This window comes from Cryptomeria japonica, chromosome 7, assembly GCF_030272615.1.
Source record: "Cryptomeria japonica chromosome 7, Sugi_1.0, whole genome shotgun sequence".
In the NCBI taxonomy this organism is placed as follows: domain Eukaryota; kingdom Viridiplantae; phylum Streptophyta; class Pinopsida; order Cupressales; family Cupressaceae; genus Cryptomeria; species Cryptomeria japonica.
The window spans coordinates 301,751,029-301,819,466 of record NC_081411.1 but is presented as its reverse complement, the minus strand read 5'-3'; the positions used below and the strand labels follow the sequence as shown (position 1 = coordinate 301,819,466).

Genomic DNA, 68,438 nt, shown 5'->3' with positions numbered 1-68,438 from the left:
GTAAAACAGGTTGAAGAGTTGTTGGAGTCTGGACTGATTGGCAAAAGTTTGAGCCCATGTGCAGTCCCTGTAGTCTTGACACCGAAAAAGGAAGGCACTTAGTGGCTTTGCACTGAATCAAGGGCTATCAACAATATTAATATCAGGTATAGATTTCCAATGCCTAGGATTTAAGATTTATTAGATTGTTTGGGGGGTGCTAGATATTTTACAAAAGTTGACTTGAAGAGTGGCTATCATCGGATTAGGATTAGGCTGAGAGATGAGTGGAAGACTGCATTTAAAACAAATGAGGGGTTGTATGAGTGGAAGGTCATGCCCTTTGGCTTATCCAATGCACCTAGTACCTTTATGAGGTTAATGAATGAAGTCTTGAGGTATTTCATAGGAAAATTTGTCATAGTCTACCTAGATGACATTCTAGTTTTCAATCAAACCAAAGAAGAACACCTAAAACATGTAGACCTGATCCTAATAAGATTGTATGAAGAGAAATTAATGATCAATCTGGAAAAGTGTTTCTTTATGCAGGAAGAGATCATTTGCTTGGGATTTGTAATCTCATATGGTGAGTTGAAAATGGATCAAGAAAAGGTGAGTGCCATATTGTCTTGGCCTACGCCTAGAACAATGAATGATGTTAGAAGCTTTCATGGCTTAGCCACATTCTATAGGAATTTTATAAGAGCGTTTAGCCATATTTGTGCTCTTATGCTTGATACCATAAAGGGAGGAAAAAAGTGCAGGCTCAATTGAACAAAAGAGGTAGATAACTCCTTTGAAAACATTGAAGAGAAAAGTTGCAGAGAAGCCGGTCCTTGCCCTACTTGATTTCAACAAGATTTTCCAAGTGGAGTGTGATGCCAGTCACATGGCTATTGGGGCAGTGCTTAGTCAAGAGGGAAGGCCTATTGCCTTCTTAAGTGAGAAGTTAAATGAGGCAAAGAGAAGGTATTCATCCTATGACCTAGAGATGTATGCTCTAGTACAATCCTTGAAGAAGTGGAGACACTACTTGCTACCAAAAGAATTCATAGTCTTCATAGACAATCAAGCCCTTAGCTTTATAAATAGTCAAGAAAATTTGAATCACAGGCATATGAAGTGGGTAGAGACCCCACAAGCATTCACTTTCATTCTTAAGCACAAGAAAGGGGTCAAGAATAAGGTGGTAGATGCTTTGAGCAAAAGAGTCCTAACTACAAATCAGATCCAGTTGGAGAGAGTTGCAATTGACTCCTTGAAAGCCATGTATGAGGATGATGAAGACTTTGGAGAGATCTATAAGGTATGTGCTTCATTTGATGAGCGGTTTCATGTTGATTTCTTTGACTTTTTGATTCAAAATGGATTGTTGTTTAAGGGTGCAAAACTATCCATACCCAAATTCTCTATGAGACCAAATATAATTAAGGAGAAACATTGTGGAGCAATGGCAGGCGACTTTGGCCTTGACAAGACACTAGATTTGGTGAAGAGGCACTACTTTTGGCCCAAACTACAGACAGATGTCAGGAGATTTGTGGAGACATGTGTGATATGCCAAAAGGAAAAGGGAAAGTCCACAAATGCAGGCCTATACCAGCCTTTACTCATCCCTTCAAGACCATGGGAAAGCATAAGAATGGATTTTGTTTTATGATTGCCTAGGACAAGGAAAGGATATGATAGTATTTTTGTAGTGGTGGATAGGTTTAGTAAAATGGCACATTTCCTGCCATATAAAACCACTTGTGATGCTTCTTATGTTGTAGACTTGTTCTTCAAGGAGATTGTCTAGATACATGGTTTGCCTTTGACCATAGTCTCTGATAGGGATGTGAAATTTATTAGACACTTTTGGAGGACCCTTTGGAAGAATCTTGGTATAAATTTATCCTTCTCCTCAGCATACCATCCCCAAACAGATTGCCAAACTAAAGTTGTAAACAGGTCATTGGGAAATCTGCTAAGGTGTTTGACTAGATAGCATGGAGAGAGATGGGATAGCATATTGTCTCAAGAAGAATTCTCCTATAATGATATATTGAATAGGAGTACTGGTAAGTCACCCTTCCAGGTTGTATATGGCATCCACCCAAGGGGTATGATGGAGTTAAGAGAACTACCCCAAGGAGAAGTCATTGGTGCTAATGGGGAAACTTTTACTACCGCCATAAAGGAGATCCATGACCAAGTTAAAACTCACCTTCAACAATCTGCAAAAAGATATAAAGATCATGCTTACAAAAAGAAGAGGGATGTTCAGTTTGATGTGGGAGACTTGGTGTGGGTTCACTTGAAGAAGGAAAGACTTCCAAAAGGCAGATATACAAAGCTTATGCAAAGAAAGATTGGACCTTGTCAAATATTTAAAATGTGGACAAAATGCTTATGAACTTCAACTCCCACATGATCTTGGTTTGTCACCTATCTTTAATATATGTGGCTTAACTCTTTATAAATGTAGTGTTGATACAGGAGAACACACAATTTGGGTTATTATAGATGCTGACATTCCCAAACATGAACCACCAAAGTTGCATAAGGTTTTAGACACCAAGGTTGTAAAGAAAACAAGGAACAAAGTTTACATGGATTATTTGGTGGCTTGGAAGGGACAACCTGATTTTGAAGTAGTATGGATGACAAAATAGCAAATCAAAGACAATGGTGCAGACCTGCAGGCTCTCATCTCAAGTGGACTTGATATTTCTTCTTCCGAGGAGTATGGTGCAGTAGCACCCCAAAAAGTTGATAAATTAGGCTCAAAGGAGGAACGATAAGGCCTAAAACATGTCTTTAGGATGTTTTACATGTGTTTCAATCATGCATTGTGTGTTTGTAATAAAAGACCCCATCTCGTGAGCCAAACTCTTATTTTGGCATCTCAATAAGCCAATTAGGACTTTTGGACAAAAGGGGATCAAGTGTGTGGAAGACATATTTATCCTAGTATTTTTAGTTCTTCTAGGGTGTTTTAGGAGGGGTTAGTCTTGACCCAAGGCATTACGAGGTGAGAGATGACATTTTGAAAACTTTGGCAAAAGTTGTCAAACGTTGTCATAAGCAACTTTTATGCACTTTTTGCATTTTTGTTTGTTTGAAATCATCCAATGGCTCTAACCTCTTTTTTTCGGTTGAGAGAACTTTTGGAGTGGTTTATAAACATTGAGTATCCAATTCCCAAAGAGAGACTGTACGCAGGAGAGATTTGATGACTACAAACTAATGAAATTCTTAGTTTTTCCTCCAATTTAGGAGTTTTGGTATAGCGTATGGCATTGTACAGATTGGGATCAATTCCCAATGATGTGAATTGTTTAGAGTAGAGATTTACCTTTGATTTGGTTTTGGTTTGATTTTTAGATCATGTTTTTTTCTCTTGTTATTCCAATTTTGTTGTAGGTGCCCGGAAAACTAGGGTTTGCCTAGGGTTTTACTTCTCCATGGCCATAACTTGCAATTTATCAATCTGAGACTCATGGGATTGGGTGAAATGAAAGTATAGATAATTTATTCTAAGATTATAAAATCATTTTTCAGGAGGAGAAAGGGAGGTGTGTGTTTGAACCAACCCTAGGTAGACATCTCTATGTGGCTACCTAGTCGTTAAAATACAAAGTTACCCTTGAATGCAAATGGAAATGATTCTAGGTGTGTAACCCTATAATCCATGATGGTTCATGGTTCCCCACGTTCTCATGGGGTTGTGATTGTATGGGTTTCTCATTTGGACATAGATGCTTCACAAATGGAGACCTAATTAGGCCTTTAGGACAGTTAACCTTCTACCGGTTCAGACCTTTGTTTGTCAGAAATTGACCCTTTCTTTTGGGTAATTTTGTAAGGTCCAAAAGGGTATTTGAATGTGTGATTTTTTTGCTAGGGTGTTTAGAAAATTTTGGACTTAAGGTCCCTTTACCCGTTTCAAAGGGCTACTAGCAAATAGGCCTAATTGTGAAGGTACTATAGGTAATGGGGTTGAATCCTTACAAACAATGTTTGATCTGGTCTAGGTGAGGCATTTTTGACCCAAAACAGGTGTGGTAATGGTCAGTAACCCTTGGAGGTTTCAAAGTGTATGTTGGAGGAAATTACCCAAGTTGAGTAAGTATGAGTCTTGGAGATTGTGAGATGTTGAGCTAATGTTGTAGAGCCATGCCTTTATAGAATCCTATTGTTTTTTTGAGGGGTTAGTGTCATACATCTTGGAGTGTTTGGCATGATACAAGGAGGGCTCTGCATCACTAACCATAATATTAAGCCCTAACCCTAACCCTAACCATGATCTTATTTCAAACCCTAACCATTTTACCTAACCCTAATCATGATGCAAACCCTAATTATAATCCTAACCCTAACCCTAACCCCAACTATGATGTAAACCATAACCGCAACCATAATCCTAACTATAACCATAAACCCTAACCCTAATCATAATCCTATTGCTAGTTACACTAATCCTAACCCTAATCATAATCCTATTGTTAGTCACACTAATCCTAACCCTATAATATAAACCCTAACCATAGACATAATCCTCACCAAAATCCTAGATGCTAAACCTAACCATAATCTTAACCCTAACCCTAACCCCAACTATGATGTAAACCATAACCGTAACCATAATCCTAACTATAACCATAAACCCTAACCCTAATCATAATCCTATTACTAGTTACAGTAATCCTAACCCTAATCATAATCCTATTGTTAGTTACACTAATCCTAACCCTTACTTAGCCATGATGCTAAAGTGTAACCTCAACAATAATCCTTAACCATAACCCAAAAACCTAACCCTAGCAATAACCCAAAATCTATCCCTAATCCTAAACATGACCATAGCCCAAACCCTAACCCTAACCCTCATCACGATGTAAACCCTTACAATAATCATAATCCTAACACTAAATATTAACCCAAACCATAACCATAACCCTTAATCTTAAGCCTTATCATAACCTTAACCCTAACTATAACCCTAACCTTTGCCATGATGTAAATCTAAACCCTAACCATTAACCTAACCCTAATAATGATGAAAACCCTAACCCTTCACGTAATCCTAACCATAACCATAAATCCTAAACCTAACCAAAATCCTAACCCTACCCCAATTATAATTCTAACCCTAACTCCAACTATAATTATGGGTACACTAATAATAAACCCTAACCCTAAGTTCCATACAATTAACCCTAGCACTATACCCTAACCATAACCCTAACCTTAATCTTAAACCTAAAGAAAAACCTAACCATTATGATAACCATAACTCTAACCCTAACCATAATACTAACCTTAACTCTAATACTAAACCCTAGAACCCTAACCCTACATTAAATAATCATAAATCAAATCATAATCCTAACCCTATCCCCACTTATAATTATAACCCTAAACCTAACCCTACACTTAACCCTAACAGTAAACCCTAACCCTTATTGTAATCCTTAACCCTAAACCTAACCATAATCTACCTAAACCAAATCCTAACCTTGATGCTAACTGTAACCATGATATAAACCCTAACCATTATCATAACCTTAACCCTAAAATGTAACCCTAATCAAAACCATAACCCTAACCCTAACAATGATGTAAACCTTAAGCTTCACCATAATGGTAACCTTAACCCTAACTCTAGCAATAAGCCTAAATCCTAACCCTAACCATAATTCTAAACCTAAACCAAACCCTAACATTGATGTGAACCCTAACCATAGCCCTAACAATGATGTAAACCTTAACCTTGACCATAAGAGTAACCTTAACCCTAACCCTATCATTAAATAAAGTCTAATATATATTTTACATTTAAGTATATGCTTTAATCTTGCAACACATATATATTTATTAAAAATAGTGTAAATGGATATATTAAATTTCATATATGTCCACATAATAATATAATAATAATATAATTTACTATAATATAATTCAATTAAAAAAAAAAGATACTATATAATTATATACTGCATTTATTTTATGTTTTCCATGTTACATTGGGCGGTTGCCACTAGCCTATATGTCTTAAATTTTAATTTAATCTGTATAAAATATGTCGAGAGATATCCTTTTCAAGGCACCTATTTTAATTTAGGGTATAAAATTGATTAAAAATAGGCACCTTGAGAAGGATATCTTTCAGCATATATTATATAGATTAAATTAAAATTTAAGACATATATGCTAGTTAATCATTTAGTGCATATTGTTGTCCTTGGGCAGTACATAGTAAAATATTTTCAAACATTAGTATCTTGTAGGCCTTTGAATGGAAATCTATGCAAGCTCTCTATAATAGTGCTATTTTTCTATACTTCATTTGTTTCCATCTGTGCAATGCAATTTATGCGTTGTTCTTACATATTAGATTTGTGCATTTAGAATTGCATCACATTTATCAATAGTTCACCCAAACAAAAAGGTTTGATTTGTAAGGGTCATTACATATCGTGTCAAAGCTAGTCGACTTCAATAGACCATGGACATCAATTATAACACAATCAAAAGTTGATTTTTGCCACACATTATAGTTGCAACTATTCTGATGAGCATTAATTTAAATTAAAAACTCATACACAAGGCATGTAGTTTGTGTTACAAAATGTTAAAAGAAGGGAGGCAACAATGTTATCAATTTTTTGTTCCCAAACATCTATAGAAGAAAAGAAATATGCTAATTTTATTTCACACAAAAATGTTGGGGGCATGCAATGAACTATTTTAAACCTTGATCACCATTTTGAATTTAGGAACATTTGTCTCTTATGAAAATGTATGTATGATCTCAAATGTTGTTGTTTTTATAATATTTATCTTTCTTCTTTTTTAATATTTAATTGGATGATTAATTTTTTCTAAAGCGTTTGTGAATTTTCAATTATCTAAAATTATTTTAATGTTGCTCAACCAAGAGGTTTAACTAAATGTTTTTGTTGTTGTATCCTATGGAACACGTGGGTGTAGAGTGTAGTAAAGGATAGGAAACATTACACACATGCAAGGTTTCAAGCTCTCTTCTAAGACTAGATTTCATTGTATACATGGTATATTTGTTGTTTATTTGTTCCCTGTGCAACTCCAAACACATGGAGTGTCTAACATAGATAATAATTCTTTTTTGCAAAGAAACATGTTTTCTTTGTTTGTTTGTTCATACTAAAGTGGATTTGAAACAAAGGGTTTTTTGTTTCATGCTTAACATTGTGTGCAACTTGTCGTCTTTCTGCCTTATTGAAATATTGGATTCAATACTTGTGGGTGCTATTTATATTTTCTCTCCCTCTTTCTTCAATTTATATTGTTACCATGGATCTCAATTATTGCTCTATGCCAATATATCACAATATTTTTGTTAGGAACTTTGATGCAAATCATTATATTTATTGTGTATTTTTTTACATGATCAAAATGCATTACTTGTGTCATCCTGGCTGATTCTATATGTTAGGTATACAAAATAAGCTAGTATGCATAGTTTGAATATGATGAAAAACAAGATGAAGCATGATTGCATATTGTTCTTTTATTTTTCTTTGTGTAGTTAAATGTGATATGATTTGATGATGCATATTATTATTTTGCATGTGAAAAACCAATTCATAATACTGTGTTATTTTGATTGGGTCAAAATTTGAGTTTTAAATAAATAAATTTCATTATAGTTTTCTATGACCTTTTAGAAAAGTTCTTCCTAGTCTCGCAATATTTTTAATTGTAATTAGCCTTGTGTTTTAATGTAATTAGTTTGGCAATATTTGTGTTTTGATTTGTGCCATTAGAAATATTTGTAGTCACTAATTTTTTTTAATTTATAAAATATGTTAAACAAGGCCATATACCAAAAAACTATTAAATAAGGACCACCAAAAATTATTAGTTGTTATTTTTTTGTTTGGTTTGTGATCTCAATATGATCATGTGCAACAAGGTGTAGATAGTAGTATTTAGACCTAAAAGTATGTTTATGCATATGATTCTATTTCTAGTTCATGTGATGTACATTCTTCTCATGTTCACACTAAGGGAGGGGGTCTAAAATTTTTAGCTAATTTCTCTGAGTTAACTAATTCATTGCATGAAGAATGGAACTACTATAATAAATAATGAAAACAATCTGATTATAAAATAAATATGAAACACTAGTACATAGTAATATTATGAAAAGTGTCTTAATCCTATTTAATATGATACAACATTTAAATTACCTAATCAAGATAAAAAATATAATTTTGAATAGGTCCTAATAATAAAGTAGTTAGGTAGTATACCATTTGCTAACTAGGGGTATGATTGATAGTATCCATCCGCTCACTAGGGGTATGATTGACAATCTAGTGGCATAGTATGCTACTTGACTATGTTCAATCTCAAGTAGATAAGATTATCTTATGCGGGTGATAGGACTTATCCTTCATTGATGACCTCAAATACATGGGACTATTCTATATGTTAGAGGAATATAATCCTCTACCTATGCCCTTATAGTGTCCTAAATCTATCCATGGTCATAAAAACTCGCACCTATACTTGGATTAGCACTATAACTAGAAAGAGAATCCTAATTTGGAAGTAGGTGGTTTCTTAACCTAACCTCTTTTATGGATCAACTAATATTTTTGGTGTTGTTTCAATATAAAAGTTCCTTGATGAGTTGTTTATTCCCAATATGTTATGACAACTTCCAGCCATTAGGGTCCAAGCTTTCCTAACAAAAGTTGCTAAGTTTAAGGACTCATTGGATACCTAGTGACTATTTTCTACTAACCTACACTTGGATTAAAACTATTGCAGTTGTTCCAAGTCTAATTTCTACATTGGTTAGTTAACTATAATGTTAGACATGAGTTGAAGAGAGGATTTGCTTCTGCTCAGAGACAATCGAATGAAAATTAATTTAACTAATTTCATATGTATATACACACAAATAGAGACTCCTTTCACATCATACTTACCTTATTAATTACCACATAATGTTATCCCATGAGTACCATTCCCTTATTAAACACTTTTTCTCAAGTTAGCTATTCTTTTATGGTTTAATCCTTTCTAACTAAAAGTAGTCAAACAACCATAGTTGATGGTTTCATGAAAAAAATTATATTGTTTACTATTTTGTCTCCTTAAATGATCTTCTTCAAAATCAATAAATAAAGGATTCTATGATTAAGATTATGGTTCTGGATAACTTAACGACCAAGTTCAATTGTTTTTTATATTGTTTAAAGGAGCTATTGATAGTTTACTTTGTGTTGTCCAAAAAGTGCACGTTAAGATACTAAGTATGCACTAGATGTGGCTAAAGTAATAGGAGATCCAACAACAAGATGTAATCCTTGTTATAAAGTTCTTACTCTTAATAAATGCAACATTTAATTTTATAATGAAACTACTTGTTTACTTTAGCCTGCTATGCATACAAAATGATTGATTAGTAAAAGTTGTATAGCATATAATGCATAATTTAGTTAACCAACAAAATATAATGAGATTTTGTTAATAAGTATACTCCAAGAAGTAGAACAATTTAGACCTAACTCTTCTATTTAGTTAATGACATCTCTTGCCAAGCAAGATAAAGTGATAGCTAGATAGTCCTCCTCCAATCAACAATAGGTAGCTAGATCTTTATCATTCATTGACTATGATCTCACCTCAGCCTCAAATGTTTCATGTACTCATATTTCCTATAACATTGATGGGAAAAAAGTTTTATTGGTGTATTAACTATAACAACCAATTTCCTATTTACATATTATATAACAATATCAAATCCAATCCTCCTAATAAATAAATATACTTGTGTATATAGGCATATAAATATTTTGGGGTGGAAAAACAATGATGATATGTAGATTTTAACTCAGTCTTTAACTTTTAACATTAGCTAGAAGGTGGTTTTTCAGTCTAGAAAGGTAAAATACACTAGTCAGGTGAAATTTTTCTCTTTCTCTATAAGAAATCACCCATCTTTGGAAAAGGTATGAGTGGAGATATAGATTTTGGATTTCCATTCAAATTAATTTGCAAAAGCATTAATATGAGGGCATAACTTTCTTGTAAATATCAATATCTCATCATGAAGGTTGTGTCGCATTCATGACCTAGAGCACCTTTCTCTTCATTTCATTTCAACTATAAGATTCTAAAAAAAAAGATAAATAAAAAATGAAACCTAAGCAAGGTGCTTAGCTAACCAAAGATTGTAACATGTAGTAGTTTAGCATAAGTAATTTAAGAATGATTTGAAGTAATATCTAGGAAAGGTTATATGCTAATTTAATATACAAATTAGTTAAGTATGAAACCCCATTAAAATGGAGAATCTATTCTATAGTTAATAACTAGGAAAATATAAAGAAGCTACGAATGTCCAAAGGTCAAGTGTATAAGCTCCAATCTTTCCTAAAAAAAATTGGTAAGATCAAGGACTCATTGGATGCCTAGTGAATATTTACTACTATCCTACACTTGTATTCAAACTAATGTAGTTATTTTAGATCTAATTTTAGTATTGGTTGGTCAACTGGAATGCTAGACATGAGTTGAAGAAAGGACTTACTTGCCCTCAAAGATAACTAAATGAACATAAATTTAGGCTATTTTATTTTATTGTATTTATATGTATATGTGTATATATACTCCTCTCACATTCCACTTAATTTAGTAATTCCAACATAATGTTTTCCCATGGAGACAATGACCTTGTTAACCCCTTTTATCAAGTTTACCTATTTTTTTATAGTTTGATCCTTTCTAACCACAAGTAGTCAAACATCAATAGTTGAAGGTTCCACTACAAAATTTATAATTTTTATTATTTTATCTCATCAAATGATCTTATTCCAAATGAATAAATAGGGCTAATATGATCAAGATTGTAGCTTCCAACAACATAAGAGTTGAGGTTAATTTTCTTGATATTGTTTAAATGAGCTATTGATAGTTTACCTTTTATTATCCAAAAATGCACATTAAGATAATAAGTATGCACTAGATGTGGTTAGAGCAACATGAGATCCAATGAGAAGAGATAATGCTTATCATAAAGTTCTAACTATTAATAAATGCAGCATTTAATTTCATAAAGAAACTACTTCTTTGCTTCAACATGCTATATGTAAGAAATGACTAAATGGTAAAAGGTGTAAAACCTATAGTGTAGAATTTGTTTAACCAATAGAACATGAAGACCTAATTCTTATATTTAATTAATGAGACATTTTCATAGGAAAGATAAAGTGTTTTCTAGCTAGTCCTCCTCTAATTACTAGTAGGTAGTAAGATATTTATCATTCAAAAGATATTATTTCATCTAAACATCAAATGTTTCATGGAATCACTCATTTTTTAAATTTATGGGCAAATAGTTTTATTTATTTTTCACTATAACACCAAACTTTCTATTTTCATATTATTTATCAATAGCAAGTCCACTCTACTCAGTAATAAATTATACCTATGTAGATAGGCATATAAATGTTTAGGGACGACTAAGAAATGATGATATGTAGAATTTAGCTTAGTCTTTGACTTCTAACATGAGATAGAAGGTGGTTTTTGGGTTTAGAAACATATAATATACTAGCTAGGTGAATTCTCCCCCCCCTCCTCTCTCTCTCTCTCTCTCTCTCTCATGGCTATGACAAATTACAATGATGCTAGGGGTCAGGTAAGAAAATTATAGAGTTTTCTCAAGGCTATGACAAATTGATGACATGTTTGTTTGAATTTCTCTAAAGCTTTCTCTGATTGGTTAGTGACTTTTCAACATTGAGTTTCTATCAAGTGAATTTTTTTAAATTCAATCATTCTCGTGATTATCAATCAAGATTTCCACAAAACCTTGATCAATGATTAATATTTAACTTTTATAATTGAATGATAGGATTTTAAAATGCAAAAACAATCAAAGCCAACTTGAGGGTTTAAATGAACATATTTAATGGAAAACATTGCACATGTTACTTAGATGAATTTAAATATTCTATATTGACAATAGAGTGATATTTACTTATATGGTTTAATATATAATGCATAAATATTTCATGTATTGTGTCAATGAAGGCTACGTTTGTGAGTAAGATAGTTATTTGTATTAAAATACAACAATTATTGTTGTGAGAAAAGTGTTCCAATCCTTTTCATAGAGTAGAGATAAATAGAGCTATTAATTACAAAGGAAAGTGGATTCAAATTAGGAAAAACAAAATATCTACAAAGTATAAGTAACTAAAAATAAAAATTAATTGGTGTACATCTTTTTTTTTAGTATAATATTTAGTGTAGAAGAGGTTGGTTTTTCTTGCTAAGTTGGTGCTTAGCTGTGTGGATTCATGTCCCCAATAGGTTGGTGCAAGAAAACCTTGTATAAGGGGATTTGTGTTTCTTATGGGTTGGTTCCTATGAATAATTGTAAGAACATTTTATACTTTGTGAGACTAGATTTGAATCGTAGATCCAAACAATTCTTCACTATGGTTTTCTCTCAAAAGACTTGCTACATAAATCTAGTGTTCTCTATTATGAATATTTTATGATTTTTGTTGTTATTATTTTTCTTATTTCTATTATTGATCTCATGATGATTAAGTTCTAAACTTAGAAAATATTGCATTATGTTGATTCACCCTCTTTCAGTATCATTGTGTGTTCATCAATTGGTATTGGAGTTGGTTATTTTGTGCAACCTATTAGTTCAAATGTAGATCTTATAATCACACATGGCTAGTCAAGAAGGGTTCTCGATTAATAGGGATCCATTATTTGATGGATGATTATGTATTTTGGAGTATGAGGATGCAGACTTTTTTGATGGCACTATGGTTTGATATTTTACAATCAATTTTGGTTGGTGATCAAGTTCCTCCAAAACAAAAAGCTAGAAAGAAGGTTCAAAACGATAATAATGCAAAAGCCATGAATAATACCTTGTGTGATCTAAAAAGTCATGAATATTATCACTCATAGAACATAATTTCAGATTCTAAAGATGAAAAATGAAGAAAATGTTGTAGCCTACCTCCTTTGTGTAGATGATTTAATTGAGTCCATCAAAGGGCTTGGAAAAATGATTGATGAACCAATGATTGTGCAACAAGTTTATCTACCATTTTGGAAACAACTAATCTAATTTGTTGAAATGGATAAACCTCATGGAATTCTCATTGCATATGAAATGAGGTCTAAACATAATAATCCATTAAAGAGAGAGGCAACCTTCAAAGAATCCAACAAGTTGAAGAATAGAGGATATAAATCAAGCAATTAATCAAATGTTGAGGAAACTCACTTTGTGAGAAAGATGAAGAAAGAATCTAGAAAATACAAAAGTATATTACCTTTTAAAAGTTTCAATTGTGGTAAAATAGGCAATTTTGCTACTATGTCTCCATTTATAATAGATATGAAGAACATCTCAAGAAAGGCAATATTCATCTGCAATACTAAAGGAGCCACAAGCATGTAAACAAGATTGTCTTCCATGAGCAATAACATCAACTCATCTAAGATACTTTTATCACTCTAACTTTTAAAATATAGGTATGAAACAATGACAAGAGTAGGATTTATATGATCAAAAGTTTAGATGTCATTTTCCAAATCAAAGATTAGATTTGTGAAAGAAATTTCAATCTTTAGACATATAGATCATTTTTATGACAAAAACATAAATCTAAACAATTAATAAGACCAACAAAACCATAGGCCCTAGTTCCAGGACCAGAAGCAGGAGTAGCAAAAAGGGCACCTCCAGATTCATTATGGAAGAGTTGGAGGAAATCAATAAGACTACCATATAAAAGAACAAGGCGCTGTTGCACTCTCTTGTTTGAGTGCTTTTGGTTTGCTGTCTGTGTCTCTTTTGCTTTTGTATCTATTTTGGGGTGCTCTCTAGTTTTGCTTTTGGTTTCTATCTATTTGGCTAATGGTCGATTTTTGTAAAACTTTTGATTTCGGATCCATGTAAAACCTGTTTATCTTTATCAAAAACATAAAACTAAACAATTAATAGTTTATTAATACATACTAATTCTAACTTTAATAATAGAAAAATATTTTAAATCAATGAAATAATCTTCATCAAAATACTCTATTATCGCATTCAAGATTATTTATTCCCTCCTTGATTATTTTAAAATATCTTTTTTTATATTTTCACTATCTCAGCTAATTAATCTGACCCAAATTATTATCTCTTTAGAATTAAATTATTTGGAAGTGTCACGTTATCCAATTTCGTAGAAAAACTGACTATATAATATTAGCCTTAACATTAAATATAAAAATAAACAAAATCATCTTTACAAAGTTCCTTTTCCTCGTACCTACTTCCACTGCGGACCATTATGTTTCGGGCCTTTTCTGACAGAATACAAATTGAAGAAAGATTTTTATTTTCTCTATATTAAAGTCTTGGACTATCATGACATCGTAATTACTTACTTATAGACGTGTTCTATGTTACATTGAAGACGACTATACTTACGATAGTAGGGTTTCTCTTTGACTTAGTTAATTTTCAATTACTGGATTATGTTAACAATCAAAACAAATCCAAAAACAAACTGCCAAAAACCATAGTTTGAAATTTTTCTCTTTCACTTCGCTCTCGGTAGCAACATGATGCTTTGCATTTTTTGTTTTAAAAAACAGACAAATGGAATATTTTGTAAGAAGTGCGTAGAGAAATTAGAAAAATCCCAAGTATTAGAGGTATTACTAGCTTAAAAGTAAATCTAAGAGAATTTGAAAGAGGATTCCTTATTCCTATATATATAGAGTGAAAAATTTCTAATTTGGAATCTTTTACAAATCATTTCAGTTTGAATTTGATACTTTCTTAACTTCATTATGTCATTTTTAATTTGATTTTCTAATTATTTTAAGAAATGGATTTATAAATTCAGGTTGTGTCATTTTTCTTAATTAGTAATTTTAAGTTGTCTTTTAATCTAAATATTTTTTATTATTGATTGAAGGGAAATGTTTTTATTATTTAATAATTACGAATTTAAAAAATTAATTTACTTTGATTTAAATTTTTTTTAATTCATCATATTAATGATATTCATTTATTAATTTAATTTTCTATTTATTTTAAGAGAGTGATTTAATTTTGTATTTATCTTATTTGGCTAATAGTTAGGAATATTTTAAAAAATATTTCAGTTTACATTTGATATTGTTTAAATTTATTATTTTAATGGTGAAGTATATTAAACATATAATAGTGTGCCATGTAACAATAATATAATATTACAATTAATATTATATTAATATTTTGTATATTTTTATTTGGAACTTTCTCAATGCGGATGTGAAAGCGATGGACAAAGTTAGCATATGGATACGGGGAGATATTGTCTTCATTAGAAAGATAGGGAAAGCCTTAGATTTTTGCGCTACCTTTATGGGAAATGATTGCATTTGGTGCCACACATGTAAGAAATTTAATTTGAGTAAAGTTAGAAAAGACAAGATTAAAAGCTATTCTTCAAGAAGAAGGTTGAAAGTACAGAAACATAGTTGTTTCTCCAGTCACTTTCACAAAGTTTTGTTTTGCCCTGTTCATCCTATTCTCAACATGGGGGGCCCTCTCAAGTGCAATAAACCTCATAATTGCTTGGGGCTACTCGACAATAAGGAAATCTGGTAGCTTTTCCAAGTGGTTGGCTTCACTCCCTTCTTCTTAGCGTTAAAATATTATAACAAGTAGCTTTTTGCTAGATTTTGCAACTCCTAGCAGAATGGCATAGTCATAGTTGACAAAATTTCATTTATTGTGACTCCAAAGTACATTGTAGAGGTGAGTGTCTTATAGAATGAAGGGGAAAGAGTTGAAAGGAAAAGCTCAGGAGATTATAAAGGGTTCATGAAGCTATTCTTTGAAAAGGGTGAGAAATCGGTGCCATTCCAGAATGGGTATGACCGCTTTGCTTTACCCAAACCCTTTCTTATTGTTAGTCACTATGTCATGAAATATTTTACCTTAGAGGGTAAATACCCTACTATGCACGGGTATCATTTCCCTATCTTGAATCACATTAGGTACCATGAGAAAATTAATATGCATTTTTTCCTATTCTCCTTGTTACAAATGTGCATTCAAAATGGGGCTAACCCCCTGCTCCACCAAGGTCTGATATATCTGATGTATAAGTTTGTTGTGGAGCACTCTCCTTCCGTTAGCTCTCTTGTCTCTTTGTCTGGCAACGTTTTTGGCCCTATTAAGGCTCCTTTTATTTACCCCAAGTTGTTGCTCTTTGACCCTAAAGCTCAGAATTCTCCCAGCCAGTCTTGATATGTTATGACCATTCCTAAGAACTCTACCACTGTTCTTGAAAAAGAATCCCTTGAACTGACCCTATTTGATGTCAATCCTAACAAAAGAAAGCTTGATACCCCTAAATGCACGTCAAAAAAGACAAGAAAACCAATATAGAGTCGAAGGGGAAAAACATTACCATAGATCTGGAGGTGCATAATTTTTATGATGAAGGGGAAAATCTGACAGAGCAGGGAAAGATTGAGAGCAATTCGGGTGAGAGAAGGTTAGCCCGTCTGCGTGCGAAAAGAAGAAGAGATTTAAATAAGGAAGAGGGAAACCTAGCCACGACTAATCTATAGGAAATCTATGACTTAGAGGAGGCAAATGACTTGAAGGATAACTCAAAATATGAGGAATTCCAGGTGGAAGAAGATGAACATGAAGTAAACCCTAATGATGAAATGGAGGAAATGTATGAAGAAGAGGAAGGGGAGGAAGAGAGTAGCAACACTGAAAGTGAACTAGAGTCACCGATGAAAAGCCCTGTCCACCCCAACATCTCTAAAGATGAAGATATGGTGTCATGTTCTCTTATGTCGCATGTGCATGACGATAGAAGTATGATAGAAGGGCAATTAAATGACATGAGAGAGAAACTATCAACCTTGGAACAAAAAAATGAGGAGCTTGACTGAAAAATCCAACTCCTATGTGATGCAGTTAACTGTCTTTGCTGCATTATAGATGGTATCATGAAGAGTGTTATTTTGGGAACTGTTTCTGGATATGATAGAATAAAGAAAATTAAAAGGAAAGTGGCAAAACAAGAAGTGAAGGAGCTAGATGAGGAAGGGGAAAGAAAACAGAACAACACATGGGATCTAAACATGAGAAGACTCAAAAGGGATTGGAACCTGGTCAAGAAGGAGTAGATATTTTCTGTTCTGCTCCTTCCTTTTTCTTTTTGTTTATGTTTCATTCATGGTGGATTATTGGGGTTTGCGCATCCATATTGATAAACTTTATGTTTTATGGTCATGCCAAGACTTTTATTTTTAGGTTTATGGATGATATGAACATAAAAATTATTAGTTTTAGGACAACTGATAATAGGTATACTTGGACTATTCTATTTAAAAGATGGAAGCTTGTTAGAATCTGTAGAAACAACTACAGGGTCATGAGGGTTTTTTATTACTTTTGATGGGGGACTAGGTTTTTTTTCTAGCTTATGGTGGTTGCTTGGTGATGTATTATTGTAATCCTTGTCTCCGGTTTAGGGTCGTCTCCCTGCTAATCTAATTAAAAAAGATATTATCTTATTTTATCTTTATTTTTAAGTGTGGGTTTAAGTTTGTGGTTATTAAACAAATGATAGATCTAAACTGAAATTTTAGCAAGGAAAATTTAAATATTTATTATTTTTGTATTTTGAATTCCAATATTTATTCATGTCATGTACATTTGTTTTAATCATTTCTTCTTGTGATCATTAGTATTTTAGGCTAACACTTCCAAAATGTAGATGATCACCTCTTGTAATGATAAAATCCAAGATGATTCCCAACTAATAGAACTTGACAAGATGCAAATTTGAAAACGAAGCCAACATTATTATGCTTTCCATATAGGAGAAATAGCCACCCGTAGGCATATGAAAAATTTAGAGAAAATTCGAATCGATCCCCAACAAATAGAAATACAAAGGCTGCAAAATTGTAAAACAAACCAAGGTTACTACGTTCATCACAACTTAGCGGAAATAAATGCATGAAGATGCATTAGAAACTTAGAGAGACAAACATGCCAAGATCAACATGCCCCAAATCAATAGTAGACAAAACACACAACCCCATTCAACAACAATGCTAACTTCATGGCAGCCTCTTGAGAAGATTTTGGCAAAGAATAGATGTACTATCCAACCTGAAAACATGCACTATATGTAAGGAATTTTACCCAGGCATGCTTATTCAAGCATCAAATAGTGGTGCTAGTTGCAAAACATGATTTAATCAGAAAGGCATACATCGATTCTCATCATTGAACAACATGGACCTAGGGGAACGACTTGCTATGTTGAAAAGACTCTCCCAAGTGGAAGAAATGCTCATTGCTAGAGTGAACCTAGTATTGCAAGTAACCCACACTCTTGGACATGATAAGCTTCGCATATGACATAAACAAATTTCATTGCAAAGGTACTTCCACATAGAATAGAAGAACTAGATGTGCTCATAGTTTTAAGATCGCATGTACACAAGGACATTGTTACAATAATTATGTGAGTAGAAAGCTAGAGATGCATTGCAATACAAAGTCAAATATGACCCATACTATAATGATGTTACTATAAATGATGAATATTTAGCACAAATCCCTTGCAAACAATGTTTGGAGAACAAGGTGAAACTCCAACCCAAGCACAATTTCCTCAAATTTCACAAAATATATGAAATGCAGAACCAACAAAAGAAGATTTGACACTTTTAATGACACATGCAAATAAACAACTTACATTAAGTGAGAAGGAACAATTTGATAACTCTATGCACCTATTTTTTACTAATGATTTGGTTAGATTGCACAACAAAAGAATGTTAAAACTGGTGAACTGTCCAATCGCAATAAGCACTACAACAACCACCAAGAGTGGAATAGATAATGCAACTAATGATGAACAACTCAAAGAACAAGTACTACTTTGTAGAGGGTAACACATCATGCACAAAACCAACATATCTAGACACTAGTAGGACTTTTGAATAGAGCTCTGGGTGAAGTTATTGACATTGTTTATAGCCCAAGCTATAAACCACCAAATGTTCCAAAGTATGTCGTATCAAGTATTGACAATTATAGTGGGCCACCATGGAACCAATAAGACCCAAAAAGCATATAGATAATACCTATATTGCTAGGTCATCGAAGGCATAGACCATTCACAATGGCATGGGCTATTATAATACAAAATCCTTGGGTCTCACATTACAAAAAACAACAATGAATATTGGAAAAATAGAAAGATAGGGACTAACATTTATAGCTATATCTAGAGTCAATTCATTAAACAAACTTCACATTCAACCAAAATTATCATTTGAGTGATACTTTAAAATTCAAAACAATCCATACATAGAATGCATCCAACCACTCAACAAAAAATGCTTATAAGGTAACCAATTTTTTATTTATATCTGCCTATGTTTTTAAAGAATAAATGAAATTGATGTCTTCACTAATAATACCCTAATTTAATGATTTCTCCATGCAAAGTGATAACAATTGTAGGTCCTCAAAATCAAGATGTACATGCATTATTAAACTATACTACTATCTTGCCACCCCATGAGGCATACTCCATTTCCAAGTGACTCTCATGGGGCAATGGGGGTAGGCATAGAATACACACCCTGCATATAGTTTTTATATGTAGTTTATAGGTTTAAAAACTGAAAGTTGTGAAATTAGGTAGAGTAGACTAAGGCATATAGTTTTGGACTTTGAACAAGTCAAAACTCTAGGTCTATGTTGATTTCCACATTTGATTAGTAACTTTTGGTTAAATGCACATCTTATCTTCCTCCCAAGAAAAATGCACTACTGCTAGTAGATCTTCTATTATCAATACAATCAACCCAATTAGCATCTGCGTAAGTCATGAGAGGAAATAACTATCCTTTTTTAATTATAGACCATAATCTAGAGTCCCTCTCAAATACTTGAATATCCTCTTGATTGCCACAACTATGATATTTCTTAGGATTTGCTTGATTTCCAGTAACCATACATACTGCATGCATAATATCTCATCTAAAAGAAATCAATTATAACAAACCACCAATCATAGATCTATATCGAGTCTAATCAACCTCTGAAGATCCGTCATCCTTGCTCAAGCAACAACCAGTATTCAAGGGAGTACTCATTACTTTAGCATTCTCCATTCTAAACTTCTTTAACATCTCCTTAACATACTTTACTTGAAAGATAAGGATTCCATTATCAGATTGAGCAACTTGAAGTCCTAGAAAGAAGGATAATCCACCAATCATTGAAATCTCAAATTCCTTCTACATTTCTTCTAAAAATATTTTACATGTCTTATCTTTTCCTCCAAACATGATATCAACAACATATACAACTACCATCAACAATAAATATTGCTATCAACTGTACCTTTCTTGAAGCCTTGTTGATGTAGATTCTTGTGCAACCTAGTATACCAAGCCCTATAACTTGATTATTTTCTTAAATATATTCTATGCATTAATTCTTAATGATGTTTGTTACCTTTGTTAACATTAATTATTATGTTGTAAATCATAACTAATATTTGTTGTTTCTACCTTTATAACACAAAGAGTTGGGTGATTTTTCTTCCTCTTGCCATCGAGAATTCTTATGGAACTCATTAATTTACTTCTCACCACAAAAGTACATAGTTTATTCCATTGGCTCATCATCAACTATTTCATCAATTGTCATTTTCTTAATAGCCTACCATGCATAAAATTTTAACATATTAGTAAGAATTAATATTTAACATATATGACTTTAATCCCATGGTTGGATTCCTCCACTCATCTCCACATGATAACATTGACTACCTAGGCATTGCATCTATGAATACAACTATCAAACCATTAATAATAATTAAATGTTTTTTTATTAGTTGGCCATATCAAATTATTGAATATCATTGATAACAATCATCCCATCAAGTTTGTTAGTTAATCATATAAAACTATTATAAAAAAACTAAATAATTGTTCCCTATTATATGTCAAATTTTAAATCTTTACTTTACACTTTAAGATCCATCACCTTAATGTGGTTGGCCATGATAAAGATGCCTTACATAAATGAGAATTCTTAAACTCTAATGTAATCCTTCATATAGCTGATCAAATTTGTCTTATAAAACTAATTTAACTTGCCTTACATGTGCCACTGAATGAATATTCTCTTGCATTCTATGAAAAAATTTAAACCTTATTATTTTGAAATCAATGATAATGTTTCCAACAATCTCCTCATTATTTATTTGACATCAATGAAAATCTTTCCAACAATCTCGTTCTTTCTTTGACATCAATGACAATCTTTCCAACAATCTCATCATTCTTTCTTCGACATAGATTACAATCGATTCCAACAATGTTGGTTATGGGTGACTAGAAATAGGGTCCTCACTAGCTCTCTCTGTTCTTCAACCCAACAAAAGAATCTATCGATATGTCCCTAATTGGGGTATGATTTCTCTACCTTGCCCCTCATTTAAAATTGGCCAAAACTAGCCTATGAGGCTATTTGTAACACATTGAGTCACTTTCTTAAGGTGGACTCAAGTACTAGCAATTTCTCTCATACCTCATATGATAGGATATTGGTCGAAACTAATCTTTCCATGGTATTGTAGAAGAGATTATTTTGTAGGTGGGTGAGTGACCTTAGACTCAAATGGTTGACTATGAAGGTATTTTCTTCTACTATAGATGTTCCACGATAAGATATTTGGCTTTCACTTGTCCCCCATGGGTTCTGCTTGAGGCTTTCCTCCATTTGGTGGAAGAGTGCTGATTGTCACCATCTCATGTTATTCCCTACTTCTTTGAAAGATGACTCAAAGAACTTTGTTGATTCGGTATCTCCTCTTGTTGCTTCAATTGATTTGACTACCTAGGTTTCTCCTCTACTTTCCCCTACATATGGGGACTTACAATACTCTCCTTTTCCTTCAATGGTCCTTGATTCTCAATCTCCATTAAGTAAGGTCTCCCCTTCCAAACTGGATACTCATTAAGGTAGACCTTCTTTTATTTATTCTATAGGTGCTCCCTCCCCTACTCCAAAGTTTTCCACTTCCAGTGACGATTCTTCATGGATAATTGTTCATCAAAAGAAAAATATTCAATCCTTAATGGTTCTTCTGTCACAAAATGTTCTACTTAGGTTGAAGTTTGGTCCCAACTTAAATTATAATTGATTTTGTAATTTTGATGTTCTATTTTGTCTCTTTGTAGAACTATGTTATCCTTTTGGTATGTTGATTCTACCATTTTTATCTTGTTCAATGTTGCCTCATTTTATTTTGTTGTCCTTTTCAGTAGTTGATTCCATTGCATTTGTCCTTTTTTCTTTAGTCAATTACCTTCTTTTCTTTGTAACAAGGTTTGGGCCTCATAAAAAACCCAACTTATGTTAATAAAAAATAATAAAATTAAAAGATATATAAAAAAAATATATAAATATTTTTAATAATTTTTTTTTCAAATTCTATATATCTCATTATTATGTTAGTTATTATCAATTTCATTATAAATTAAAATTTTATTTTACACCTTAAAATGTATACCTAAATTCAATCTATGCAATTCATTATAATTTAACAATCTCAAATTTATTGTGAAAGATTTTTGGATTCAACTATGTAAGTATTTTTGCATCAATGTTTTGGGTCGTGCTCTGTGAACCATGATGAGAAGAACAATTGAAAGAAAGAAATGATAGATTACAAGCTAAGACTAAATAAAAAGACCTAGGGGAGGGGTGGTGAGAAAGGAATGAAAAGACTTAAAAAACCCTGAGAAGATCAAAACCTAAAAATAGGAGGAAATTGAACCAAAAAAAAGGCTACAATAAAAGAAAACACAAAGAGTAACAAGAAAAATAAAATAAAAGAAGAAGAAGAAAAATAAAACCTCAATAACTCAAAAACCTACAAACAAAAAATTTAAAAACACAAAGACAACATTAATTAAAATAAGATATCATTACTAATATCTTAGTAATGATATCATTAATAAGATATTATTACTCATATCTTATTTAATTGATGTTGTATTGCAAAGGAAATCCCGACCCCCCCCCTCCACTCCCTATCTATCTATCTATCTATCTATAGAGAGAGAGCAATACAATTAAGGCTAATGGATATTTAATGGTCAATTTAATAAAAAAAGAATTCAAAAAAGACCTAAGAGCACAAACAAAATAAGAGAGATAAAAGCTAAAAACAATAATAAATCAACAATGAAACAAAGACTAAATAAAATAAAAATATTATATAATAACTTTTTAAATATTTATTTCAAATTTCAATATAAAATTACAAATTTCATTTTCCCTCATACATATTTATATAAAAAAAAACTATAAAAAATATATTAATAAAGTAAACTTATTTGCTACCTTTATAAGAATTAAATGTCTATGCACCTATGTTTTCTAGTAAAACATTTCCACACATTTATTTAATTATTTGCTCTATATTACTTTACTTCGTTATGATCATAATCGAATTTACAATTCAATGGACCCTATTTAACTTCTCTTATCTTGTTTAATGTTTTAAACTAGTGTTAAAAGTTGTGCTTTGTAATTTTTCGTTTTTATATTAAACAAAAAGCCTTGCACTCTATTATATTTTAGTCGTGTGTTTGACCACTTTACTGAATTCTTAATTGAGTACGATTCTATCTAGAAGGTCATTGCCAATTGGGTCATGGATGGCAATCACTAGTTCAAGCTGCTGTTATGTGCTTTGTGGAAGTGACTTTCATTAAACGTCCAAATTCAACATCCATGATTAACGCAGAAATTTTACTATGTAGAAAATCATGTCATGAAATGCTCGACTGACCTCCAAAATTCAATATTTTCATAAATGGTCTTGCAAATCTGGATTTTCTCGTCCATAAGTGTAAAATAATGCGCGGACGAAAGTGCTTTGCAGGAACCTTATGCGAGCTTGGTAAACTAAACGACTGTAAACTACCCAGAATTTTGACTCCGATAATTTCTCTTTTCGATTGACCGTGGGAGAGACGGCACCAAATCGACTTTCAATGTTTGAAATAGTTACGTGCCCTCTGTATTTTATACTATCAAAGCTCTCCATTTCCAAATATGCCCTTCAAACATTTTTTCTTTCCTGCGCTCTGTCACTTCCACATCATTTCTGTTTTAAAGAATGATTACAGGGGAGTATCTTTCATCCTCTCATCATTTTGTGTCACTACTTTTGAGTTTCTTATTTATATCGTGCTCGCAGTGCTCTCAATATTCTGAGAGCACTGCTCGCTCTTCTGCAACTGCATACAGAGGCACCACATGGATCAACAGTATCCACACATTAGATTTCTTGCCATCATCATTTTATGCAGATGCACTCGTCAGGCCAATTCTTCTCACCCCCACTATCTTATATAATAATTTGAATCTGCAGTTTGGATGTGGATTCTTCTGCTATGGCAGTCCTTGTGACACAGGATACCAATTTGCAACTTTCTTCGCTATCAGAGACAATAATGGTAAGCTGTTGGACATGCAAATGGTGTGGAGTTCAAACCGAGAGCAGATGGTGCAAGAAAACGCAACCCTTGCGCTCACCTCCACAGGAGTTGTGTTAAGGGACGCAGATGGCACTCTCATTTGGTCTACAAATACATCCAACCATGATTTTCAAGGGATGATGATACAAGAATCTGGGAATCTTATTCTCTTTAACATGTCCAGTGGAATCATATGGCAGTCTTTTGATCATCCCACTGATACTGCGCTGTTCGGTCAGAAGTTGAAAGTGGGGCAGAAGCTTACTGCAAACACTTCTCCTACTAATACAAGCCAAGGTATTTTCTATTGTTCCTTGTCTGTCGATGGCTTCGGTGTGTTTACAGACACTGCACCCCCACTGCACCCCCTCAAAGGTATTTTACGTACCCTTTTACACCTTCACCAGTGAGTTTATATTATCTCCAGTTCGACAACGTGTCAGTATACTTCTTTACTGAGAATGGTATCGCGTTTCAGCAAATTCCCATACCCAGGGGTAGCCTCTCCTTTAAGATTGATTCATCTGGGCATCTGCAGTTTTGTTCAATTCTAGAAGTGGTACTAAGGTCTAAGATTGACTATTTATCAACCTTTCTGGGCATATTGGATGTGTGCGATTATCCAGCGCTATGTGGAAAATTCTTTTTTTGCACAGATGGGCAGTGCAGCTGTCCAATACAGGGCAATGCTTTTTATCAGATTGACGCCACAAAGCCCAATTTGGGTTGTCTTCCCCACAGACCTCTTGCGTGCTCAGATACATCCATAAGCAGTAACCGTGCCCATGGTCATCACTTTTTGGAGCTGGAGCATGTTTCCTATTTTACTTATCGTTACAATAATCCTTCCATTCCACAGTTGGTCTCACGAGATTACTGTCAAAATCTTTGCCTTGAAAATTGCTCTTGCAAAGCTGCGTTTTTCAGGTATGGTGTCAATTTTTCTAGTGGGTATTGTTATCTGGAGTCTAATGTCTACTCTCTGAAAATGAATAATCAAAGTGACGTGTTTTACAATTCCACTGCTTATATTAAAGTTCAATCAAGGTCTAAGCAGATTAACTATTCGGTTATAGTTATCATTGTTGCTGCTCTCCTGTTTCTCTTTGTCTGTACATGGATAAGTAAGTATCAAAAATGCAGACGAAAAATGGATGAAGATGAGGACAATCGTGTAGATTGGCCGGCAGGCTTGCCTCTGCGTTACTCATTCCAAGAATTGCAGAATGCCACAAATGACTTTAGTATGAAGTTGGGAAGTGGAGGATTCGGTTCAGTTTATGAAGGTGTTTTGTCAGACGGCTCAAAGATAGCTGTGAAGCGCCTTGACAGAGCAAGACAAGGGCAAAAAGAATTTCGGGTAGAAGTGGAAACTCTAGGTAAAGTTGATCATCTTAATTTGGTAAGGCTGAAGGGTTTCTGTGCAGACAAAGCCCATCAAATGCTTGTATACGAGCATTTACCAAATGGGTCTCTGGATAAATGGATATTTTCCAAGAAGAAGCATCAAAATTTTCTGGACTGGAAGACTAGATACAAAGTAGTTCTGAATATTGCAAGGGGATTAGCATACTTACATGAAGATTGTCGAGAACAGACAATACATTTCGATATCAAGCCTCAGAACATTCTCCTCGACCAAAACTTCAATGCCAAAGTCTCAGATTTTGGCTTGGCAAAGTTGGTTAACAGAGAACAAAGTGAAGTGATAACCTTGCTGAGAGGGACACCGGGGTATATGGCACCTGAGTTACTGAACATGCATTTCACGGAGAAGGCGGATGTATTTAGCTTTGGTGTTATGGTGGTAGAAATTCTCAGCGGAAAAAGAAGCAGAGAGCTTTCAGAGAACGGCTTGTTTCCACTGTTACCAATCAAAGCAGAGGAAGGGAAGTTAATAGATTTGATAGAAGAGGGACTTCAAGATGAGCAAAGGAGTGTAAGTGAGGAAGCAGTAGAAGTAATAAAAATGGGAATGTGGTGTGTACTGGAAGATTTTACGAGGCGGCCAGCAATGTCAACTGTGGTGAAGGTGTTGGAGGGTTTAAGAGAGGTGGCCAGCGATGTTCCTTTCGCGTTTGCAGTGTCCTCAGTTGCTCGTAATCAGCAGTCGCTTTACTCAGCTAATCCAAATCCTAACAGGAACCTCTGCCTCTCCCCTGCTCCTAAACCTTTGGTGCTATCTGGACCTAGATAATCTGCTTATTTATTTATATACCTCAGGGTTTTACTATCAAACAGGTGAGAAGATCCAAATATACAATTAATGTTCATTTTGGAGACTTCTGCTGCCACACATGGTGACGATTGTTTTTTCTTACCATTTTTAGTTGCATCTATTTTTCAAAAAAAATTCAGTCACTCGAATTGTGAAATTACAACCAGTTGAAGAGAATTTATTACGAAGCATTGTTACAACAACACGGAGATCTTTAGTACACTTTTCCTTTGTAATTCTAAATTTGATAAAGGCCACCACACATTCGTTTCTTCAATACTGATCGTTGATGTCAATTTTTCTGTGTCAAGTTTGAAAATCCTCTGCAAACTAATCTTGGTGCTCACTGACATCAATTTTTCTGGGTCATGTTCTATGCACTGTTTGAAAAACTTCTGCAAACTAATCTTGACACGCTATTTGTTTAATTCATTTTTTTCATTGAAGACAAACTAATTTCCTATATTATATATTTATTTTCTTTAAAACACAAGGGGTGAAAATGAATCAGTTTTAAATACTTATTTTGGATACAGTAGGGAAATCTGATTTCATGATTTCAGAACATTTCATCGAAAAAATTGAATCATTATTGGTGTTAAGTGTGTGAAGTCGAACAGTCACCAACCGTTACTCTTCCCCCTGCCTTTTTGTTTAGCTACTGTCTTTTCATATTTGGAGACTGGAAAACATTTTTATAAAATGAGAAAACGCTGTGTATCTGCTGTCACAGTTAATAAAAGATATTGCCCTACTTTTCCTGTTGATGCAGCCATATATTGGTGAAGGACATCATTGGATTTGTCGGTTTAGACTTCTGTGTGTTCTGTTATTTCTTGATTGGTGTTCTGTTTCTATTGCTATTTGAAATTGCACAACAATTGATTCTTGCTTTTAAATACTTATTCTGTATACAATGGGGACATCTGATATCATGGTTTAATACAACACTTCATCAACAAAATTGAATCCAATAGAAAAATTTCCTACAAACTGAAAGAATTTCAAGAGAGTGATTTATAAATCAAGAGCCTATGGGTATTAAACAAATTTCGAAGGCTCCAACCATTCCACCAAATCATGCTTTTAACAACTTGCAATGTCTGCTTTGTTGGCTCAACACCAGACTGGGTTGCAAACATGTACCTGGTGTATGATAGCTCAAATTCTATTTGGATATTTCAACAAATCCATTTCTTGAATAGGTAGCATGTTATTTTTCAGGACACATTATGGTAGAGAGCTTGGTCCTACCTTTTATGAAGAGGAATTTCAACCAATTTGTGGGATTTATTCACAAAGCATTTGTTGGAAATACAATCACATTTATTTAATTAAATTTGGCAGCTTATTCAGACATCTCCGTATCTTCCATATGTATAGCATTAAAGACGAACAATCTCTGCAGATCTTCTCTAAGGATTTGAAAATATTTTCTATTAACTCCTCCAGCCTTTTCATTGTCACATCACATGCTTTTGGGCACTTCAAAATATATTATTATATGAGTAATAAGTTCTTTTCTCTCCACCATATGTGCTAAATTTGCTATATATTTTGTAGTCTTGTATTTTGAAACTCACTCTTTCTTGAGAGTCCAGCTCCGCAGAGCTGTTAAAAGGATTTAGATTAAGTCTATTAAAAACCACGAGTCTGAAATTGAAATTATGAGCTGTATGGATCTGCTTAATTTTATTGTAATGGTGTGTGATATGTAAGTCGTAGCTCAGTCAATCCTTTTAATGTTTCATTTTGTTTAATATAAATCTCTGTTTATCTCTTTTGCTGCTCCCGCTCCCTCTGTTTCCATCAAATGGTATCAGAGCCGAAGGTTTATCAGTTGACATCAATTTTTCTGGGCCATCTTTTAAGCCATTTTTGAAAAATTTCTGCATGCTAATCTCGATACACCAATTAATTACATAATTTTTCCTTTTAAACTTTTGGCAGAGAAAAATTAAATTTCATATATATGAAAGATACACATCATTCACACAACTTGAGCAATTACAAGTACCCCTAATTTTTAAGATTGGCAATTGAGGGACAGTGATGTCTGTTCTACTTATCACACTTTTGACTTTTGGACGATGGGATAGGACCAATGGATCCTCCAATGGGAATTGATTTTGGTCACTTGATAGTGGATTTCATTTTTTACTCAAGTGCTTAGTTTGTAGAATCAAGCGTTTAAATTTGGGCTGAGACTTTTGCTTCCCTTTGGAAATCCTTCATATAGTTATTAGGCTTGCAGTTTGGTGTTTGATGTGAAAATCATTTAATGAAGTTTAGTGCAAGAAGATTGTTTGAATATTTGTTATCTGGTCCCAAGTCGGTTTTGAATGACTTTTGCTTCCCTTTGGAAATCCTTCATATAGTTATTAGGCTTGCAGTTTGGTGTTTGATGTGAAAATCATTTAATGAAGTTTAGTGCAAGAAGATTGTTTGAATATTTGTTATCTGGTCCCAAGTTGGTTTTGAATGACTTTTCATGACTCTTTTGGCTGTTCATGTAAAGACGTAAACGTTCGAACTTCAATAATAAAATGGAAACATTTTATTTTTAAATAAATTCATTTATTTCTTTCACTACTATCTTAAATTCAGTTTTGTCATTTGAATATGATCCTTACATACACAAATTTCTATGATCGAAATAATGATTCTTATTCAATAAGAATATTTTAAATAGTATTTTACAACACAGGGTCTTCATAGTAGTTCATTCATTCATAGTTACATACAATACTTAGGCTTTTCATTTGCCTTAAGTTCAACTAACAAGAAATTACAAAGTAGAGGTTGAGATGCATCCATTGATCTTCAATCCAAACCTATCTTTACCTCAATCCTTATAATGAAGACGAGAACAAGATTCAGGTGCTTTGTCCACCCAACCTTGAAGTATACACTTCTCCAGAATTCTTAATCTATTTAGAATACCCGACATTGCATGAATTGCTTAGCAAAAGGAATTCAAGAAACAAGATGGAATCTGGTGCTTGCCTAGAATGATACATGCATTTTCTATTTTCTAATTCATTTAAGAAACAAGCAAGATGATAAAAAGGATATGGTAAAGAACATAATTAAATCCATCTATTTCAATGGTCAATAAGTTAGTCAGGCGAGTATGATGCCATGCATAGAAAATAAACATAGTTTGGAAAAACAAACTATTTTCTCTATTAATTCCACATTCGGCACCCATCCCGGAAGGTAACTTTCCCCACAAACACAATCATATCTAGCTTTCCTATTGTTCGTTTAATATCCAAAAATGAATATAAAAGAAGATAATCTTTCGTTAAATAGATATAGAAGAAACAATCTTTCGTTAAATAGATATAGAAAAAACAATTTTTCATTTACAACCAATTGTATCTAATAAGAAAAAAATCTTTCACTTTTGTCTTTTTAAGTAAGTCGAGGATAAGAATTAAAGTTAAGAAGGTGTAATGCATGTATGCACTTTTTGCATATAAATAGAATACAAAAATGAAAATACGAGCACACATTCTTAAATTCTATGTTCCTATATGGTTCTGAGTTTATTTTCTATATGAAATAAGAACATTCAAAAAAGATGTGATTTGTTAAGGTTTTCATCTATTCTAATTTAAAAAAAAAAGAATCAGAAAGTGTGCTTTTATTCAGCTTCAATGAATTTGTTCATATAAAAATGTATTTCTATATATATATATATCTATGTGTGTGTGTGTGTGTGTGTACATATATACATGTATGTATATATATATATATATATATATATACATATATATACATATACATATATATATATATACATATATATATATATACATATATATATATATACATATACATATATATACATATACATATATATATATATACATATATATATATATATATATATATATATATATATATGTATATATATATATATATATATATATATATATATATAAGATCTAATTTGCTGATTTGTACTTTAGCCCAACAAAGATGAATTCCATCAAACAAAGATGCAATATTTACCAATGAACTTCTCAATTTATAGAGAAAGACATTTATTCTTGAATTAGGATGATCAAATGACCTGTAGAATGCTATTGTTTTCCTTCTTCTTTCTCAAAATTCGATAAATGTTTTCTTTAAGAGTATTCCCTGTGTTTTCTATGTCTCTTCAAAAATGAATATGCCTTCCTATAATGCTGAAGGTGTTTGCATTTATTTTCCACAATTCATGGCTAACACTTTTTTTTTTTACCATAAACTGAAGTTGGTATTAATTCCAAGGCAGTGGTGGCAGGTTTTTTTGCTATTAACAATAGTGACTGGCCAGGCTTATGTCCCTCCCCTTCTCCATGTATTGCATACATTTTGCAAGTCTTGCCACGAGTCACACTTCAATTGGTAATTCAGTTATCAAATCTTTCACATTGATTGTGATTTGCATTCCTTATTCGGTGTAATAAATGCATACAATTTACAAGTCGATATGCATATATATATATATGTATGTATACACTCAAATATTTTAATATTCATGTCATTCATTCAAATATATATATATTTATATCGAGACCACTAATGTAAATATATATGCCTATATATATATTTCATAAATTGATGACGAGAAATAAACATAGCATTCATCCATTTATTTGGAATATAAAAATCCATCTTCATTAACAATATATTAACAATGAATCAAAATACGTACATAGTCACTTTAAAAATATTGAAATCAATCTATTTTTCTTTAAATATGAATTTAGTTTTGAGCAGTTGTATAAGAACTTTATCATTCCAAAATTAAACAAGCATTCTATTTAAAGTCACTTAACACACTCATATATGCAAGATGCATTCAACAAGATCTAATGTGGTGTGTGAGATTCCATCTATTCTACCAAAGTCCAAGGCCTAAAACAATACTACCCGAACCATGTTCTCGCCTTCATCCACATTCCCCTTTTCCTCCATTCACTTGCACTTGATTGCTCATCTGCAATGACGATCCCCAATTTCATAATAAAAATAATACTAATCATTCAATTGCATTTACATATCGAAAAGGAAATCAATTTAAATCATTTCATTGCATTTAAGTTTCCATTTCATTATCATCTAATTTCACTTAAAATTTCATTTCCACTTCAATTTCATTTCATAAGAGAAAAATAAGCATTATTTTCTTAATTAAATAATTATAGATAAATACAATTTGTGACAGTCTTCCCCACTTCTAAGAGACATCGACCCAATGTCTTATTATTCTAACAATAAGCACAATGTATCTTAACATCATACAGTAATAACCACACATCATAGTCTCAAATCAAAACATAAACAATAATAGAGGCATCCATGCTATCCAGCTCACAACATGTGAATCATAACTAGAGTATCAAAGTATCTCATGTAATAAGAAAATGCTACTCTAAGAAAGGAAATAAGGAAAATGACAGTCAATCCTCTTAGCATCCTCCCATGTAGCACTATTATCATAATATTGATCCCATTAGACCTTATACTGAGTAAAATCTGCTATGTAGCTTAATGCTACGCTGGTCTAGGATTTGGATGGGCTCCACTAGCACCACCCCTGGATCCTGTACCTGTAAAGATCACTAATCAATAATATGAGATGCATCAAGATGATAAGGCTTCAACAAAAAAACATGGAACACATTATGGATTTGAGCTAGAGCAGGTGGTAAAGTTAATCTATATGCGACTGGATTAATAACTTCCAGCACATCAAAGGATCCCACATATCTTGGTACCAACTTTAATGATTTCCCAAATGAGATAGAGCTCTTATGAGGCTTGACCCTCAAAAAGACTTTATCTCCTACAACAAACTATTAGAAAGTCATGTTTCTATCAGCATAGCTTTTCTATCAATCGACTGCCTCCTTCAACCTACTCTTGATTAACGTCATCTGCTCATCCATTTCCTTGAGAAAATTAGGACCAATGATGATCCTATCTTCCCTTCTATCCCAACTAATGGGTGTGCGACACTTCCGTCCATAGAGTGACTCAAATGGTGCCATCCCTAAAGATGCATGAAAATAGTTGTTATATGCGAACTCAACCAAAGGCAAATACTCCTCCCACTTGTACTGTTGATCCATGTAGTACATTCGTAGAAGATCCTCCACAAACTAATTAACCCTTTTGGTTTGGCCATTTGTCTGAGGATGATGTGTCGAACTAAAATTTAGTCTAGTTTCCAAAGCTACATTCAATATTTTCCAAAATCTAGACGTCATCTTGGTATCCCTATCTGATATGATGGTTTCTGGTACACCATGCAATCGGAATATCTCTTGCACAAATTTATTTGCAAGAATAAATGATCCATCCTTGAGATTCTTAGGTATGAAATGTGCAACTTTTGTCAATTTATCAACAACTACTAAAATGGTATCATGCTTGTTCTTGCTCATAGGTAACCCTTGGATAAAATCCATAATGATTACTTGCCACTTATACTCAGGTATGACATGTTGAAGTAAAAGTCCTGCCAGATGTACATGCTCATTTTTCACTTGTTGAAATTCCAAACATTGAGCCGCATACTCAACCACCTCTTTCCTGAGTTTAGGCCAGAAATACAAAGTTCTCAATTCAGCTACCATCTTTGTTAGTCCAGGATGTCCCAAATAAGGTGCATTGTGCATCTCATGCAATATTAACTTCTTTAAGACTCCACTTTTAGGAATATACATCCTTCTTTGGTATCTCAAAATACCATCAAGTTCCAACTCATATCCATCAAATCCGTGATCTGAAGGATCTACTCCCAAGGCTTTATTAACCCTTAGGTAATGCTCATCTTTAGAGAGATTCTGCAACACTTGTTTCTTCAAGTTTGACTTCGTAGTAACCATAGAAAATAGATGTCATCTTTTGTTGAGAGCATCTACTACCCTATTTTCCTTTCCTTTGATATATTCAATACCAAAATCATACTCACTCAGGAATTCAAGCCACCTTCTTTGTCTTCCATTAAGGTTAGGCTGTGTAAAGATGTATTTTAGTCCTAAGTGGTCTATCTTCAGCTCAAATGCCTTCCCTAGAAGGTAATTCCTCCACATTTGTAATGCATGAATAATAGCTAAAAGCTCTAAATCATATGGTGCATAGTTCAATTCATATTGCTTCATTTTTCTAGATTCAAAAGCAATCACCTTTCCTTCCTGCATTAATATTGCTCCTACACCTTCACGTGAAGCATCTGTAATCACTGTGAAGTGTCCATTTGGATCCGATATAGTCAAGATTGGTACTATTGTCAACTTCTACTTCAAGTGATAAAATGACTCTTCACACTTCTTAGTCCATTCGAATTTCTTTCTCTTCTTCTGAAGAGAAGTAATAGGTGTTGCTATCCTAGAACAACCTTCTACACATTCCCTGTAGTATCCCGCAAGACCCATAAAAATTCTGACCTCTATAACATTCTGAGGTGTTGGCCAATCTACAATTGCCTCTATCTTTGCAAGATCAATAGAAATTCCTTCTGCATATAAAATATGGCCTAAGTAGTGCACCTTCTCCTGAAAGAAAGCACACTTCAAAAACTTACCAAAAATCTTTTGATCCCTTAACCTTTTCAAAACTATCCTTAAGTGCTTCTTGTGTTCCTCTTCATTCTTGGAATAGATCAATATGTCATCAATGAATATAAGCACAAAATCATCTAGGTAATCTCTAAAGATACTATTCATAAGGTTCATGAATGTTGTTTGGGCATCTGTTAGACCAAAAGGTACTACCATGAGCTCGTAGTGTTCAGACTAAGTTTGAAATGTTGTCTTGGGAATATCCTCATCCTAAATCCTTAGTTGGTGGTAACTTGATTGAAGATCGATCTTAGAGAATACTATAGCACCCTTCATTTGATCAAATAACTCATCTATCCTTGGAAAAGTATATTTTGTCTTCATGGTTACCTTGTTTAGCATCCTATAATCAATACATAATCTCAAGGTACCATCCTTCTTCACAAAGATTACTGGTGCACCCTATGGGGATACACTAGGTCTTATGAAACCTTGTATAAGAAACTCCTACAATTGAGCCTTAAGCTCATAAAATTAAGTAGTAGTCATTATGTATAGAGCCTTAGATTGTGGCTCAGTTCTAGGTAAGAGTTCTATAGAGATGTCAAATTCCCTTTTTTGGTAGTAACTTAGTAAGGTCTTCTGAAAAAACATCCAAGAATTCTCTAAGAACTGGATAATCCTTGGGGATTTTCTTGGCATTATCCAAGTTACTTGCAATGATAGAAAAAATGGAACATCCATTCCTTTGGGCTTTCTTGAGTTGCATAGATGAGATGTGTCTCAATTACAGAGGCTTTTGAGACCCAAGAATCTCAACCAGATTTCCAAAATCATCTATGCAACTAACAGCCTTATCCTCATAGTTTACTACAACTTTGTGCTCAGTTAACTAATTGGTACCTAAGATCACATCATATGATCCCAGTGGTGCTACATATAGATTAACCTGAGTTTGGAAATTAGGAAGCTCTAAATCAATGCAAAATAGACATGAATCTACCCTCTTCTTTGCTTGATTTCCATACTAGACCATCCATGCATGTGACATATAACCAGGTCTAATATGTAATTTGGAAACTACTTTAGGATCAATAAAGCATTAAGTAGCTCCCGTATCTATCAAAATAGAAACTGATTGACCAAAAAGCTTACCCATCATCTAGATAGGTGAAGCCTAAAAACCAACCTGATAGTTGTCAACATGAATCTAATGCTGTGAAGCTCCGTGCTGATTTCCTCCTCTCTGAGCTGTGGAACATTATGGACAGTTTAAAGAATAATGATATCCCCCACAATTGTAACATCCATCTCTAGGTCCTGGGTGTCCACCTGATCTATTCCTATCAAAGTTCTGCCTTGTATTAGAGAAGTTGGTGTTATTATTCACTTTCTTGTTTCCACCCTAATTTACTCCTCCTTTTTCCTGAATATTAGATCCTCTTTTCAGATTTCTTATCCATTGATTTTCATTGCCCTTCTAATTGTTATTGTTTTGAAAATTCCTATTCCCAAAAGTTGGTTTGTCAATCACATTATCCAGAAATTCGCCAACTGTTGCAACTTCTATTCCTGTTTAGTTGCTTTCTCAAAGACTTCATCCATAGTCAGTGGATTATGAATATCCACTTCTGCTCCAATGTGAGTTCTCAAACCCAAGAAAAACTTTTGAATGTGGAATTGTTCATCCATCTGGTACTACGAAACATACTTTAGGAGATTCGTGAACTTCTCCCAATATTGAGTAATTATCATACCACCTTGTGTTAGATTCTGAAACTCTGTCATCCTTTTGTCGAAGAATAATTGAGGAAGTCACCTCTTCCTAAATGATTGCAGAAATAGTTCCCATGTAATGTCACCAAGCTCTACAATTTCTTCTCAGATTTGTCATTGTCCCACCATGTTGTAGCTTCTCCAGTAAGTTGGTAAGTAACCCATACTGCTTTAGTTTCATTATACATGTTATGAAGTTCAAAACACTTCTCCATCTTAATTACCCAAGATTCAACACCATCACCAGTGGTCTTACCATCAAACTTAGGTGGGTCTATCCTTTTCAAGTCTTTGGCTAGCACCCTTTCAATCCTAGCTTGATGATCTGGTTGTTCCTCAACTCTAGGAATTTCATTTCTAGGTTGATCTTCCTATCGAGGTTGTTCATTTGGAATCTCATCAACTCTTCAAACTTCTTGTTCAATTCCATCCATCCTAGCATTTTGCTGATTCAAAAGATCGAGAATCTGGTCAAGTCTTTCATTCCCGTTGCTTGATCCAGATCTAGTAGTCCTAGAACCCATTGCAATTCAACAATTCCTCATCAAGGAATGTTTCTCTAGTGTAACAAAGGTCCTAGTGTTATAAACCTAGAGCTTTGATACCAAAATGTAAAGTCGTAAATGTTTTAACTTCGACAATAAAATGAAAACTCTTTATTCTTAAATAAATTTATTTCTTTCTTTCACTACTATCCTTAATTCAGTATTGCCATTCAAATATGATCCTTACATACACAAATGTATAATATTGAGATAACGATTCTTATTCAATAAGGAGATTTTAAATAGTATTTTATAACATAGGGTCTTCATAGTAGTTCATTCATTCTCTACATCATTCATAGTTACATACAATACTTAGACTTTTCATTTGCCTTAAGTTCAACTAACAGTAAATTACAAAGTAGAGGATGAGATGCACCCATTGATCTTCAATCAAAAGCTAGCTTTACTCCAATCCTTAGAATGAAGACAAGAACAGATTCAGGTTCTTTTCCACCCAACCTTGAAGTATACACTTCCTTTGAATTCTTAATCTATTTAGAATACTCGACCCTACACGAATTTCTTAGCAAAAGGAATTCGATAAACAAGATGGAATCTGGTGCATGCCTAGCATGATACATGCATTTTCTATTTTATAATTCATTTAAGAAAAAAACAAGATTATAACAAGGATATGGTAAAGAACAGAATTAAATCCATCTATTTCAATGGTCAATAAGTTACTCGGTCGAGTATGATGCCATGCATAAAAAATAAACATAGTTTGGAAAAGCAAACTGTTTTCTCTATAAATTCCACATTCGTCACCCATCCCGGAAGATAACTTTCCCCACAAATACAATCATATCTAGCTTTCCTATTGTTCATTTGATATTAAAAATGAATATAAAAGAAGATAATCTTTCATTAAATAGATATATCTAAGAAACAATCTTTTGTTTAGAACCAATTGTATCTAAGAAGAAAACAATCTTTCGATTCTATCATTTTAAGTAAATCAAGGATAAGAATTAAAATTAAGAAGGTGTAACGCATATATGCATATTTTGCATATAAACAGAATACAAAAATGAAAATATGAGAACACGTTCTTAAATTCTATGTTCCTATATGGTTTTGAGTTTATTTTTTGTATGAAATAAGAACATTAGAAAGAGATGTGATGTGGTAAGGTTTTCATCTCTTCTAATTTAAAAAAAAAAAAAGAATCAAAAAGTGTGTTTTCATTCACCTCCAATGAATTTTTTCATATAAAAATGTATTTTTATATACATACATATATATATATATATATATATATATATATATATATATATATATATATATATATATATATATATATATATATATATATATATATATATATATATATATATATATATATGTAAGATCTAATGTGCTGATTTGTTCTTTACCCCAAAAGAGATGAATTCCATCAAACAAACATGCAATCTTTACCAATGGACTTCTCAATTTATAGAGAAAGACATTTATACCTCAATAATATGAATTAGATAGAGATTTGGTTCAAAATAAATGATTCAACCTACCTTAGAATTCGATTCCTAAATTAGGATGATCAAATGACCCGTAGAATGCTACCAATTTCCTTGCTCAAATGACCTATAGAATACTACTGATTTCCTTCTTCTTTCTTAGAATTTGATAAATGTTTTTCTTTAAGAGTATTCCCTGTATTTTCTGTGTCTTTTCAAAAATGAATACACCTTCCTATAATGCTGAAGGCGTTTGTATTTATTTTGAAAAATTCATGGCGAACACTTTGTTTTTTTTACCGTTAACTGAAGTAGGTATTAATTTCAAGGCAGTGGTGGCGGGTTTTTCTACTATTAACAGTAGTGACTTGACAGGCTTACACGCCCCCACCCCCCTCCCCCTTCTCCATGCATTGCATACATTTTTCAAGTCTTGCTAAGAGTCACACTTCAACTGATAACTCAGTTTACCAAATATTTCACGTCGACTATGATTTGCATTCCTTATTCGGTGTTATATATATGTATATATTTATATTTATATGTATATATGTATATATATGTATACATACATATATATATGTATGTATGTATATATATATGTATATATGTATGTATACATACATACATACACACACACACACATATATATATATATGTGTGTGTGTGTGTGTGTGTGTGTATGTCATTCATTCAAATATACTTCACTCTCCCTCTCTCTCCCTCTCCCTCTCCCTACATCTCTCTCTCTCTCTCTCTCTCTCTCTCTCTCTCTCTCTCTCTTCCTATCCCCTTCTATCTCTCTCTATCTCTAACTCTCTCTCTCCCTCCCCTTCTCCTTATCCTATTATATCCCTCTCTTCCTCTCCCTCTCTTAATACTATTCTCTCTCTCTCTCTCTCTCTCTCTCTCTCTCTCTCTCTCTCTCCACTTCCTATTTGGTTCCTAGTTCTACATAACGCGTACGGGTTATGTAGAACTAAGGAAAAAAATCCTAGTTCTGCATAACTCGTGGGTTTCTAAAAAATATAATGTTCCTCAAACGGGTTTTGAGGAACTTTTGATTTTTTATTATAAAATATAATGTTCCTCAACACCCATATGGGTTTTGAGGAACTTTGTTTTTTAATTATTTTTTGGCTAGGCTTGGTTACCAAGCCTAGCACACTTTTGAATTTCTAGAACATGCATGGGTTATGAAAATTTTCCTTTTTTTTTTGCATGTGACCACTTTTCTGTCCAACATCTTGGTGCGCTTACCCAGGCACACCTATAGTGGCTGCTACTTGAGTGTTGTTGTTGATGTTGTCATTGAATTTTATGAATCCTTTGTTTGGTTTGAACTTCACAAAGGGTTGTTGAGCACTATCACCCTTATTGCTCGAAGCCATGGAAGTAGATGATTGTTCCATTTGACTCACAGTCAGTTGATAATTGTGAAGTACTGTGCACAACTATGGAAAGGAAGTAAACTCTGTTAAGAGATGTTTATCCATAATATCTTTTTGTAAATTAGCAATGAAAATCTTTTGAATGTCTTGATTAGGCATAGGAAAAGAAATCTAAGAATACAAATAATTATATCTACCAATAAAATCAATCACTTTTTCTTTTTAATTCCTTGTTTACAATGCATCAAATTAGTCAAAGTAACTTTAGGATCAATGTTATTGTAAAATTTTTGAATAAAAGCATTAGCCAATTGTTGAAAAGAAGTAATATAATAAGGAGGAAAATAACAATATCATTGCAAAGCTCTATTCCTTAATTTTCTAGAAAACAATTTTTCTAACAACCTTTGATCATGAGAAAAGTCACTACACAAAGTTTGGAATGTTTTAACATGAGTTAAGGGATCACCTTTTTCATTATAAAGTTCCAATTGAGGGACTTCTACATGTTTAGGAGGGATGAATCTAACAATGTGATTGGATAATGGGCTCACTACATCAGATGTGGGCACATTATACTTGGATTCATTCATAGAAGCTATTTGTTGTTGTAAGGAAGACACTATTTTATTATGAGTTTCAATTTTGACATCCACTACATAGTGTGGCAAGAAAACACACATAAATATGTAAAATCAAACACATTCACAACAAGGTCATCAAAAGAATAAATGAAATGAAGAAAATCAAACAATCAAACCATTAAAGCTCGTTTGATGAAGGCCTTGTTGCACCTTCTTTCTCCTCTAATTATGCTGGTATGTTGGATCAATCCATTATGCAACTCATATGAAGCAAGGAGAAAAGCGTGATAGGCAAGAATACTAGAAGATATAGAGTGATAACGTAAATGTAAATTGATAAGATGTCAAAATAAGGAAACAAGAGCCCAATTTATAGACCTTGAGATTACATGGAATGAACAAGATCAACTCAATTCAATGGTTGAGATTTCATGCAAGAATGAGCTAAAAGGGAAATTACCATTAGAAGTGAAGAGAAAAGGGCACTAAATAAAAAATAAATGGAAACTTCCATTTGTACTCAAAATATTCCATTTAACCAAGAATGGGGTGGAATTAATAATTATTAATTATTAATTTTTTCTCATTTCTAAAGTAGCCAATTAAATAAATAAATTATTTAATTGTGAACTTAGGATAAGAGGAGTAAATGAATAAATTCATTTACCTAGGAATAAATATTAATGAATATGACATGACTGAAATGAAGAAATTGATGAAATAATTATAGGATTCCAACCCCAAAATCGAGTTAGGCCCAAATCATGACTAAAATAAAATGATTGATTGACAATATTGAAAAAATTGATGACAAATTACCATAATCCTAAAGTTCTTTGATAAGACCAAGAAATTGATAATGATGATAATGACAAAACAATTGAATGCAATAAAGGCAAATGAGATGTCAAAATGATTAATTCTAACATTTCAATTGATTTAAATTGATAATGTTGATTGACAGAAGACCAATAAAAACTGATTAAAGATAATTGAAAAGGATTTGATAAAAAGAGTGAGGAGATTGATAATTAATGGCTGGTTAATTATCAATAAAGGTTGATTTAGGACCAAATGATCAAATGATAAAATTGCCAATCATGATGATTTAGGGCCAAATATGATTGAATAGGTTTGTTAGGGTTGGAAAGGAATAAGATAGAATAGGAAGAATGATCCAATGTCCATACATGATGAAAATAAAATGTGACATAGAAGACATGTTAAAAATTAAGGTTTAGCAACACAGGCATAAACCAATTTTTAGTGTCTACATTTTGCCCCTCTTTGAGACAATGCGATTTTGAGCATTTTTTCAAAAAATAATAATGCTGCCCTAGTGATAATGAGATATATGGGTGCCCCATCGAGAAATTTGGTGAAAAATCCAAACGAGAGACCAATTTATTGACATGTAAACAAACTGAAGAAATATTAAACAAAGAAGAAATTAGACGAAGAAAAGTTAATGTTGTGTTTAAAGGACAATCATGCTGTTTAGTTTTAGGGAATGCAGTACCTTGTCTAAGACATGACACAGTTTGGTTTTGAGTATACCACATCCTGTATAAGACCCATGATAATGTTGACAAAAGAATGATAATGTTGGATTTGGTTGATTGATAAGACAAGTTGACCAGTTTGAATGCTTGGTTGGTTGAACACTTCATCTGTTAATACATGATTTGCTAAGTGCAATGTTTATCACTTTTTTTGTCTGACATCTGCTCAAATGTCTGTGTATGTACAAAAGAGCTAATTTATTGATGGAATAAAAATGATTGTTTTTGGATTTTAATGTTTTCCCAATTTTAGGAGTTGTGAACTTTCTTTTATTTTTTTGTGTTTTTTCAAGACCTTTTTCGATGTTTTAGGAATATTTCAAGACATTCTATGAATGTTTTTGGATTATTTCAGGATGTTTTATGAATGTTTTGGTGTTATTTCAGGGCATTTTGCAATTTTTTTGGATTATTTCATGATGTTTTTCAATGTTTTTGGATTATATTTTCCTTTGTAGTTATTTTTTTAAATGATTTTTTCCCAAGTGTCTAGCAAGGCAAGGAATATGAAAAATGGATAAACTTGCTGAAATTTTGGTGGATAGAGGGAAGACAAAGGCCATTTATTATGGAGACAAAGTGGATGCAATTTCCAAGGGCTATCACATGATGAGATAGGGGACTACATATGACAATATAAAGAAATGATATGGCATGAGGAGCATGTCAAGAGGTTTTAGAAAACATGTTTTTCATTTTTTGCCCTCAAGTTGAATCAAGATCAAGGGGGAAAAAAAAGTGTATTGATAGTGATATGATATGGATAGGATAAGCAAGATCGAAATGGACAAGGGATATGGACTGAAGGTTGTGATAGGTTGATGGATAGTGACAGAAGGTTGCAATAAGCCAAGGAATATGGATGAAAGCAATAAGAAAATTGATAAAGACCAAAAGCTATGATAGACGAAAAGTTACAAACAAGATATATGGTGTTCATAAAGATCCTAAGCCTTGTCAAGATCAAAGGTGGAAAAGGAGATATGGAGATGAGGGATAATAGGATAATGGAGGGTATGACAAGGGTATGATAGGATAATGAAGGGTATGATAGGATAATAAGATATGATAGGGGTAATGAAACTTGCCCCCAAGTATGGAATGCAGGAAGTTAATATATTACACATGATGCATGTTTGCGAGGTTTTCATCATGGTACTTATGCAAGGTGCCTATTTGCTAGGTTTTCAAAAGAGGACAAACTATTTTTCTTTACTTTTTTTTTTCTTTTTTGCCCTTTTTTTGACATTTAAGTATAAAATGGACATGTGATAGGGGATGGAAGAAGAACTTAAAATTATTGTTGTTTGGATAGTACCCTTTGGAAAATGGACCATCACTATTAAAAGTATGCTCAAAGATGTTGGTAGGACAATGACATGGAAATGATATGGGACTAAGCTAAGGCTTTATGCAAAGGATTGGATAGGATGGATGAAAGGATGGAAAAGAGGTGTTGGATAATGGAGGGGGTGGAAGAATTGGGCTTTAGTGGATGCAAATGTTGGCAAGATCAATATTGGCACACACCTTAAGGGATGGTGGATTGATTAAGGAAAGTGGATTTTGGATTTTGATATTTTGATGGAGGAAAGGATGGTGATTTTGGGACGTAAGGACCCAAAATCGATGAAGGAGGTGATGTAGGAATAGATTTGAAAGATCTGGATGGAGGAGTAGCAATTTCGGATGCCAATTTGGATGCTTCTTTTTGTGCTTCAAGGAGTAGTTGTTTAGGAATCCACATGGTTTTTTATTTTTCATGCTTTTGTGGTTCCTTGGAATGCATTGCTTGCACAAGGGATAAAGGAACCCAAATATATTTTGAATCTTCTTTCTTTTTTTTCAATGGGCCTTTGTGGCCTTTTGGGTATTTCCTTTTCTTTCAGCAACATCCATTTTTATTTGTTTTGACATGTCGATTAGACTAGACATGTTGATCCTTGAATACATGCGGATTGCTAGACTTATGACTTTTGTGCTTGGCATCCAAAGTACTTGGAGGGGGAAAGGAATGCATGGATGGATATGAATGAAATGTAGGTCTTTTGGATGGATGAAAGTTACTCAAGGATGTGGGCCTTTTGTGATCTTGCATAGAGGAAGAAGGGATATAAGGACTTAAGATGGATGGAAGGAATGAAGGGGAAGGGATATGTTTGGATTTTGGAGGGATGTTGGATTTAGTAGGGGTACCAACATCTTGAGGAATGACACTGATGCCATGACCATTAATATTTTCTTTAACATGAAGGGTTTTTTCCTTGAGAAGTTCTACCCCTTTGCCTTTATGAATATATTGACTTCTAGGATACTATTTTCTTTGGGAAGAGGATATGAGTCCATTATGAGGTGGATATGATATGAGAGAAATAATGAGATCTTGAAGTGGATTGGATTGGAATAAAGTGGAAGAACCCATTATCAATGTTGGGGGTTCATGAATATCTTGCATCAACATGTTATAATCATGAGGGGGACTAGGATTGTGTAGTGGACATGGATCAATGATAGGCTCTTCAAGAGATGGAATCGGAGAAATAATGGGACCATCAAAAGAAATGAGATCTTGGAGTGTATATGGAGGATAGGACATGGAGATGGAGGAACAAAGGAATCTTGTGGAGGATATAAACTAATTATAGAGTCTTGAGGTGGACATGAATTTGAAAGGAGGATTTGACCTTAAGAAGGAGGAAGATCACTGGATTCCTCTTTAAAGGTGATATTCTCTTAAATTTCAATGGGATCATCAGAAAGGATGGAAGGGATATCTTGATCTTGTGTAGGAAGTGTAATGTCAACATGATCTATAAAGGTGTTATGTCCTTGGATAGAATGGATATGAATAGGGGGATCATCATAAGTGTTTGGGAAGATGTGATCCTAGTCAACAATTGGATGGGGTGATAAGGTTTCATGATCTTGATCTTGATTTGTTTTAGGAATCATTTCTTCATACTCTAAATTATCCTCTTGACATGGGTTTGGACTTTGAACATGTGTGGGGGATTCTAACAAGGAATCAATGCCTAGGTGTGAAGGAGACAGACTTTGAATGGAATCCTTTGAAACAAGTTTGATGGGCAATGAAGCGCATGGTGGCATTCGGTCTAGAATTTTTGAAGCATGGAAAGGATGTGCATCATGAATTGGATTAGCTTAGAAATGAATTATGGATAGCCCTTGGGAAATTTTATCCTTGGGTGCATTGTGTGTTGAGGGTGTTATGGAAGGTTCTTGTGAAACTTTGAAAGGTGTAGGGATAGATGCCATTGGAGAGTCAATTTGTTTATGGGGGGATGAGCCATTTCTAGACATAGGTACACAATTTTGATCTTTCTTAGGAAAATCACTTAGGACTCTCTTTAAGATTTTCCTAATAAAGCCACCTTTCTTTGGAGATGCATTTGAATCCTTGAGAGGTTTTGACATGATTGGGTTTGGATGTTGGATTTTTTTAAAGGTGATTTGGTTTTGGTTTGGTGTTACACTTTGATTTTAAATTTGGTGTTTGTTAAATTGGTCTGACATGTTTGAAATTTGGCTTGGTATGCCTTGCAACTTTTGTTTTTGAATGTTTGGTTGTAGTTGTTGATACTGAGTTTGTTGTCAATAATTGATAGTCAGTTGGATGAATTGTTGACATTGTGAATTCGGTTGAGCATATTGTTGAAATTGCACCATTGATTGTGTTGGCTTGATGCTTTGGACCATTGGTTGTGTTCATTGAAAATGTTAGATATGTTGGACCATTGGTTGTGTTGGTTGAATATATTGGACCATTGGTTGTTGGATCATTGGTTGTTGTTGGATAATTGGTTGTTGATGGATGATATATTGTAGTTGGATGACTGATGATCATTCGATCATTGGTTGTTGATTCAAGATTTGATTAAATGGAATTTAATCAAAGTAAGTCTGATTTGGGATTTGGCTGAAATTTGTGTTTATTTCTTGAAATTGTTTCATCATCTCTATTTGAGAGAGGAGAGTTGGGATGTATGATCGTCCGATAATAGATTTTACATCAATTGGATCAATATTTGGATTTGGACCTAAAATTTTTTGAAACATTTTGGATATTTGTGATCTATTCTTTTCGATGTTTTTCACTCTTTGTTCCAAGATCTTTGTTTCTCGAGATAGTGTTTCCTCCATTTGTCATATTTGGACACTTGTTTTGTCATAAATTTTTTTATCAATGTTGCCTTGTTGTTTGGTTGGATAGAACTATGATTGTCTCAACTGGGTATCATCTATTGGAAAAGACATGGCTTGATATGTTACTCATGTGATTTCTTGTACTTAGACCTTGTTTCAAAAGGCATGCCAATATGCAAGTTTTTGGAGATTTTTGAATTTTTGAAATGATAATGATATGCAACTAAGTTCAATGATAATGCAACTTATGTTTTTGGGATTTTTGAGTTTTTGAATGACAATGAAAATGCAACTAAGTGCAACCTTAAGGAATGAAAATACAACCTTGCTTTTGATTTTTTAAAATTTTGGGATTTTGATAATGTTATGTAACTAAGTGCCACCTTGGGATATGAGAATGCAACTTATGTTTTTGTTCTTTTTTGAAGATTTTGGCAAACCTTAAAAATGTAACCCTGAAGATTCAACCCTTAGGAAATTGAGATGATGTCTAGACCTTAAAAGGAAAAGTTGACAAAAGGGAAAATGACATCATCTCACCTATATGCTTGGATACTAAGCTAGGTTCGAAAAAATGTTGTTGATGACAAAATAGAAAAAATTGACAAGGTCTAGACTTCCTAACAATGACTTAGGGTTTTATCTAAATAATTGAATTCTCATGTATGAGAAAACTTAATTTTGGACACTATAATGGTAAAGGACAAATGACCTAAGGTATAAACCCACAATATGATATGAAAATGAAATAAGATATAGAATAACCTAGAGTATGCAAAATGACACCTAAGAAAGGACCTAAGAACAGTATGCAAAATGACACCTAAGAAAGGACCTAAGGATGGTATGCAAAATGACCCCTAAGAAAGGACCTAATGATGGTACAAAAAATGACACCTAAAAAAACCTAAGGATAGTATACAACATGATAACACAAGACTTAGGGAAATAGTGCTAATGCTAAGTTCAAAATGATGACACTTAACAATGAAAAGGACTAAATGGAATGAAATGACTATGTCTTAAAACTAAAGAATGAACTATGAAGGACCTAAAACTAAGCGACATAAATGTTGAGACAAAATTTTCCAATAATTTTGAAGGCCATGTTTTGAAAAAAAAATGTTTTGCACTTTGTTTGATGAATGCTCTTGTTTTCTACTTTGTTTGGAAAATGTTTGGACTTGTTTGAAAAATGATGTAGGACTCAACTTTTGACAAGAATAATAGACAAAGTGTTTGGAATTGGACTCAAAACAATCATGCTCATTCACAACATATCCTATGGCTGGCCAAGACAATATCTATTGAATCCTCTTGCTCAATACAACATTTAGTCAGATAGCTAGATGCTTGGTAGCACGGGCTCCCCCTTACAATGCAGTCACTTCTCAGGCATACCAAGCTTAAAATTCAAGGGTCATCAATTCCCAAGAATTTACTATCTCTAATTGAAGAGTACATGACAGGTATCTTCAGCATGCACGTATCACAATGCTTGAGCCAACAGATAGAAGGATTTTGGGATCTAAAAATAAGAGGTTCTAGTAAGGGCATCCGTTTAGGTGGGTGTAGATCCGATGAATTTAATCATTGCTACGCCATTATAGCACTTGTTGTCTACAACTTTCGTTGCATCCACATTTATTTATAGTGGTTTGAAATAGGCTTGGCCTTAGGTCCGTTACCACTTGGGTCATTCCCTCTCACCAATGCCTGTCGAGGTACCAGGCAAATCGTGAGGTAGGCCAACAATCTAAAGGTTAAAACACGCAAGCAAATGAAAAACAAACATGGCATACATGGTGTTCATTATCCCTTAGAAAATGAAGTGTGCAACTAAGCTAGAAATTGCAAACACATGGTTTCGAATATGTGCCCTTTACCACATCCTGCAACAAATATGTCAGTAGTTTCAATGTTTGTCTTCGATACACGAAAATGCCAACCTCCAAACCTGCACACATCAAAAGCCCCAAATTAGTTACCAAAATAACATAAAAAAATCAACCACAAGAAAATGCTAACATACAAACTAACAAACTAGTCTAATTAAAAAACAAAATTAATCTAATTAAAACAAATCTATTAAACCCAAAATTTTAAGATAAACTAATCAACATTAATTAAATCTAAATTAAAAGCCTAATTGACTTAATCTAATAACAAGAATTCAAACTAATTAAAAAAATTAATTTCCTAAAACTAAACTAAAAAAACAAAAAAAACAAAAACAAATCTAATTTAATTCTAAATATAATTTAAAAATAAAATCTAATTATTAAGAAAAAAATCAAAAAGTAAAATCTACTAAAAAAGTAAATCTGTTTTTAGAAAGAGTAAGACCACATTCTAAAAAACTAAGACTCTTTATCTTCTAAACCAAAATAAGATGCTACGTAAGCTAAAAGAGAGTAGTAGTCTTAAATGAATAAGAATGGGGTTGACTTAAAAATTTAATGCTACCGTAGACAAATATACAAAACGTTTTTCTTTTGTTTGATAGTTTTGAAACACCTTTCAATCAGATTTTAATATATTCTGCAGATTTTGCAATGTTCTTAACAGGCTTTTGACATGCTTTTTATCAGATCGGAAAATGTTTTTGCCATAACTTAAAATGTTTTTGGCATATTTAAGATATTTTTGGCAGATTTTTAACAAATTTAAAATGATTTTTGAAGATTATAAACTGATTTTTAATAGATCATAAACATTTCAGCAGATTGTAATATTTTTTTAGCAAATTGAAACATAGATCTTAGGGTTTTTTTGATAGCAGATTATGAAATGTGTTTTGAGAAGATTAAAAAGTGGATTTTAGTAGAATAAACAGATCTTTATTTGCATATTTAACACATGTTTATTAGTTATAAAAACCACACATCAAATCAGTCAAACACCAAGTATGTTAGAAATTTTGCAAAACTTCAAGAAGATGGATCTCTGATCTGCAACCATTCAAAAAATATATATCAATAAGCGGTTTCACATCGGGTTCACCAGAAAATGTGGCAAGAAAAAACACATAAATATGTAAAATCAAACACATTCACAACAAGGTCATCAAAAGCATAAATGAAATGAAGAAAATTGAATAATCAAACCATTAAAGCTCCTTTGATGAAGGCCTCATTGCTCTTTCTTTCTCCTCTAATTAAACTCCAGTATGTTGGCTCAATCCATTATGCAACTCATATGAAGCAAGGGAAAAAATGTGATAGGCAAGAATACTAGAAGATTTAGAATGATAGCATAAATGTAAATTGCTCAGATGTCAAAATGAGGAAACAAGTGCTGAATTTATAGACCTTGAGATTACATTGAACGGACAAGATCAACTCAATTCAACGGCTGTGATTTCGTGCAAGAATAAGTTAAAAGGGAAATTACAATTAGAAGTGAAGAGAAAATGGCACTAAATCAAAAAGAAAATGAAAACTTTGTTAATCCTATGAGGATTCGGTTAATACTGAGAGGGGGGTGAATTAGTATTAAGACCAATTGAAACACTAACTTAAAATCAAACTTATCTCAAATCTGAAACCATTTAACAAATCTCTCAACTTCTTTAATCAGATCTAATAACCTCTTTATTAGATTTGCTTAACACATTAATCAAATCATTTACCATATCTATCAATACTTTCACTACCAAAGCAATCATATAAACTTGATCATTTACCAACTCATTAACCTTATCAATTAGATCAAAAACTTTCTTAACCAACTCCTTATCAGTACCAATAACCTCTGATAAACTTATGATAAAAAATCATAACTGGTGTCTCAGAAATAATGCATGAAATGAAACATAAACAAGAACATCACATGAAAAACATTCCACATATGAACACCATAAGTTTTTGACGTGGAAAATCAATTAGAGAAAAACCATGGTGGGAGTTGCCACACAAAAATATTTGTACTCTTCTAAAGTACACTCTATTAGGAGCTTGGCCCTATTAGGAGCTTACAATATGCCCGGTTAGGAGCTGACCCTATTAGGAGTCACCCAGATAGGGTATTTTCCTTGCAGCCTAGTTAGGAGCTTGATGATCTGTTAGGATCAACCTCGTGAGAGGATTTAACACTCTTTTGAGAGTTTCCCTATTAGGGGACTTAAATGTTTAAGGCTTGTTAGGACCTACCCAATTAAGGGATTTAACCTGCTACAACTGTTAGGGAACAACAAAAAAAGAATATATTTACTTGCACTTATCTACTTGCTTGATCAGATCCAATTATACACAACACTCTACAACTCTCAGGAAGATCTCATACTTCACTTGGATGGCTTAACACAATATCTAAGACCACTGGCACCATAAACATCAATTGTGTGATTTTAATTAGCCACCTCAACTAGGGCAGCTACAAAACCCTAATTACATCATGATTTTATAATTTAAATTATAAGAGATCATCATAGATCATTATACAGATTATTAGAATAAATTACAATGCAATATCAATAGTTGGTTGATCGTAACCCATCACAAAAATCCGATTTGTACCAAAGTCAAACCCTCAAATCACTCTACTAAGAATTTCACTGATTTTCAAGAAATTCTTCCTTGAATTGTGCCAATACAATAATTAAATTTTTCACACGGGTTGTGCCATGTTACCAACTTCATGTAGACTCACCATTGATCAACGTTATAACAAAAATCATTACTGGTTTGATGATTTCTTCACCGGTCTTAAACCCTACTAAAAGCTTAGCAAAACTTCATCAGAAATTTGAAACACACATTTCGGTAATCTTCACAAGTTCTGGTTCTAGTCAAATACACCTTTCCATGATACAAGTTCACCATCCAAACAGCAAATCACCAATCATTGCCGATCGACTGATCTAATCAAAACAACTCATCTTTATTGGTTAAAGTCCTATTTCATAGACTTTAGTTCTCTGCTGATAAACACTGTCTTCCAATAAATCAAATCACTTAGATGACAAAAAACAAAATCAAGAACATCATTTGACATTAGTTTCCATCAATAACAAGACAAATAACTGATCATGTCGTCTATTCATAAAATCTTAATCTCTTCATCACAAATAGACTTCTATCCTTTACTGGTGCAATCATCTAACTTCAACTACATCACCTCATTTGTATCAGTTATGCCAAATGCCAACAATCTCCCCCTTTGATATTTATGGTAACACCAATCAAATATATAATCAGAGTAACATCATCATCTGCAACTTGCTTGCCGATATCACATCATTTGCCAGTTCTCCTCCTTTTGTCATCTCGCCCTTAACCAGTGCTTCTCTCAATCTGATCTTCAATTTCCATATTCTTTTTTTCTCCCATATCTACCATATCATATTTATATTCTTTTCTTCTCCCCCTTTGACAATAATGTCAAAGATGTAAATGTATCACTTGTCTTTAATTTTGTTGTTGCCTCTTCCATCATCTGTGCTACTCAAATTAGAAAAATTTTAACAGAGCATTAAGTCATAAATTTATATCAAACTTGCTCCCCCAAAGGAGTAGCCTCCACCTTCATCAATCCTTAGTGAAGAATAAACATGAAATCCATAGGATTGATGGATCTCCATCATTCTAGTTCTTCTGGTGTAGGGGTCTAAACCCTAGTTTACTTCTAAGAAACTCAAAGGTAGCCTTCGGTAAGGGCTTAATAAAGATATCAACTAAGTGATATTTACTCTTCACATATTACATCTTCACCTCCTTTTCTTGAACTCTTTCCCTTAGGAAGTGATACTTCAATTCACTTTGCTCGGTTCTAGAATGAAGTACATGATTCTTAAAAATATTTATTGCACTTTTATTATCACAATACATAGTCACCATTTCACACATATCTATGTTGAATCCTTCTAGCACATGTCTGATCTATATTGCCTGCATGCAATTCATGGATGTAGCTACATACTCTACTTCAACTATAGATTGAGAAACACAAGCCTATTTCTTACTCCTCCATGTCACTAATCTTCCTCCAAGTAGAAATGCTCCATCGGTTGTTCTTTTCCAATCATCCACATTACCTATCCAATCAGCATCAGTAAAGACATCCAAAGTAAAATCTCCTTTATAGGGATACCATAAACCATAGTCTACTATGCCTTTGAGATACTAAAAAATTATCTTCATAGCCACCATGTGACTCTCTTTAGGCTCTTTTTGAAATCTAGCCACTAATATAACAACATGAGCAATGTTCGGTCTGCTATGGACAACATAGTGTAGCTTTCCAATCATAGATTTGTACTCTTTTTCACTAAGAGCAAGGGAATCATCTTCCTTTGAAAACTTGTAGCATGTCACCATCGGTGTTCCTATCGGTTTACAGTCTTCCATGCCGAAAGTCTTCAACACCTCTTTGATATACTTGGTTTGACAAATAAAGATACCACATCTAGTTCTTGGACCCGTAAGCCAATAAAGAACTTAATTTCATCGATTAGAGACATTTCAAATTTCTTTTTCATTATATCAGCAAAGTCTATACACATATCATCATTTCCACCACAAATTATGTCATCAACAAATACTTCTATCAACATCTTGTCTCCATCAGTCTTAAAATAAATGTTGTTGTCCTCACTAGTACATTGGAGTCTAATTTTGATCAAATGTGCATGTAATCTCTCATACCATGCTCTCGGTGCCTACTTTAGACCATAGAGTGCTTTGTGCAATTTACACACCATGTCCTTATCATCGGTCAAGGAAAATCCATCTGGCTATTCAATGTATACTTCTTCTTCTAGAATCTCATTTAGAAAGGCTGACTTGACATCCATTTGGTAAACTTTGAATCCCTTATATGCAGGAAACGCCAACAACATCCTTACTCCTTCTAATCTAGCAATAGGTGCAAATGTTTCACCATAATCCTCACCTTCCTCTTGAGAATATCCTTTGCAGACTAACCTTGCATTGTTTCTTACAATTCTTCCTGTTGAAATTGAGTTGCCACATATGTCAACCGGTAAGTAAGAGTTTGTTGGCATTAGAGATTGATGTCAACTGGTATGGTGTAAGCATGAGTTATCACCAATAAGAGGTGATATGAAGAAGTGTGGTGGTATGTTAAGTAAATATCGGGAAGGCATGAAACCAGTATGTATGAAGGTTGGATGCCAGTTTGTGATGAAGAGGTAGAATGTTAACAAGATCACAATGAAGCAGTATACCAGAGGATAAGGTGACTCGCTGATGTGTTGTGTTGCCAATAAGAGAAAATGTTCACTGTGTTAGACATATCAATAAGGGTATGTAGCGGTAGAAGGATTTGTTGGATGAACAAGTATGAAACAATCCTATGTCGGTGAGTGGATCATATGCTAACGTGTGTGTCATGTGGATGCCAGGTGGCAAGAAGGGAGATGTCGGTGTGTTTGCATCATTGAGGCAAGGTAGTTTCAGGGAAAGGTAAGCATTTAATAAAGTTCCCCTTGATTTGTGGATTGAAGATCAGATATTTTGTGGCTCGATGAAGAATGAATGAAAGAAGAAGATCAGAGAGTTGTTGGTGTCATGACCGAAGCATGGAATCAGATTATAGGATGACCTTGAACAAGAAACAACTAGATCTTAAATGTGATCGACAAAAATCAAAGTAGAAGAGAAGGGTTAGGTTTGCTATTTTTAGGATACATGCCTTGGAAAAATGAAATACACGTATAGATTTATTTCCTCAATGCACGTGATTGATCCAAAGAAGATTGGATTAGATTGAAGATAAATTTGGTCGTTGAGAAGAAACCCTAACCATCCTATGTTTGAATTCATTTTTAGAGGGAAGGCTCAACTTTAAATATGCCAACTTGAGACTTTGATTTGTGATGAGAGAGTGTGTAGAAGGGTGATCCATGTGTAGTCAAAATAGTTGGAAAGAAAATTGTAAGTGACTGAGTGTGTAGGTAATATTGGAGCACAAGAGGAAAACCAATAAAGGTGTTCATACTAGTAGAGTGTGTGTGAAGAATATAGAGGGAAGAAATAACTACAGAGTTAGAACTAGTGGATATGTTGCAGAAGTTAAGTGTGATCCAGGAGAGGCAGAAAAGATTAAGTAGAGTGTGAGATTTGGCAGAGAGGGAGAGAGGCATAAGAGATTGTGAAAGTGATCGGTAAAGGTGAAAGTGGTAGAATAGAGTACATAAGAGTTACAAAACTTAATTTGTAACAAGGATTTATCATTGTATTTGAAATCTACCAGTTTGATGACTAAGATGGTTCTTAGTGCAGGGTTTGTAGCTCCTTTGAGTTGGTGCTCCTTGGGTTGGTGCCCTAAAATTTTAATCAGTTTATTTTCATTGTGAGACTTAATTGGAGAAAAAGATATCCAGTAGCTATTCTCACCAAGGTTTTTCCCACATTAGGTTTTCCTTTTATATCTTGTGTTATGTGATGCACTTTTTATGTGTGTGTATTGTTGATCAAAAAACTATTCTTCCTTCACACTTAGTTTGTATTGTTTGAGTAACTGGTCTACCCACTGTTTGTTTTATATGCTACTGGTATATCCCTTGGGAAGGAAAGTGTTTAAATCACTGATTCACCCCCCTCTTAGTGATCCATTGTGTCCAACAATTGGTATCAGAACCTAGGTGCCCTATTTTGTCAAAGGGTTCTCTAGCTTGGGAAGATCCTGTCAAGTGTACACAATAGAAAGAAATGAATATGCTTCCTTAAAATATCCTATGTTTGATGGTGTCAACTATGCCTTTTGGAGTAGAAGAATGGAAACCTATTTGTCCTCTCTAATTTGTGATGTTTGGATGTCGGTTAAAAATGGGTATATAGTCCCAAATGTTCCCCCTACTAATCAAGATGCTAAGAAAGAATATGAGAACAATGCTAAAGTGAAAAATGCCATTCTTAGTGGGTTGTCTGATAATGAGTTTTTTATAGTTATGCATTTTTCATCTACTAAATAAAATTGGGATAAGTTGCATAAAATATTTGAAGGTGATGCTAAAGTCAAGGAAACCAAGTTATAGACATTGAGAGCACAATTTGAGGGTTTGAAGATGAGAGATGGAGAGAAGATTGCTGACTATCTCCGAAGAATTGATGAAACACCAAACACCATTAGAGGGCTTGGAGAAGAAGTGAAAGATGAGGTGGTAGTGAAGAAATTGCTTAGATCTGTCACATCTAAGTATGATACAAAGGTTTTAGCAATGGAAGAAGTGAAAGATCTGAAAACCTTTACAATGTACGAGCTATATGGTTCCCTAACTGCTTATGAAATGATGACTACCAATACTGAGACTATGAAGAAAGAAGTTGCATTCAACACATCAAGGAAAGGAAAAGAAGATTCTTCTCAACATTGAACTAGTGAAGATTCTGATGATATCATAGCTAACTTTGTCAGAAGACTCAAGAGGGGTTCCGACAAATACAGAGGCAAGCATCCCTTTAAATGTTTCAATTATGGAAAGATAGGACATTTTGCTGCCAAATGTCCCTATAATGATAAGCATGTGAATGATCAACAAAATGTTAGTAGATCATCCAGTAAAGATAAAAAGAAGAATGTCTACCGGCAAGTAAGAAGAGGCAACCTGAAGCAAAGTAACCTCTACACTCATGAAGATGATGTCACAGATGAGGAGAGTGTCTCAGAAGATTGCTATAGTGAAGAAGAAGTCAAAGAAAACCTCTCTATGGCCCAAGGTGTCCTAGTTTAGGAAGCAGATGAAGAAGGAGAAGGAGAAGTTGTAGTGGATCTTGAAGCAGAGCTTATCAGTGCCTGGAAGAGTTGAAGAAAATGAGAAGATATATGAAGAACAAGAGATGTTGGAGCGATCTCTTGATGAATCCAAGAAAACAATTGTAGATCTAAAACTTCAATTGGAAGAGGCCAAGAGGATCTGTGAAGCTACTAGTACCAGTTTGAGTGAAAAGGAGAATGAGCATCAAAATTTGAAAGAAGAAATTGTTAAGCTCCGGAAGGAATTAAAGAAGAGAAAAAAAGAATGGGTGATGAGAAGAAAGTAGGAAAGTAGCAAAGAGGCCCTAGAAAAAATGTTGAGCAATCAGAAGCAATCAAAGGATACTGGTGGACTTGGGTTTGAAGAAGGAAAAAATTCTAGGAGCAAGGTCTCAGCCGGTAAGGAAATACAATTCACAACATCAGAAGAGAGAAAGGACAAACATGTGTGTATTGTCAACAAGCCTGAGAGGAAGAGGACATATGTTGTTGCTACAAGGAATCAATTTGTAAACCAAAATGTTGTTGTGGGCTAGAAGGGTCAACATACAAACTGATATTCTAGATACAAAGGCATGAATAATATTGATGATCAAGGGTTTACAAGAGTTCATCAGTTGAGGAACAAATATTCGGTAAGACAGAATCATGTTGCTCGTAGGAGACAAAACCAGTATGTACCTGAATTCTATGGTTATTATCACCAATGTAATAAGTTTGGTCATAGAGTGGTAGAATGTAGGTTGATGAATGTAACCCCTAGTTTTGAGAGTAGAAACTCATTTGCTGCATTGGAAAGTACAAATGTCACATGTTATAATTGCAATGAGTTTGGTCATAAGAGTTATGAGTGTAGGAGAAACTTGTAGATGTCCTAATAGAATGTTCAAAATACACCTTTTTATGCTAATGTGATATTCTATAAGTGTCAAAACTTTGGTCACATAGAAAAGCATTGTAAACTAAGGACTGACAAGCAGAAGAAGGAAGTATTAGATCAGAAGGCAGAAAAAACACTAGAACAAAATGTTTCAACTGAGAAGAAGAAAGAAGAGAAACTGGTTTGGATTGAGAAACACAAGAACAAATCCAAATCAAGTCTAATTGTGTAGACTTCCCTACATTCAAAAAGAAGGAATTTATGGGTAGTGGACAATGGATGTTCAAATCATATGACCGGAGACAAGAAGAAATTTATCAAGCTTGAAGATTGGAATGGAGGCTTAGTGAGATTTGGAGACAACTCCTCCATCAAGATAAAAGGAAAAGGTACTCTGAACATAGAGGGCAAATTGAAGGCGTGTGATGTTTATTATGTAGAAGGACTAAAACATAACTTGCTGAGTGTGAGTCAAATATGTGACAAAGGATACAAATTCACTTTTGACTCTATCAGTTGTCAGATAAGGAAGAAGAGTACCAGTCAAGTTGTAGCAGAAGGAAATAGGACATATGGTAATGCATACAATTTGAAGGAATGCTTTAAGTCTCAATGTATGATGGGACAGGTAGATGAAAGTTGGTTATGGCACAGAAGGTTGGCCCATGTGAAATTTGATAATCTGTTGAAGATAAGCAAGAACCCGTATGTGAGACAAATACCTCTGATCATAAAACCAGCAAGCACATTCTATAATGAATGTGTTAGAGGCAAGAAAGCAAAGGTCAACTTTAAAATAAAGGAATATAACACCTCAAGACCTTTGGAGTTAGTACATACAGACTTGTGTGGGCAAACACAAACAACAGGATTGGCCAGTGAGAGATATTTCATGTTATTCATAGATGATTACTTAAGAATGACTTGGGTAACCTTCCTGCATGACAAGTCACAAGCATTTGAGAGATTCAATATTTTTCAGGAAGATGGTAGAAAATGATTATGGTTACCGGTTAAAGTGTTTGAGATATGACTGGGGTGGAGAATACACTTCAAATAAATTTGTGGATTATTGTGAGAGGCATGGAATCTAGAGGCAATACTCAACATCAAGGACACCACAACAAAATGGTGTTGCAGAGAGGAAGAACTGGACAGTAAAGGAGATGGCTAAGACTATGTTGAATGAATCCAACCTACTAGATAGGTATTGGAAGGAAGCAATTCATACTGCAGTATACCCATTGAACCGGATGCAGTTGAGAGTAAATAGTAACATGAAACCTTATGAGATATGGTATGATAGGAAACCATCATTAAAGCACTTTAGGGTGTTTGGCAGTAAGTGCTTCATAAAAAGGGATGAACAAGATTTAGGTGGATTTGAGTCCCGGAGTGATGAAGGTATCTTGTTAGGCCACTCTACTCATAGTAAGGCCTATAAATTCTATAACAAGAGACTAAGAAAAGTAGTTGAAAGCATGAATGTCAAGGTAGATGAGGATTCATTCAAGGGAAATCAATTAATGACACTTTACAATGAATTCTCAGATGATGAAGATGAAAGACAATATGAGAATGAACCGGTAGAAGAAGCACCAAGCAAGACATTAAATTGATATGTGCAGAAGAATCATCCAGAAGACCAAATCATAGGAAATAAATATGAAGGCATGCAAATAAGGAGGAGACTAGCTCAGAACAATGATAAGGTTAATTTATGCCTCATGATAGAGATGGAACGCAAAAAAAGTGAGAAGTGAGTAGATGCTATGGATGAAGAGCTGAAACAAACTCAGAAAAATCAGACTTGGGAACTCGTTCCTAGACCAATAGACAATAATGTCATAGGTACCAAGTGGGTTTACTGGAAAAAGATGAATGAGGAAGGTAATATTGTTAGGCTTAAGGCCAGACTAGTATGCAAAGGGTATTTTCAAGTAGAAGGAATGGATTTTGAAGAAACATTTGCACCAGTTGCTAGGCTTGAGGCTATTAGAATGTTTCCTGCTTTCTTATCTTACAAGGGATATAAGGCCTATCAAATGGATGTAAAATTTGTATTCTAAAATGGAAACTTGGAAGAAGAAATGTACATGGAGCAACCAGAAGGGTTTCAGTTACACGATGATGAAACTTTTGTGTGCCGGTAGAAGAAAGCTTTGTATGGTTTGAAGCAATCCCCTAGAGCATGGTATTCTTGGCTAGACAAACACTTGAAGGTGCAAGGATTCCAAAAAGGAAATTCTGAAAACTTATACATCAAGGTCAATGGAAATAGTATGATTATAGTTGTTGTGTATGTGGATGACATCATATTTGGTGGAGACAAGGACATCATGTGCAAGGATTTTGTATATCAGATGAAGACAAAATTTGAGATGTCTATGCTAGGTGACCTGTCTTACTTTCTTAGTTTGCAAATTTCACAACAGAAGAAAGGCATATTCATCTCCCAAACTAAGTATGCCAAGGAAATGTTAAACAAGTTTCAAATGGAGGACAACAAACCAGTAAGTACTCCCATGGTGACTGATTGTAAATTGAGAAAGAATGATGAGTCACTAGATGTAGAGAAGACACTGTACAAGTCTATGATTGGTAGTCTATTATATCTAACAACATCTAGACTGGATATAGTACAAGAAGTATTCATGGTTGCAAGATTCCAAGCTGCCCCCAAATAGTCTCACTTAAATGCAAGGAATAATCAGTTATGACCTGTGGTATCCAAAGAAAGGAGACTTCACTTTGCAGGCATATATTGATGCAGATTGGGTTGGCTATGTTGATGACCGGAAGAGCACAAGTGGAGGTGTATTCTACTGAGGAGACTGGCTAGTGTCATGGCACATCAAGAAGAAAGATTCAGTTTCATTATCCATTGGTGAGGCCAAGTATATAGTTGCTACTACATGTTGCTCACAGGTGTTGTGGATGAAGAAAACATTGAAGGACATACAGGTGGAAATATCGGATCCTATTCCAATCTGCTGTGACAACTCAAGTGCAATCAACATCTCAAAAAATCTGGTAATGCACTCTAGAACAAAAAACATTGCAATCAAGTATCACTTCTTGAGGGAGAAAGTACTAGACAAAGAGGTAATAGTAGAATACGTTCCAACCAGTGAGTGCTAATATATTTACAAAGCCACTTCCTTTGAACACATTTGAGTACTTGAGACAAAAGATGTGAGTTGTCCCACCATCTTGCAGTAATTAATGTGTAAGAGAGATGTATGGTTTAGGGGGAGTCAATAATTGCTATAATCTCAGGACCCTTGAATCATGAAGCATAAACACAGGGGGAGAATGTGTCATACCAGTTGTAGGCATGAGTTGTGTCAGACCAAGGCTCCCTTTTCCATTTTTGTCAAAGGGGGAGAGAGAGAGTAGTGTGTGTTCACATCAATGCCAAAGGGGGAGATTGTTGGCATTGAGTTGCCATTGATGTCAACCACTAAGTAGGAGTTTGTTGGCATTCGAGATTTATTTCAATAGGTATGGTTTAAGCATGAGTTATCACTAATAAGAGGTGTTATGAACAAGTGTGCTGGCATGTAAAGTAAATACCGACAAGGCATGAAACTGGTATGTATGAAGGTTGGTAACCAGTTTGTGATGACGAGGCATAATGTTAACAAGATCAGAATGAAGCAGTATACCGAAGGATAATGTGAGTTGTCGATGTGTTGTGTTTCTGGTAAGAGAAAATGTTCAGTGTGTTGTACATACTAGTAAGGGTATGTACCAGTTGAAGGATTTACAATATGAAGAAGTATGCACCAACCCTATGTTGGTGAGTGGGTCGTATGCTGACGTGTCTATCATGTGGATGCTAGATCACAAGAAGGGAGATGTCGGTGTGTTTGCATCATCGAGGCAAGGTAGTTGCAGGTATAGGTAAGCATTTAATGAAGTTCTCCTTGATTTGTGGATTGAAGATCAGAAGTTTTGTGGCTTGATGAAGAATGAACGACATAAGAAGATCAAAGAGTTGTTGGCATCATGATCAAAGCATGAAATCAAATTACAAGATGACCTCAAACAAGAAACAACTAGATCTTAAATGCGATTGACAAAAATCAAAGCAGAAGAGCATGGTTAGGTTTTCTACTTTTAGAATACATGCATTGGCCAAATGAAAAACGCATACAGATTTATTTCCTCAATGTAGGTGATCGATCTAAGGAAAATTGGACCGGATTGAAGACAAATTTGGTCACTGAGAAGAAATCGTAACTGCCCTACATTTGAATTGATTTTGGGTTGGAAGGCTTAGGTTTAAATATGCTAACTTGAGACTTTGATTTGTGATGAGAGAGTATGGAGAAGGGTGATCCATGTGTAGTCAAAATAGTTGGAAAGAAAATTGTGAGTGAGTGAGTGTGTAGGTAATAGTAGAGCATAGGAGGTAAACCAGTAATGGTGTTCATACCGGTAGAGTGTGTGTCGAGAATACAGAGGGAAGGAATGCCTACAGAGTTAAAACCGATGGATATGTTTCAGAAGTTAAGTGTGATCCTGCAGAGGTAGAAAAGATTAAGTAGAGTGTGAGATCCAGCAGAGAGGGAGAGTAGCAGAAGAGATTGTGAAAGTGACTGCTAAAGGTGAAAGTAGTAGAACAAAGTACATCAGAGTTACAAAACTTTATTTGTAACAAGGATTTATTACTATATTTGAAATCTATCAGTTTGATGACTAAGCTGGTACTTAGTGCAGGGGTTGTACCTCCTTGGAGTTGGTGCTCATAAATCAGGGGTTGGTTCTCCCTAGGTTAGTTCCCTAAACTTATAATCAGATCATTTTCATTGTGAGGCTAGATTGGAGAAGAAGATCTCCAACAACTATTCTCATTAAGGTTTTTCCCACATTGGGTTTTCCACATATATCTAGTGTTATGTGATGCAAATTTTTATGTGTGTGTATTATTGATCTAGTTACTATGCTCCCTTCACACTTAGTTGGTATTGTTTGAGTAACAGGTCTACCCATCATTTATTTTATATGCTATCAGTATATCCCTTGGGTAGGAAAGTGTTTAAATCAATGATTCACCCCCCTCTTAGTGATCCATTGTGTCTAAAACTTGCTTCTTCAACCAATTTATTCCTAAAGACCCATTTTGTTCCAATTACATTCTTACCCTCCAATCTAGGAACAAGTGACCATGTTTGTTTCTTCTCAATTTGATCTAATTCTTCATTCATTGTATTCACCCAATCATCATCCTTTAGGTCTTCCTTAATTGTCTTGGGTTCTATTGTAGATATCAAACATGAGTTCTTTCAGATCTTTCTCTTGGTTTGCACACTCGCATTCTTATCACTAATTATCTGCTCTTGTGAATGGTTCAGTCTGACATATCTAGGTATTGCTTGTGCCAGTTTTGCATCTTCTTCATTAGGCTCTTCATCTTCTTCCTCACTGTCATCGCTTACTGGTTGAGCATCCAATTCTGCATTTGTTGGTTCTTCATTATTATTTGCTTCCAGTTCAATTATCACAAACTTTTCCTCATTATCATTTGTTTTAGGTTCTGATCTACTTGTATCTTTAGACTTATTAGATAGATCATCAACTTTTACATTAACACTTTCAACAATTTTCTTAGTTCTCTTATTGAAACATTTATATGCCTTACTCTTAGAAGAGTAACCAAAAAAAATTCCCTCATCAGATTTTGCATCAAATTTCTCAATGTAGTTATATAAAACATTGACTTCCAATAATTGTAAAATAACTAACACAAGGATTTTTTCCATACCATAGCTCATAGGGTGTCTTATTGTTAACTCTCTTTACCAATACCCGGTTTAGAGTGTATACAATAGTATTGATTGCTTCTCTTCAAAACATTTTGGATACATTACCCTACAATAACATGGTACTTGCAGCTTCGACTATTGTTTTGTTTATTCTTTCTGCTATGACATTCTGTTGTCGTGTCCTTGGAGTAGACATCTATCTCTTTATACCCTATTCATCACAATACTTAACAAATTCATCAGAAGTGAATTCACCTCCTCGATCCGATCTTAAACACTTCAAGTTCTTACTAGTTTCCTTCTCAACCAGAGCTTTAAATGATTTAAATTTATTAAATTCTTATGATTTCTCTCTCAAAAAGGTCACCCACATCATTTTAGAATAATCATCAGTGAAGATCATGAAATACCTATCACTGTAATAATTCTTTATTCTCATAGGGCCACAGAGATCAATATGTACCAAATCTAAAACATTCTTAGAAATACAATTCTTTCTCTTGAAAGAAATAGAGGTCATCTTAATCTTTGCATATCACACTATTCGGTTTGACAAGTTGGGGTAATCCTCTTACAACACTTGACTTGCTTATCTTAACCAAATTATCAAAATTAACATGACAACATGTTTTATTCCACAACCAATTATCTTTCATTCTTGCAACCAGATAATTATTAATATTGCTATTCAAATGGAATACGTTACCTATGGTTTGCTTCTCGATAGCAATCAATTCACCATTACCTCCTACAATTCTCCAAACTCCACTTTTAAATTCAAGCAAGGGTTAAAGAAATAACCAAGGTTAAAACCATGAATGCTTGATGAGACCCTTAGGTTAGATGAGGGTTGAGTTAGAGAGAAAGTCTCTAATCATACAAGAAAGTTGAGTTAACCATTAATTGTTATGTAAGAGCCTTAAATGGTTTGGAAGACTTTGGAGGTTAACTTGTTGAGGACATAAAGCCTTTGATGGTTTTCAAAGACTTTGGAGACTTTGAGAAGTGACTTCTCTTTGCTTAGGAATGTGACAATAATTAGGAGATGATTTAGGTTAAATTGGAAGTGATTAGAAGAATCTAGAAAGGGTTAAAGAGGCAAGTGGGAGATGTAGGAAAATGCAAGTGGAAGAAAAAAGGTTTTAATTAAAATAAAATTACTTTATTTCAATTAAATAGATGCAACTTGCATAAATGCAAGTGGGGGATTTAAATAAATAAATTAAATTTATTTATTTGCAAGGATCAATTTAATCAAATGTAAATTTAATTAAAAAGGGAGAAGGGAATTAATTAAATAAAGTAATTTATTTAATTAAAGACTAGAAAAGGTTTAGGTGAACTTAATTAAATAAATTGAGTAATTCATTTAATTAAATAGATGAATGTGAAGAGATTAATTAAGTAGAATTTAATCAATAAGAGGAATGAAGTTAAAATGAATATTAAATATTCACTTAAGAAAATGGTCAGATTTATACATCTACACTTAATTATCATCATCATTAGCACTTGTATGCAGAGCAATAGCTCTATTAATCTTATTGTGGGCATGATAAATAAGTCTCAAAATAGCAGACAGCTGAAAGAAAACGATGAAGATGAAGATGAGGATGATCACGTAGATTGGCCAGCTGGCTTACCTCTGCGTTACACATTCCAAGAATTAAAGAATGCTACAAATAATTTTAGTGTTAAGCTGGGAAGCGGAGTATTCGTTTCAGTTTATGAAGGTGTTTTGGCTGAGAGCTCAAAGATAGCAGTGAAGCGCCTTGATGGAGCGGGACAAGGGAAAAGGGAATTCCGGGCAGAAGTGGAAACTCTAGGAAAAATTGATCATCTTATTTTGGTAAGACTGAAGGGATTTTGCGCAGAAACGGCCTATCGAATGCTTGTATACGAGCATCTACCAAATGGGTCTCTGGATAAATGGATATTTTCCAACAATATGCATGTACATTTGCTGGACTTGAAGACTAGATACAGAATAGTTCTGAATATTGCAAGAGGATTAACATATTTACGTGAAGATTGTCGAGAAAAGATAATACATTTCGACATCAAGCCTCAGAATCAGAACATTCTCCTGTATCAGAATTTCAATGGCAAGGTCTCAGATTTTGGTTTGGCAAAGTTGGTTAACAGAGATCAAAGCGAAGTGATAACCATTTTGAGAGGGACACCAGGGTATATGGCACCTGAGTTGTTGAACCTGCATACCACAGAGAAGTCAGATATATCTAACTTTGGTGTTATGGTGATAGAAATTGTCAGCAGAAAACGAAGCAGAGAGCTTTCACAGGACGGCCTGCTTTCACTGTTACAAGTTAAGGCAAGGGAGGGGAAGCTAATAGATTTGGTGTATCCGGGACTTGAAAATGAGGAAGCGGGAGTAAAAGAGAAGTCAATTAAATTGTTAAAAGTGGGAATGTGGTGTGTACAGGACAATTTCACGAGGCGACCAGCTATGTCCACAGTGGTGAAGGCACTGGAGGGTTTAATAGACAAGTTTGATGACGTTCCATCCTCGTTAACAGAGTCAACAGGTGCTTCCAACCAGTAGTTTGTCTTCTCATCTGAGCTTTCCCATGCTCCTACAGCTTCTGTGTTATCTGGACCTAGACGATTTGTTTATTTTGCTATACAGGTTTTCCTGACCAACCACCTCCGACTATCTCTATTTTTCTTCCACTATGTTTGAATACTGAATAGGCTTTAGAAGTCAACAGTCTTATTTGATGATGTGTTCTTCAAATTGTAGTTATAAACAGATCAGTCACTGCTGTTAGAAAAAGGAAGTATTGAAATTTACACAGAGATCAGTCACTGCTGTTAAAAAAAAGGAAGTATTGAAATTTACACATGAATTTCAAAATTGTGAAATTAGAATATTCAACTGCTGAATCTTCTCCTTTAATCAGACAGCTCCTATCAGCCCATGTTCATAACAGTATGCTATGATTTCTGTATTTTATGGACTCCGAATAATTTCTCTTCATTTATTTATTTATTTTTCCTCTTTTAACTTTTCCATCCACCATCGTTGAATTAGAATTCGAATGTTAAAAAAAATCTTGATGTTCACATATGCCATTCTCGAATGAGTTTTCTATTTTTAAATATTAAATTATAAGCAGAAAAGGAAATACAAAATATCGTTAACGTTGTTCACATAAGAACGGTCAGAGATGGATGACAGAGGGATTCACATCTACTATTATGGCATGATTTTTCATTGACAATATATATCTTACGTTAGTAATTTGATTCAAAATTTAATTTAAAATTTAGGGAACAGTTTAAATTACACACTGAGCTTATACATTTAGGTCTAAAAGTGTTAAACATTCAAAATTGACTTACATTTTCTAGGCTTAATATGTTACTTAATGTATGTGGTCACACTAAGAATACACTTGTAGACTTAAAAGTGTTAGACACTCAAAGTTGATTAATATTCTCTACACTTAATATGTTGCTTAGTGTGTGTGGTTTAAGGCTGACCAAAATTTATATAGGCATGTTCATATTCTGTGGTAGTTGTTAATATTTGTTAGAAAATAATTTATTTGCATTAAGTTGTAATGATAAGAAAGATAATATAAAATATATGAATATTTGTAAATGAATTTGTGGTATGATAGTAATTTGTATTATTTTTAAATATAATTCTTGTAAAATATAATTAAATCAATTATCAAATTATGTTATGGTTGTTCAACTTTTTGTCAATGTAAGTATTAGAAATGGTTGAGGATAAATAAATTTTCACTTACTATAGTTAGAATTTGTCTTCTTGATAGATAGTTTTAAGGATATGTAGCATAGAAAATTAATTAGATTTATTCTAGTAGCACAACAACTCAAATATACCTCTAAATTTTTTCACATCCATTTTTAGAGATTTTTTTATGTAACTCATTTTTTTTTCATTTTTTTTTATAATAAGTTATTTTCATGTTTATTTAACAAAACTTAAAATGTAGTATTTGCTGATCATATAATGCAAAAAATAAACTATTGTAAGAAGTAGTACTACAAAATGGTCTTTATACCCATCTCAAAAAAATGGCCCATTGGAAGGAGAGGTGGGGAGCCATGTCATTTCTAATATAGATGTGAGTTCGAATCCCCAATTAATCAATAAAAATAGTATACAAATAATTGGAACAAAAATTTCACCATTGATATTTCTCTAAAATATGTTTTAGTACAATATCTTTCAATTTCGAAATATAATAATTAGGATGAGTTCTTTTATCTTTTATTTTGTAAGGTTAACATATTTTTATTAATAACTTAAATAGTTCTAATAACATATATGATAATGGATCGTGCTAAAAACTTAAGTATTTCTAGAAAGGTCCTATGAATTTGTATAAATGAATTTCATTCATAAACTATCTATGACAAAGATTTAGAATGAAAATATATTTTTTGTAATGAATAGATTTTCAAAATAACATCTTACTTTCGTGCAATAAAACCATTGAATTGTAGGAGATTATGTGTCTCTTCTTCAATGATGTTCAAATATATTTTGGACAATCTAAATCCATCATGTTTGGACCCAAGATTCATCAATGCATTTTAGTAATCCTTGTGGGACATATTGGGTGCCTAATTAGATGTGTTCATAATAGTTGATGCATAAACAAATAGCTAGATAGAAGTTCTTAATTACATAGTTCTACATATATTGCACATCAACAACTATGCCCACTCCTACTATATACCACAGATTCCTAACACAATAGTTTTTATGGTTCTATGGTAAATAGCACTTTCTAGATATTTCAAGTTTCACTCTTGCCAAGGTTTAATGAAAAAGAGGAAGTCTATCTCTCTCAGTAGGTTGCTTCTCTCTCTCTCGTTATCATTTGTGCTTCTATGGGTGGAGCAATAGCTTTCTTAATCTTATTGTGGACATGCATAAATAAGTCTCAAAATAGTAGACAACAGAAAGGAAAAGGACAAAGATGAATATGAGGATTATCATGTAGATTGGCCAGTAGGCTTACCTCTATGTTACACATTCCAAGAATTAATGAATGCTACAAATAGTTTTAGTGTTAAGCTAGTAAGCGGAGGATTCGGTTCAGTTTAGGAAGGTGTTTTCGCTGACTGCTCAAAGATAGCAGTGAAGTGCCTTGATGGAGTAGGACAAGGGAAAAGTGAATTTTGGGTAGAAGTGGAAATTCTAGGAAAAATTCTAGGACCAATGAATGCGTGTATATGAGCATCTACCAAATGGGTCTCTGGATTTAAACGGATATTTCCCAACAATAAGCACCAATAATTGCTGGACTTGAAGACTAGATACAAACCAGTTTTGAATATTGCAAGAGGATTAACATATTTACATGAAGATTGTCCAGATCAGATAATACATTCAACATAAAACCTCAGAACATTCTCCTGGACCGAAATTTCAATGTAAAAGTGTCTTATTTTGGCTTGACAAAGTTGATTAACCGAGAAAAAAATAAGTGATAACCATTATGAGAGGGACATCGGGGTATATGATAATTGAATCGTAGAACATGCATATCATAGAGAAGGCAGATATATTTATCTTTTGTGTTATGGTGATAGAAATTGTTAGCAGAAAAAAAACAGACGACTTTCAGAGAACGACTTGTTTTAACTGTTACAATTTAAGGCAGAGGAAGAAAGGTTAACGGATTTGGTCTATCTGGGGCTTGAAAATGAGGAAATGGGCATAAAAGAGGAAGCAATAAAATTGATAAAAGTGGGAATGTGGTGTGTACATGATAGTTTTACGAGGAGACCAACGATGTCCCTTGTCGTGAAGGCGTTGGAGGGTTTAATAAACTTTTAATGATGTTCCATGCACGTTACCAAGGTCAACAGTTCATTCTTATCAAGAGTTTTTCCTCTTAATTAAGTTGTCCTATGCTCCTATAGCTTCTGTATTATCTGCATCTAGATGATTTGTTTAGTTGCCCATTTCCCTCTGCAGATGTTCCTTTAGCAACAACCTCTCTCTATTTTTGTTTTCATATGTTTTTATTGAAGAGGCCTTCGTAATCTACCTATAATTAGGCTATTGGAATCATTAAATGAAATATTCTTATGTGATGATGAGGTCTTGAATCTTTAGTTATAAGGAGACATTTGATATTTTTATCTAAGATTTTGAAAAATTACAAGATTAAGATGTTTAATTATTAAATTTTTTTCTATTTGT

The 68,438-nt window shown here is 33.6% G+C and overlaps 2 protein-coding genes across 2 annotated transcripts; both read left to right on the top strand.

Annotated features, from left to right (window-relative positions):
- Positions 1-24,236: 24,236 nt before the first annotated feature.
- LOC131037178 (G-type lectin S-receptor-like serine/threonine-protein kinase SD2-5) lies at positions 24,237-26,794 on the top strand. Its single transcript, XM_057969249.2, has 2 exons — positions 24,237-24,894; positions 25,005-26,794. The coding sequence occupies exons 1-2, from the start codon at positions 24,237-24,239 to the stop codon at positions 26,792-26,794; spliced, it is 2,448 nt and encodes an 815-aa protein (XP_057825232.2).
- Positions 26,795-63,743: 36,949 nt separating this feature from the next.
- On the top strand, positions 63,744-64,790 carry LOC131037168 (G-type lectin S-receptor-like serine/threonine-protein kinase SD2-5). The gene has a single exon (XM_057969243.2). It carries the CDS (start codon positions 63,744-63,746, stop codon positions 64,788-64,790), a length of 1,047 nt encoding a protein of 348 aa, XP_057825226.2.
- The last annotated feature ends 3,648 nt before the right edge of the window (positions 64,791-68,438 follow it).

Coding starts and splice junctions, on each gene's coding strand:
- LOC131037178 (XM_057969249.2), top strand. CDS start 24,237: ATGATTACAGGGGAGTATCTTTCATCCTCTCATCATTTTGTGTCACTA. Junction 24,895..25,004: donor TCCTACTAATACAAGCCAAG/GTATTTTCTATT, acceptor CACCTTCACCAG/TGAGTTTATATTATCTCCAG.
- LOC131037168 (XM_057969243.2), top strand. CDS start 63,744: ATGCAGAGCAATAGCTCTATTAATCTTATTGTGGGCATGATAAATAAG.